The 70,423-nt window shown below is 40.5% G+C and overlaps 1 long non-coding RNA gene across 1 annotated transcript; it reads right to left on the bottom strand.

Annotated features, from left to right (window-relative positions):
• Positions 1 to 35,803: 35,803 nt before the first annotated feature.
• On the bottom strand, positions 35,804 to 69,430 carry LOC142826912 (uncharacterized). The gene is made up of 3 exons (XR_012901171.1): positions 69,366 to 69,430; positions 36,579 to 36,664; positions 35,804 to 36,007 (listed from the first exon to the last, which is right to left on the bottom strand). It is a non-coding gene; the product is annotated as an uncharacterized LOC142826912 (long non-coding RNA).
• Between the last annotated feature and the right edge of the window lie 993 nt (positions 69,431 to 70,423).

Genomic DNA, 70,423 nt, shown 5'->3' with positions numbered 1-70,423 from the left:
GCAAAAGTCTTTTTCCAAAAGACTTTTGCACAAAAGGGCCAGTATAGACAGCATAGTACTGTTTTCCGCAAAAAAGCCCCGATCGTGAAAAAGGTGATCGGGGCTTTTTTGCGGAAAACCGCGTCTAGATTGGCCACGGACGCTTTTCCGCAAAAAGTGCTTTTCCATTAAAAACTTTTCCGTTAAAAGCATTTCCGGAAAATCATGCCAGTGTAGATGTAGCCCTACTGTCTGAAATCAGTGCTTCTTGAGGAAATACTATGCTGCTCCCTTTCGGGCAAAATTCCTTTTGCACAAAGCTTTTGCGCAAAAGGGCCAGTATAAACAGCTGAGATTTGTTTTCCGCAAAAAAGGCCCGATCGCGAAAATGGCAATCGGGGCTTTTTTTATGCAAAAGCGCATCTAGATTGGCACGGATGTTTTTCCGCAAAAAGTGCTTTTGCGGAAAAGCGTCCGTGCCAATCTAGACTCTCTTTTCCACAAATGCTTTTAACAGAAAACGTTTACGTTAAAAGCATTTGCGGAAAATCATGCCAATCTAGACATAGCCTGGAAGTTTGGGGAGAGAGCAGAAAAAGGAATACTTTGATTCATAGTACCATCTCCTCCAGAAATGCTGAAATCATTTATTGTGAGTAAGGTTGGGGAAACGGGAGGATTTTTTTAAAAATGTCTCAGTATAAATACACTACAAATATTCAGGACTAGAAGGAGAAACTTTTTGAACTGCCTGAAAATGAATCCAGAGTAAGTGAGATTACCTGCAACTGGGGTTATCAGTCCACCAATATATTTGCCAGACAGAGCAAGATAAGGAGTAACTTAGATATACTGAATTATTCTTCTCTGCTGTACCCATTAGTGATAATGTCCCAAATGCTGCAAACATATTTGTGATTACATTAATGCATGTGAGTAGTCCTATCCAGTTATCACTTTACTGGAACAGGACTATTCAAATGGACAAAGGTAAGCATGTGTTTTGTGTTTGCAGGTCTGGGGTCACCATACATAGATCATAGGTATCATGGAAATATCCTTAAATGAGATTTGACTTATTTTGGACATCAGCAACCTACAGGCTTGAGGGAGTTATATATTTTTTTAAAATACTTAGAAATACCTCATTTGTTTCTCAGCATTAAGTTTTGTAATTTCTACATCTTATGAAAGGATCTCCACTAGGTGCTAACTTTGAAGACCACCAAAAGCTTCAACTAGGGCAGAATGCAGCTCTTCAGCCTTCAGGCAAGATGAGAGCAAATACCTGTAATAATCTGTAACAGTACTCTTCACTCTGCTTGGAATCCCGGTCCATGAGTGGGTGAAATTCAAGATGCTTATCACTATTTACAACTCCCTAAATATTCTAGGCCCCATTTACCTAGAAAAAAACCCCACCCTTGGCCCCTATATGCAATTATACTAAGAATGAATGTCTTGGCTATCTGTTCTAATAATGAAATTCATGGGATCCATATTCAATGGATTCTCATTAAGGAGTGCCAGCTGCCAGAGTTCAGTGCTGCTGGATATATGCCTCATGCCAGCCCAGACATCTTTGCAGTGAAGTATAAACTATCTTTGTTCAAATATTTCATTAAATGCTTAATCTACTGGCACTTAATCTCCTACCACTTGGACTACTAGCTGCTATCCACCTTTCCAGAGCCTCACAGAGAGGCTGTGTTGGTTGCTGCAAAGTATTGGGAAATATTTCCTGGTTTAGGTAAGTTGTTTTTTAATACAGTTCCAACTTATGAAAAGTGCTCTCAAATGTCATGGTAATGAGGACCATATATAAATACTTAGAAAAATAGTACTTATCTACATTAACATTTAAGTAAGGTCACAGTCTTTATACAGTGCCCATAGAGTGCTAGGTTTGTCAAAGAAGATATTCTGGCTCTCAAAGCAGCCCTGAACCAAAATAAAAAAATATAACTTACTATACCAAGGGAAGATATATTTTAGCATAGTAATTGAATGATTTCTACATGTAAAGCATGCAGGAGGCTTATTGAAGAAAGGAAAACACATGTACTATTTTACAAGAAGCCAGAATTCTTAAATATTCAGTTATTGCATATTCCACATTGTTTTTTGACAGGGTCAGTTCAGTTCTATGGAATGGTTCTTAGCATTTGCTTTCGGGTACAAAACAAGGGCATGATTCGTCATGTCAAGCAGCAGAATGAAACAATTAGCAGGCAGATGTTGGATATAATGACTCAAACCACTAATAAAGATAATTTTGCTATGATATAGTATATCAAATCTGTAGTATGGGGCTATTCACTGGTTTTACACTAACATTAACTTCTTTTGATTTTGATTGACCTTTTCTAAATTCAACATGCCAGATTCATTCCCAGTGTAACTTCATTAGGGACAGCTGGGATCGCCTCTGGAGCCCGTTTTTAAAAAAACGGTGCCACATTAGCCATCCTCGCTGATTTAAATGATAGGTTACAAACCAAACTTAATATTTCTTGCAATTTCACATTTGAATTCCTTCAGAACTCTTGGGTGATTTCCATCTAATCCTGGCGATTTATTAGTGTTTATCAGTTTGTTCCAAAACCTACTCTGACACCTCAGTCTGGGACGGTTCTTAAATTTGCTCCCACAGCGAGACTGACAGCCACCACAGGCCCCAGGACAAGGTATGGGGAGCCTGGCTTCATGGCCCTGGAAGCAGCGCGGCCTCAGGCTGAAGGGTTGGGCTTGAGGGAAGTCAGCTCTAAGTGCTGTCTGGACTGCCACAAGTGGGCCCTTCCATCTCTCAGAGCCATGCGGTGCACCCAGCATGGCGCTCTGGAGGCCATTCAAAGAGTTTCAGGGCACTGGTCACTGCTTACTAGCAGCAGCAGCAGCCAGAAGCTCTGGGTCCCTTTGAATAGCCATGTCCTTACCACTCCCTGTCAACAGATCTGGTCATCTAAAAAGAATGGCTCAGGTTTGAGAATTTCCCTCACATCCATGAAGATCAATTAGAAGAATTCACTTCATTTCTCCACAATAGCCTTAACTTCCATGAACGCTCTTTTAGCATCTTGATTGTCCAATGTCTCTCTGAGGCTGTGTCTAGACTGGCCAGTTTTTCCAGAAAATCAGCCGCTTTTCCGGAAAAACTTGCCAGCTGTCTACACTGGCCGCTTGAATTTCCGCAAAAGCAGTCTTCCTACTGTAAGAAATCAGTGCTTCTTGCGGAAATACTGTGCTGCTCCTGTTCAGGCAAAAGTTTTTGCGCAAAAGGGCCAGTGTAGACAGCTGAGATTTGTTTTCTGCAAAAAAGCCCCAATCCCGAAAATGGCGATCCGGGATTTTTTGCAGAAAAGCGTGTCTAGATTGGCACGGACGCTTTTCCGCAAAAAGTGCTTTTGCGGAAAAGCGTCTGTGCCAATCTAGACACTCTGTTCCAAAAATGCTTTTAATGGAAAACTTTTCCGTTAAAAGCATTTCCGGAAAATCATGCCAATCTGGATGCAGCCTGAGTGTTTAGCAGGCTTCCTGATTCTGATGACCTTACTTTTTTAATGATTATTTTTAAGTCTTTTTCTTCACATTCTTTTTTCGGCCTTCCTAATTATATTTTTACACTTCCCTTGCCAGAGTTCATTCTCATTTCTAGTCTCCTCACTAGGATTTTACTTCCACTTTTTAAAGGATGCCTTTTTGCCTCTCACTGCTTCTTTTACTTTGTTATTTAGCCACATTAGCACTTTTTTGGTTCTCTTACTCATTTTTAAAATTTTGGGTATACATATAAATTTAGCCACTATTATGGTGTTTTAAAAAAGTTTCCATGTTTCTTGCAGAGATTTCAGTTTTGTCACTGTACCTTTTAATTCCTGTTTAACTAACTTCCTTATTTTTGTGAAGTCCCCCTTTCTGAAATTAAATGCTACAGAAATGTAATGCTTGGGAATGTAGAGCTCGGGCTCAATGAATGATCAAAGTCCATTAATCCACAAAACAGATACATCATAGATATTGATGATGGAAGCTGTCCTATGCTGCTCACTTCAGTTTGTCAACCCTCACCTCCAGGGACTATGGACATGATCCAGTAAAGTGAACTCAGCAGGGTCCTATCCACTGAATTCCATGGGCACTGGATCAAATCCTGTAAGCAGGCATAAGAAGATACCTCATTTCTGTCTCCATTCAAGTTGTGGTATCTCACCTGAGATTACCAATAAGGAGGCCATTTAGTTCCTACTGGTGTAATGTGAACTACCAGTCCATTGTGAAATGAACTGATACCAAGCAGCTAATTCCGCATAAGCCAAGCAGCCATCAGGTGGTAACAATTTATGATTATTACTAACAGAAATTACTTTCATGTGCATTGTGTAGTGTTTGATTTTATAAAATGTAGCTCAGTTAAAAGGTCCTTCATGTAAAGGCACATAATTTTATTTATTCTTTTTTAAATTAGACATGACAAAAAGGCTAACAGGAATGTAGCACCTTTAATATGGAAGTATATGACTCACAGAGAAGCTAATTAAATATTCCTTACACTTAATTCCAAAAACTACAAAACATCCAAACTAGAGATAGACTGCGTACTCGAGTACTCATTGCGTGTATTGTTGCACCAAGGCTGAGACACACCATCTGATAATCTCACATATGAATATCTAGTCCCCTTTGTAGGGTGATTGCTTTTCATGATACAAGCACAGATGCAGTGCTGCTTGCAGTACCTTTTTAATTCAAGACCCGGAAACTGTCACATCTGTCTATCTATGTAACCTTCAGCAAGCTAAGCAAGGACTGTTATTCATTTTAGTGCCCAACTGCATTACATTTATCCTAGCTATAATGTTCTGCATTACCACTGAAAACATTTGGCTCCCAAAGAAAAAAAAGAAGGAATTGTGTCAAAGGTCCAAATTCTTCCGTGAAACATGAATAATTTTCAGTGAATTTAATGGGAGCTGAGCAGATGACTCTGAGGAATCTGACTCCAAAGCCCACCCATCTCTACTGGATTTCTCTCACTTCTCTTTCATATTAGTGTATGAAACATGCTTCAGTGGGCTGAATCTTTGAGCTCTCTTGCATCTGCTTTGCATGGTGGTGACATGTAAAGGAAGCAAAGAGCTAAAGGGGAGGCTGAGAATTTCTTCTGACAGAGGAATCCTCAGGTGGCATGAACGTGGAGTAGCTGATTCTATACCTTTTGACCTCCCTCTGCCACCGTGGGAGCCTGGAAGAGTCATGCATGGTGCTCCGCTATCCTAACTTAAAGCAGCTGCAGGGCTGTTGCAAGAAACTCTCAGGGCCATTTTGGTTCCTTGGAGAGGAATCGGGTACAGAAAAGTGACTTATAGCTACTTATCTTCCAACACTAAGGCTACACTGAGTGAATGCACATTAAAAAAAACTGTAATCCCCTTTTCCATCCTCTCTAAATTGGTACCACCATCAGACAATATCTTAGCCAGCTATGGCAGATGTGGTCTTATCCAGTTAGGCTGCTTTAGTGAATTCTTCATGGAAAAAAACTAACTGCCTGCTTAATAGTTAAACAAACATTCATTTTTCTTTGTTCTCTTATTCCACTCATTGCAAGTAGTTTCTGTATAAATTTAGCTAGAATTATCCATTGTATTTAGGGGTGTCATTAATGAACATGATAGAACTTTTGCTAAACAGACCACCTTACAGAGATGGGAAAGTTTCTAGTGACCTGAGGAATGGAACATTTTTACTGCAGGTAGCACTGCAGAATTTTGAATATCAAGTACCATTTTCCATTTCTAGGTATACATGCTGAAAGTAAAAGAAAGTTGTTTTGCTGTTACAAAGTAAAGTTTCATAAATGCACTTAACTACCCATAACAAATGTCTCGTTATTTGTTCTTTCAGCAAAAATATGCAATAGAGTAGTTGGATAATAAATAGTATCATTTATTGCCACTCTAGATTTCATCCCAATAGTCATGATTATTACTCTTCTTTCAATTTCTGTCATTACTGTTACTTATAATTGCAGGAGTTCAGTTTTCTGTTTAGCTCTTACTTATTTATTCATCTTCTGAAGCAGTTTGTGTGTCTGGCGGTGGAAGAGTTATTCCAAAAATCCTTCTTAAGTACTTACTGTTATCTATTTCCTATTATAATTAAGTTATTAATACATAAGAGGAGCTGAACATTATCTTCAACACCCTTTCAGTTTAACCCTCAGGGAATGGAAGTTGTGTGAAAAGAAATGAACATTATTTAGAACTTACAGTCATGTGTATCTTTAAAGTACTATTACTTTAAAGTTAGTTAGTAAATAACTAACAACACAGAACTATAGAAGTTGTTTATACCAGGGATGTGAATGGGTAACCAGTTAATCAATTATCCAGTAAGCATCACCCTTACCGGGTGATTTTTTACCAGGTACCAATGCCCAGCAGCAGCTCCCGCCCATACCTCAGCGGGACTGGGAACTGGCAGCAGCTCCCCCACCATGAGGTGGAAGCCTCCTCCCACTGGTGGTGACAGACCCGAGGCCGGAGTCAGGAGCTTCCTGATGCCAGCAGCAATGGCAGCAGCCCTGGGGCTGGGGCCAGGAGCCTCCTGCTGCCAACAGTGGTGACAGACCCATCCCCAGGGCCATGAGTCTCCTGATGCTAGTGGTGTTGGCAGACCCAGCCCCATGGCTAGGGATCCCATTTAGCTGGTTAACCAGTTAAACATTAAACTAAAAAGCCTCCTATAACAGTCTGATTGTTTGAGGACATTTACCTAAACTAGGGTTGTCAGGTGTCCAGATTACGGACGAAAAGGGAACCTGGCAGCATCCAGTCCACAGAAATCGGGTTACCTGCAAGTAACCAGCCTCCATCACTGGGAGATGGGTCAGTGGGAAAAGCAGCAGCTGCTGGAGTCAGGAGGAGAAATGGAGCACTCAGAAATGGCTCCAGCAGCGAGAGAAGTACCGGTGGTTCTTCTGTCCTACCCTAAGAGTGCCCCCCCTTAACATCTTTCACAATTAAAATCTGACCCCCAGAGTGCATCTCTCCTTCCCCCATCCCAACCATCCTTAGCCCCCTGCTCAGAGGGTGAGTGGAGGATGGTGGTGAGAGTAGCAAGCAACGGGGTTGGAGGGCAGGGAAGGAGAGGAGTGGAGGAAGGGGACCTTGACGGGAAAAAAAAGAACATAACAGCCATCCTGGGTCATACCAATGGTCCATTTAGCCCAGTATCCTGTCTTCCGACAGTGCCCAATGCCAGATGCCCAAAGTGGAGTAAGGGATGGGGCTTCAGGGGAAGATGTGGAGCAGTGAGCTGGGGGGAGGTTCCCACGGGTTGTATTGCATTTTATATTATTTTTAAATGCTGGCATTCAAAGATATGAAGTGCTCACATTTTTAACATGATCATTCCGTTTTAGAATATCTCTGCAAAATCAGCGAAGTTGCTATTTGCTTCCGAAAGTTATTCCTTTAAAACTAAAGGGGCATAGTCTGTCCCTTCTACCACACTGAATAGTATCATCCTTTGCTTCCTAGGCATTACATTATGATTAATGGGGCTTCTGACACAGGAGGAAGATTAGCTACTTATTTGCCCCTCCCTCCGCTCAGCACAGTATCCGAGCACCCACCTCACAAGCATTAATACTTTGGAATTTTTTAGGGAGCGGAGAGACAGAGAAATGTTCAGAATGCTCCGGGTCATACAGGAAGCCATTGTCAGAGCAGGAAATCAAACATAGGATCTCATGTCTTAGGCTACACTCCCACAAGCACGGGACCATCCTTTCTCTCAGTTTTTTCATTCATGAGACTAAGGGTATGTCTAGACTACAGGCTTTTGTCGACAGAAGTTTTGTCGACAGATACTGTCGACAAAGCTTCGTCGACAAAGAGCGTCTAGACTACATTCAGTTCTGTCGACAAAGCAAGCTGCTTTGTCGACAAAACCCTGTAGTCTAGACACAACCCTAGATTCAATAACACCTTCTGTCGACAGAACTCTGTCGACAAAAGGCGTTATGCCTCGTAAAATGAGGTTTACCAGCGTCGACAAAACTGCTGAGTTCTGTCGACATTATGTCGACAGAACTCAGCGGTAATGTAGACGCAGGTTTAGTTTTGTCGACAAAAGTCCACTTTTGTCGACAAAACCCTGTAGTCTAGACACGCCCTAAGTGAAGAGACAGACAGAATCTGGCCCAAACCAAGAGGATTTTCTGTCACCTAACATATACACAGATGTCAAATGAATGAGGGGGTGGGGGGAAGCACTGCAAATTACAAACATGAGATTTTCAAGTTACTTTGCGGTCTCTGAATGTGTCAGGTGTTCTAAATTAAGGACATTATTTTGATCCCCTTAGCCATGATAAACAACTTTGAAATCAGTGGAAATACTTCTGACATGATGTGCTACTCAGTGGCTGCGTCTAGATTGGTATGATTTTGCACAAATACTTTTAACAGAAAAGTTTTTCCATTAAAAGTATTTGCGCAAGAGAGCACCTACACTGGCACGGATGCTTTTGCACAAAAGACATCTTGCACAAATACTCGCGGCCAGTCTAGACAGGCGGCAAGATTTTGCACAAAAACGGCCGCTTTTGCGCAAAATCTTGCCAGTCTAGACGCACCCAGTGTGATCAGAATCTGGCCCTAAAAGTGGATAACTGTTTTCACTTTATTGCACAGTATACAAAAAGCTGTACTACACATACATGGCTTTCCAAAGAAGTATACACATTCACATTCCACCCAAATGTTAGTCTCCTAAAATTAGCTCTTATTTAGAAGTCATGGAAACAGAAATAAAATACATCTGTCAACAAGCCTAAAAACCAGGAGCTGTTTGTGAAAAAATCTTTTCCCTTGCTTTTCCTTTCCTCCCTTTACTGTAAGATACATACAGAATGTAGAAAATTCTTTTTAAAATAATGTTTCTTTGAGGCAATTGTGGTGTTCATTTTAAAATGTACACATAAAAGAGCCATGACAAAATTAGTCAAGAGTTCTGACATTTTGTGTTCATAATAAATAACTTGCTCATTCATCAGCTCATATCCTAAAAGGACATTTAGGCTACGTCTAGACGGCATTGCTTTTTTGGGATGCTGGAAGTTTCCTGAAAAAGCAACACCATGACCAAGGAACGCGTCCGCTTTTTCGAATTTTTTTTCAGAAGAATGGACGTGCTCTTTTGCCATCCCTGTAAACCTTGTTCCATGAGGTATAAGGGTTGGCTTGAAAGAGCACTTTTTTCCAAAATTTGGCGCTGTGTAGATGCACCAAATTTTGAAAAAGCCTCTTTCAAAATTAAATTGAAAAAAGATATACAATTTCAAAGCACAAATTGAGTATCTTTTTCTGATGTAAGAGTGCAATCTAGACATAGCCTTAGAGATCTGTACAGATTAGAATACATATTGTATGGTGGAACAAGGGATCATTTGGGCTTTTGTTTCAACATGCATCCATATCAAAACTAAGCATAACAGGCAAAGATTTGCTCTCCTCAGTTTGATCATGGAGACTGAATTAGCATCTCACCAGCAGGGCCGACAGCCACTGCAGGCCCTGGGCAAAATGTGATGAAGGGCACCTCTGTGCCGCAGAAGGGGTGGGGCCTTGAACAGAAGGGGTGGGGCCAAAAACAGTCAGTCCAGCTTTGCCCAGACCATGACACTACTTTGAAGTAGGAATAAGAGATCCTCCAGAAAAGGGCTTTTTTCCGGAGGATCGGGGCCAGTGTAGACGCTCTTTTCCAGCTTTTCTAAAAGCTGGAAAAAAGCGGCGGACATTTTTATGTAAATGCCGTGGGGGATATTTAAATCCCCCGCGGATTTCCCTATTACGACCTGTCAAATTAGCATGCCCCTTTCGGAAAAGGGGCCAATGTAGACGCAGGCTTAGAGTTTATAAAGGAATTGCATCACCTTTGTCATTTAGTTCACAAAAATAAGGTTTGGTGACATTCTAAACTCTATGTAGAATGCTGAAGAGATTTTAGCATCTTATGTCTTGAGTGTTGTTTTGAGTGAAAACGTGTGGGGGGCTGGGAAAGAATACTAGAAGACAACTTATTTTTATCTCAATCAGTTATCACCTTATGGCAGAGACAGAGAACACCTAGGTCTTTGTGGAAAATCATCAAGGGTGGATGAACCATCAGGACTTGCAGTTCATGGCTTTAATGAATAATATATTTATTCATAGGTAAAACAGTGAATATTCATTCATAAGAACTATGTTAAGTTTCCACAGTGGAGTGGAACTTTGACTAGTGGATGGATGTTCAGTAATCAAATTTGTTTACTGTGTCATAAGTAAATGCAATACTATTAACAGGTAGTAAGCTGATATGGATGCTAAATGAGATTGCAAAGATAAGGAGTGACCAGAAAGTTTCAGGTGAAGCAAATATTCACAGATAGACTGAATGGGAGCTGAAGCCTGGGCTATATTATTAGAAGTCCAAATACTAAACATTTCCACTTGAGGTCATAACACTTGTCAATTTATAAAAATATATTGCACTTGCAATGAATAATACCTCTCTAAATCGCTCAGTACTATGGCCTATGTTGCCAGGAACAGTGATAAGGGCCTGGTTGATAAATCTGGCTGTTTCTCTGATATACTGTTCTGGAAAGATGAAGGAGGGTCTAGCAATCACTTGTCTTGCTCATATTGGAGAATGCATCATTATTTTAGTTTCATCTTTAATGTCCTTTTTGGATGAAAGGCAATGGGGGAAGGTGAAGAGGAAACATTCACAGGTTGAATAGGAACACATCCAAAATGGACTGTCCGCTCCTTCTCTCAAGCAGAACTCTTAGCGTTTGGCATTGTGTCTTGTTGCAAACAGATTTATTGCTGGCTTAAACCACAAGCAAAGATATCATCCATCCCGGAAGTCTTTAGTTCATGTAGTTTCTTTCCTATGCTACTGAGTTGATCTTTTAGATTGCATCTTTAAATGCAAGGAAGGTTCTTCCTGCTTTAAAAACCAAAAGTGCTCCCAATGAATGAGGTTTTTTGAACAAGACATAAACGTAACCTTTTTCAATTTATTTTGAGTCCCAATTTCTCAAAAAGGGAGCACATGCAACTTTTTGGACAGGCTTTCTTGTGATGTCTTTAGAAGCCAACCATCTACACATGTATATACACTCATCTTAGATGTGTCACCATAGATAAGCACTTGGTAAATATACAGCGGGTGGCAGAAAGGCCAAAGGGAAGGCTCTTGATGTATAATGATTCCTTCCCTCAAAGAAACAATGGTATTTGCAATGTGAAGGCCTGCATGATGTGGAAATATGGACCCCATAAATAAAGAGCTCTGAAATACACTTTAGTAGATTCAGGGAGACTTAAAATGCAGAATTTGAACTTCCTGATGGAGTATTGTCTTCTCAGAGCTAAGATGGATCAGAGACTTCTATTCTTTAGAATTAGAAAGAACCTGAAATGGATTCTTTTTTCTGTGAATTCCTTTGGAATGCCCTGTATATGGGTCCTCCTTCCAAGAGGAAGCAAGCCTCTCTTCTTGGTAGATTGTTGTGAGCAGGGTCCCAATGTAGGGAAGGAAGTGAGATTGGTGGGAAGGATGGTGTTGAATTGTGTAAAATAATTTCTATGTACTATTTCACTTTCCTGTGGTAATGGTACTTCAATAGTCAAAGGATTAACAGTCATGGGAGAATGACCAATTAAGATGGTCTACAGATCTCTAATTTCATTCAAGCCTAGAATCTACTGCCTGACACAGAAGGCAAAGCTGTGTAGGTGGAGCTTGAATGTCTTCCTCCTCTGCTGCTCTTCAGCAAGAAGTTGTTGGTGTTGATAGTGGTGTCTGTATGAAATACAAAGATGAGGGTGAAGAAGGGCATTGCTGTCTATGTCATCTTAAGACAGGCGCTTCAGACCTTCTCCTTGATCCATCCCTAGCAACATACCTGTTGATCATCTTCTCTAGAACTTCATTCATCCTTGCACTGAGTTGGAAGATTTCCCACATGTGCTCTGGTTTCAGGGGGAAGACAGATGATCTAGGCCATGCATGTCTTCTCTCTTGCTTTAACATCTATTGACTCGAGAGGTTCTCATTCTGCGATTAGTTAATAGCTAATGTATTTTGCCTGAAAAGGCTTTTAGCCAATTTCCTTGCTCTTCTGACAGATCCTTAGCAAATAAGGTCATTTTCTCTTAGAGATGGTACTGACGCTTCAAAAGTATGGTTTGATAGGTGCTGGTGTGGGCCTATCAGCTTTCTTGGAACCAGCAGTTACACAACTGGACAGTTTGGTTGCTAGCACCTCCTTCAGTAGTAAGTCTTGGAGCAGGTTCTGATGGACCTTGCAAGAACTCAAAGTTAAGGTACAGCAAATTGTGCATCTTGAAGGAGAGTATCCTTCCCCCCAGGCAAGTTAGACACCTTGTACAGGTATAGGTATGCAAATTTGGAATATATCAGGAGTCCTACTAGCTTCTTTCTCTTCAGATACCAGTCTGCACAAAGGTGTGAGAACTAACAACACTTGTAACATTCTAAATACAAAATTAATCTATGCTAAACCTAACTGATTAAGAAATTTAAGGCACTAAGTTGTCGAAGAGTTGTCCTAGAATTTACCAGCCCTACTGCTGCTGTGACTGGAAGGGACAGAGGCAGCCAAACATCATGCCTACTCTATAGCTTTGTGCTCAGGAAGCATAGGTGTGACTTCTGCAATAGGCACTATTAGGAAACATCTATCATCACAGCTGCGCCCTTATTGCAGCCTAGGAATGGGAATGCATAGGGGCCACTTGAAGAAGAATGCCGGTATTCCAAGAAAAGACATCACCTACAATTTTATGCCGTGCCATTTAAAAAATGTTGTTTTGTGAAAAAATAATTGTTTTACTGTACTGTTCCCACTAGCTGTGTATCAGGGAAGACGATGACTGGAGCTCAGATGCACACACATATTATGTATGTTTTTTAAAACAATATTTAAAGTTGTATTGCCTTTTTCCATTAGCTTGTGTTGAATACAGGAAGTACACTAATGGAGAGATGAAAGGGACCCTTCACTTCACAAATGGAATTGATAGAGACAGGAGTAGAGGAGCTTCTGTATGTCACAGCACTAGTACATTAAAAGACTATAAAGTATACAAGCAGATAAGTACAGAATTAGAATTGCTGATCCATCATTAACTCACCCCATTGTGTCCAAATATTAGCAGATGTCAGATTTTGATCAATATAATAAACTATGATATTCAAGCTAATGTGAAAGGTGAAGTGACTGTTTTCACTTTTCCTTTCCTATCTTTTGACACTTTAAATTGCCTTACGTGATTTTATCAATGAGATTTGATATCTATTTTCTTTGGTTGATAATATTTAATATATAAAAGACATACATATAGGCTACGTCTACACTGGCACCCTTTTCCGGAAATGCTTAAAACAGAACAGTTTTCCGTTATAATTATTTCCGGAAAAAGCGCGTCTACATTGGCAGGACACTTTTCCGGAAAAGCACGTCATCATTTTCGCGATCGGGGCTTTTTTGCGGAAAAGACTACTGTGCTGTCTACACTGGCCCTTTTCTGGAACAGTTTTTCCGGAAAAGGACTTTTGCCCGAATGGGAGCAGCATAGTTTTTCTGGAAAAACACTGAATTTTACAGTAGATCGTCATTGCTTTTCCGGAAAAGCAAGCGGCCAGTATAGACAGCTGGCAAGTTATTCCGGAAAAGTGGCTGCTTTTCCGGAATAAGTGGCCCAGTGTAGACACAGCCATGGATAGATACACCCTCCCACCACTACTTAAGGTATAATATATTCATTGTATCATCAAAACACATAACAAGTTTCCTTTTGTGTGTGCCTGGGGAGAAGGGGGGGGGATGTTTGTTTATGGCTCATGCTTTTTCCTAATCCCTGAAACCAATCAGAGCCAGGAGTAAAAACTTACCACTCACAAGGTTTACAACTATTTTCAATAAATAAAATCAAAAGTGAAAAGTTGTTTGTGAATCCAAAAAGTACGAGATTTTCTGTTTCACAGGGTTGTTCTTCTAAATTCAGGGCAAGACAGCCACATCACTACAGCTGACACAGGTAGCTGCAAATTTTACATATCTGGGCCAGAGGGATTGCATACCAGTAAGAGGGACTTATCTGCATCAGGTGATATTTCCATGGCAGTTTCTTTGCCCAAGTTATGACTAGGAAAGACAAATTTTGATTTCTACTGAATACTGGGTGTGTGGTTTGGGGTTTAGTCCAGTGTATATGAAGGTTTACATTGTAAATTGCATAAGAAGAAAAACAAATACAATTTCTTTAGGTGGCAGTACACTTCTTTAAATATTCATGTAAATTTAATATGGAAGGCAAAATTGCTGTTTTGTCTGATAGGTGGACCTGACCACTTTATATGTCTTTCTTCCTCTCTACTCTGCACTGATTAGTCCTCAGTTGGCATATTGTGTCTAGTTCTGAGCACCACATTTAAGAAATATGTGGAGAAACTGAAAAAGGTCCAGAGAAGAGCAATAAAAATGATTAAAGAGTTAAAAAATATGAGCTATGAGGGAAGGCTGAAGGAATTAGACTTGTTTAGTTAGGAAAAGAGAAGACTGAGGGTGTATCTACACAGCACCCTAAACTTGAAATGAGATACGCCATTTGAGTTATGCAAATTGCGTATCTTATTTCAAAATAGTTTCAAAGTAGCTTATTTTGAAATTTGGTGCATCTACACAGTCCCACTTTTCAAAATAACATGCTATTTTGAGCCATCCCTTATCCCTCATGCAATGAGGTTTATCAGGATGGCAAAATAGCATGCCCGTTATTTCAAAATAATGGGCAGCTTGTGTAGACATGTAGCAGCTATTTCAGGATACCTCAGGTTTCCCAAAATAGCCATGCAATGTAGACATACCCTGGGAAGGGACATGATAGCAATTTTCAGGTATCTAAAAGGCTGTCACAGAGAGGAGAGGGGAAAGTTGTTCTCCTTGGCCTCTGATAATAGGACAAGCAGCAATGGGCTTAACCTGCAGCAAGGGAGGTTTAGGTTGGACATTGGAAAAACTTCCTAGCTGTCAGGGTAGTTAAACACTGGACTAAATTGTCTAGGGAGGTTGTGAAATCTCCATCACTGGAGATATTTAAGAGCAGGTTAGACAGACATCTCTCAGAGATGATCTAGATGGTGCTTGGTCCTGCTGTGAGGGCAGGGGACTGGATTTGATGACCTCTCAAGGTCCCTTCAAGTTCTAGTGTTCTGTGAGTCTATATCTGATGCATGTTCAGTGGATTTTCACTTACCTTTTGCAGTCAGGGATTGACCTTCAATTCATGTGGGCTTGCTCCAGGATGGTGCTAAGTACTGTACAGGCAGTCCCCAGGTTACATGGATCCGACTTACATCGGATCCCTACTTACAAACGGGGTGAGGCAACCCCGCACTAGCTGCTTCCCCCCAGTACACCAGGGAGACGCGAAGCTAGCGCCCCCCTCCCCCTTTCCCCCCAGCAGACCAGGGAGACACGGAGCGGCTTTTCTCAGCAGACACCTCAGCTTGAGAATAAAGGACTGAGGGAAGTGAGGTGTGGGAGAATAAAACTGAGCTCTGGAGAAATGTTTGGCTAGAGTTTCCCCTACAATATGTACCAGTTCCAACTTACATACAAATTCAACTTAAGAACAAACCTACAGTCCCTATCTTGTACGTAACCCGGGGACTGCCTGTATTTTGGTCCTCATCCAGCAAAGCACTTAAACATATTCTCGACTTTAAGCATGCAAGTAAATATATTAGCTTGTAAAATCAAACTGTGTGTGTGTGTGTGTAAAGCCACTTAAGTTAATGGGAGTACCAACTACACAGTGATGGAAAGTTGGTCTTTCAGTTTTCCCATTCAGTATAGTTCCCTCAGATAACCCTCCCATCCTTCCCAAAAATACCATCTGCAAGGTTTCCTTGTGTACACTGGTAATAAATTCACAAAAGGAAGAAAGCCGTCTACCTTTATACTTAGTCTGAAGGCAAAATTTGAGGGGCAGGGCAGCAAAGCACTGACTTCATGTGGTTGAATAGATAAAACTGAAGTGCAAGGGTAGAATATGTCTATCCAGGGTTAAGGAAACATTAAAGAAAAACATAATGTCAGAGAAAAACCTCCATCACGCTTCAAGAATTTCAAAACTTAATCTGGAGTTTAAAACAAATTTTCACTTTAAAAACATACTCTCATTAATAAAGTTTGCAGTGTTGTATCCATATTGGTCCCAGGCTAGAGAGACAAAACGAACAAAAGAATATCTTTTATTGGATCAGCTTTTGAGAGAGACAATCTTGAGCTACCTAGAGCTCTCCTTCAGGAAGAAGAGCTCTATGTTGCTCAAAAGCTTGTCTCTCACACCAACATAAGTTGGTCCAATAAAAGATAAGTACCTCACCCACCTTGTGTGTGTCATAAAAATTAAGGAATGTTTTTGCAGTTGTGATGCAGCGTTGTGTCCACTAGATGGACCTAATTTTCAAAAAGTTAAATGTTTTTTCTTCAGTATTCAACTCTTATGTTCATGTGTTTCTAAAGTAGTCATACACAACATTCCTACTTTTGTGGGTAACATTTAATACTGCTTTCAGTGTAAAGGGCATATATTGAAACAATTTTCTGATTGCATTGTTGTGAGTTTCTTTATGTTGGATGAAGCAAGTACTGATTGTTAGCATTCCTCAGGTTGCCTAGAGGTCACAATACAAAAATTGTTGGATGCTTTCCATAGCTGTGATAACCCTCTTACATGAAAGCAGTACTGCCAACCTCAAGTGATCAAAGTTTATGAGTCAGCCCTCCCAAAAAATCCCATGAGATTTAAAATGCATAAGGGTTCATATTTGCCTTCTGGCTTTTTAATCTTTGGGGGTACACTCTAGTAATATTTTCATGTGTTACACTGTAACCATCAGGATTCGAAATTTGCCTATTTTTTTCAAATGAAAGCAGAGTTTCCTCACGTAATGCACTCCAGGATCTGGAGCTCAAGGAGAACATCAAATATTAAAAGACTTGTAATAAAAGAAAATATACATAGAGCTGGCAACACAGGCATGCTGTCTGTTTCTTACCATTTCCAAGCTATTTATTTGTTTCGCTTGCACACGTGCACTTAGAATCCCACTTGGCTTAACTTGCTGACATATAAAAATAAATTTAAAAAACACTAAGAAATTACATATGAAGGCCAAATTTTGCAGTCTACAACATAAACACATTCTTCTGGATCTGAGCAACGCTGGGTTTCCAAAGGACAGATCAACAACAAGGGAATTTTTACCTGAGGGAATACAGAATGCATTGCATTCCTTTTGGGAGCACTTTGTAACAGCAGCATAGAAGCACAGTGCAGACTGAAGAAAGTAGCGCAGCAGCCTGCAAATAGCACTCAATATCCAGGATATTGCAGCCCTTTACTCATGTAAGTAGATGGTGACCCACACAGGATAGGTCTACGCTATCATTTTTTTTTTTTTTTTGGAAAAAGCTACAGAAATTGTGCTCCACTTTTACACCATTTGGCCCCATCTAGACGGGGCTAAATGGTGGAAAGGCCTCTGCTTTTGGGCGGAGCCCTTATTCTTCACAGAACAAGGTATACAGGGCTCTCTGAAATAGCACGTTTGTCCTTCTGCAAAAAAAAAACACCACCACCACCAGAAAAGCAAATGCATTCCCTGGATACAGTGGAACCCCGCAGTGTAGATGTACCCACATTTTGGAGGATAAAGAGAGGGGAAGGAAAGCAATATTTCTCTGGAAGCTTTTATCTTAAATATATGTGACTTGAGGCACTTTAGACATTTGGATTCTTAATCCAAAGTAGAACGGATCGGTGGGGGGAGTGCTGCAGAATCTATGGTAGCAGTGGGCTACTAAGGCTAGTGAGTGGGCTGCATGAGTGGCCCTCCTTCATCTCAGTGGGCTGCAAGATTGTCATAACCAAGATGGTCTTCCAGGGCAGGGTTGTTTTTCTAACAGCGCTTGCCTACCTAGAATTTGTGGGGTATGCCAATTGCATCTAATCAAAGCACTGCTATTGTTCAGAGGGAGCACACAGCTTGCAATCAATGTGGTGTGCAATCAGCACATCTCACTTCACGTGCCCTTCCTTTACACGTGTGCCACTTTAGTAATACCGGTAGGAAAAAATACACAGACAGAAACCATTGGAATCTGGCAAACCTGTGTGAGGGCAATGGTAAACAAAATATCTTGTAGGCCACACACAGAACCCTGATGGGCAGCAGGGGCCTTCTGGCCTCAGGTTGCCCATCACTGATCTGTGGGATAAATGCATTTTATCATATGGTACTGAAGTTTCCATGTATGAATACAACCTCCACACACAGAGCCAGAATCCCAGAATCAGTGTACAGTAATTCCTCATTTAACACATGCCCGCTTAACATGTTTTTGCGATAGCACGATTTTTTTTTTAGGGAAAATTTTTTGAATTACATGACTGTGTCCAGAATAACACGATTTCCTCAGATGGCACATTGCCGGCAGCTGCATGGGGCTTCCCCTGCCTCTCCACGAAGCAGTGGAGGGTTCGCCGCTCACCGTGCCATTCCCCGCTGACTCCCCCTCACCGGACGCAGTGTGGGTCCCAGCAGACCCATCACAGGGACATACTCCCAACCCAACCGCCTCCGCTCTCCTTCCCTTTCCTAGAGCCAAACACCTCCCCTCCCTGCTGTAACCCAGTCCTCTTTCTCCCCCAACCTTATGTCCTGGTCCCAACAGACACCACCGCTTGAAACACAACCCCCACCTTTTCCATTATTTTTAATGAGAAAATTGACCCAACACCTTTTCACTTAACACCATCGTTTTCTGAAACATATCTATAGTGTTAAATGAGGAATTACTGTAGTTCCATTAACTTAAATGGTTAATGAGGATTTATACCAATGCAAGATCTAGTGTATAGGCTGTGTATGTGTTTATTTAACATGCACACAATTAAACCGATCAGGGCAACATTTATTTCAAAAGATCCCAACGTTTTGAACACAGATCTATTTTCTGTTCTTGGATAGTTTTCCAGGAATTTGGCTTGAACATGGAAGCTTTCTTTTCAAATTCATTTGTATAGCTTATTTCTGTGACAAAGCTCCTATGAAAACTTGGTGGGTCCTACGCTTCCTGGAGGATTTGCTTGCCTCAGAGGCTCACAGCAGCCCACAGTTTTAAGAACCACACCCAGGGCTTTAATTTGCTGTTTGTTGTGCTCTTTTTATCACTGGACAGTATATGGTAAAAATGGAGAATAAACTCCACAGTCCATTTCCCCCAGTGGAAATGGGGAGGTGGGTGTTGGGGGGAACCCAGGTCCACTCCCTACTTTGGATTCCAGCCCAGGGCCATGTAATAGTAACTTCCTATATGAGTCCCTAACATCAGCTATAATACAGCTCCAAGACCCCTGGGCTACTTCCCCACACCTTCCTTCTCTTTGGTTCATCCTCCTAGTGTTCAGTTGTTGTCTCCTTTCTGCCTCCTCCCAGTAGCGCTTTCCTCCATCCACTTAGCTACACATGCCTACACCAACTGGAGGCAAACTTCTTGTATAGCCAATCTAAACTGGTTTTCTTAATTACCCCCAGGTGTTCCACTGCCCCTAATTGCCTCTGCTGGTTCTGAACCAGCTCCTCCCTGTTACCCTGGGAACAAAGATCTCCTCAGTCTGAGGCTTATCTATCTCCCCTCCACTACTATTCTATAGCCTTCTGCTCTGACCCGGTCATATTTTACAGAGCCAAATAGAGCATGTGTACATTCATTTCTCTGTATCACTGCAGAATAGACTGCTGCTTAATTCAACAAGTTCCTTATAAATATGGGATATTGAAATATTTAATTTCCTTTAAATGGGAAAAGTTTAACCAAAAAACCCAGACCTAAATTAGACCTACATTATTGGCACCAATCCAGTGAAGCCAAATTAACTTTTGTATGCATCAGTCTTACCCTTCCTCTGTCCTAGGGGTTGGCAAATACTGGCCTGTGGGCCAGATCCAATCTGCCAGAGTTAGCCCCTAGTGGGCTCCCACACCACTGTATTTATCTGTGCCTCCTCAGTACCTCTTGCCTTCCCTGCATTTAACATCTTATTTACATCAAAATCTAAATATGGGACACTTCGGGTATGTCTAGACTACATGCCTCTGCCGATAGAGGCATGTAAAATAGGCTACCCGACATAGTCAGTGAAGAGGGGATTTAAATATTCCCCACATCATTCAAATAAAAATGGCCACCGCGCTGTGCCAGCTCAGCTGATCGTCAGCACAGCGCGTGAGTCAAGACGCGGATCGGTCGACAGGGGAAGCCTTTGTTGACTGCTCCTGTAATTCTCATTCCACGAGGCATAAGGGAGTGGCCAACAAAGGCTTCCCCTGTTGACCGATCCGCGTCTTGACTCACGTGCTGTGCCAACGATCAGCTGAGCCAGCACAGTGCGGTGGCCATTTTCATTTTAATGAAGCCAGGAATATTTAAATCACTGCTTCATTGACTATGTTGGGTAGCCTATTTTACATGCCTATGTCGGCAGAGGCATGTAGTCTAGACATACCATTCTAGCCCACTCAGCCTCATTAGCACCTCCCTCCATTCTTTTTCTGTAATAAATTCCACGAGGAGTACCGGTAGTTCGGAATAGGAATCCTAGTCCGAACTACCTAGTTAGAGTCCCATGTAGCCGCGCTGCACGGGGTTCGAACCAGCGGGGTTTTAAAAATGGCGGCTCCCCGCTTATGCAAATGAAGCCCGGGAAATTCAAATCCCGGGCTTCATTTGCAAGCGCGGTATGCCTACATTACCCCGCTAGTTCGAACTAGCGGGGTAGTGTAGACATACCCTAAGGTGCCCCAGGTCTACTTGTTGTTTTTAAAGTTATAGACTAACACGGCTACCTCTCTGAGACTTTTTAAACTTAAAATGTTATTTTAACCTGATTTAGTTAAACTGACGCAACAGGTGAGTGGACACTCATGTAGATGGAAAACTTTACATTAGCTTAGCTTGCCCTAGTAGTTACAGTCAATATAAATATCCAAATAATTTACAGAATAGCTCTTAATGTGCCTGGCAGTATTCAAATCACATGCTCTCCAATGCATTTCTTTGTGCTGAGGTATACAATGTGTTCTGGAGACATGAAACCACAGCTATCAAAGATGCCATTTTTATACACAGCTTGACTTCTGAAATATTAAAGACACAAAAAAAGGGAGCAGACCAAATTTTCAAATGGTTCTGCACTGTTTGCCTGAAAGTTTTCACTTGTTTGTATTCTCAGAACTGAGATTTTGCAAACCCAGCTGATGTGATATGCAGATTGACTAGAACAGACTACACAATCACCTCATTTGCAAACAATGTAGCTGGTGAGAGATTTTTACATGTGTAAATAATTGGAGGTGTGCATTTACAGACTTTTTAAAAAAATAAGTTGGTTTGGATAATTTAACTAAATCTCATGTGTACTGGTTTATTTAATAAAGTAAGCCCTCTTCTGAGGGACAATTTCCCCTAAAAATAAACATTTTTAATTTGTTATGCTACTTTGTTATATCTTGGTAGAGAAAATAATTAACATATGCTTATTATTGTGTTCCATTATTTATTGTGGACAATACAACATTCATAATACAAGAGCAACTCTTCATCATATTCAAGGAAGAAATGTTTTATGTGAATATATATTGTGGCAGCCCTCTGGCTGTGCCCATGGTTCCTGCGCTTCTGGCAGATAGTGTTCAGCCTCAGAGGCTTGCTGTGTCTCACCAGGTGGCCTCTTTCTCTTTCACTAGAGGCAGAGTTCAAACCTACTGAGCCATACTCATCCAAGGTAGTCCATAATAAGGGGGTGAAACCCTTCTATAGTTCTGGTCTCTCTATCTACTCTGTAGCGGTGGGGGAGAGTTGAGGGAAACCTGGGCCTGCCCACTACTCCAGATTCTGGCCCAGGGACCCTAAGGCAGCTGCAACAGGTGGGGTTTGTTCTACTTCCCATCTGGCAACTACTTCCCTGAGCCATTTCTCCCATCCCTCCCAGTACCTTTCCCCTAGTACCTGAACAGCTTATCCTGCTCCTCCAACACGCTTTGCCTGACTCACAGCTCCCACCCAGACTCCTGTCACTCTCAGCACTTCAGCTCCTTCCATCCTCCTGTGTGCCTCACAAAAAGGCCCTTTTAGAAGAAGAGCCTTTTTAAACCAGTCTCAACTGGCTCTAGATTAGTCCTAGGTGGTCTGATTAGCCTGACTCCCTTGGCTCTGGAAGGCTTCTAATTAGCTCCAGGTGTTTTAATCAGCCTGATTGTCCAGACTGCTTCTGGAAAGTTCCTGCTGGTTCTAGGCCAGCCTCTGCCAGTTTACCAGGGAACAGAGACCTGCTTAATCTAGGGCTCACATACTTTCCTTCTAGTGCTCTTTTATATCCCGCTAACCTGACCCTGTCACTATATATTTGTAGGAGAGTTTGTCTGTCTTTATTCATCCATGTGTCTGCGAGTCTGTTTGTTCAAGAACTCATAAATGGTAAGAGCTAGGAACACCACATTTGGTATGCAGCTTACTCTTATAACTTAAAGCAAGGTCAGGTTTTGGTTATACCAGGACAATGGGATGTGCCTGGAAAGTGATTGTTTCTTATAAATCAGAAAGGGAGGGATCTGCTAGCAGGGACAGTAAACCATATAATGACCACAGGGAGGCAGCGAGGGGCTAGAGATGGGGACCAGATGCAAGCTATAACCCCATTGGGACAGGAGGCAGCAAGAGTGGGGAAAGGGACAGCTATCTACTATATAGATGTCAGCGTTTCTCTGTCCGTCCCCTGGCTGTGCTCGCTGCAGCCATCCCCTAGTTGTGCTCGCTGCATCTGCAGCAGCCATGGACAGGTGCTTCTCACTTGGCCCCAAGCTGCTGCAGTGACAGACAGTTAGGGGTGTTCTCTTTCCCCAGGGCAGCCTGCATACCGAACCCTTCATCCCAAGCCCCACCCTAGGGAAATGATTTAAATGGAGAAAAACAAAAAAATATTCTGTTAAGGACCTGAGCAAAGCTGGGTAAATCCTCTATTGTGATATTTGAAAAGGTTATAACATGATGTTTAAAAGTATGCAAGTACCTAATAGAAAGACAAGAAGGGTACAGGTGGCTTAGTAGGCGCTTTCTGCATGGCTTCATGGGAGAAGGTTTTTTCCCTACAGGTCAAAGACAGTTTTTATGTGTGGAGCATAATTGAACCACAAAAGCAAGGTACAGTGCCATGAAGTCAGTAGAGCTAAGATGTCTCCCTAATATCTCCACAGACTGAGTTGCTCCCTTCCACGGGTGGTCATGTAATAGATCATGACAATTTGTAAAGGCCATGCACTAATATACTAATTGATGTCATAGTTTAGTTTGCACATTTATTTGGATGCTACAGACCCCATAGGAAAACCGTTCTGTGGACAAGGTTCTTGCTGCTTCAATCAGAAACTTGCCTGCTTAACTGTCTGCAGAATCAGGTCCAGAATATGTTTAATAGTTTGTGTCACATTACTTTATTATGTCCCTTGGCTCATAATTTCCTGAATCTGGGGCATTATTTTTAAGAAAGTATTGTTTTGTAAAGCTAGCCCATATGGAAAGGGAAAGCAACTATTTGATTAGTGTAGATAAAAGCTGCCTCAGAAGTTATTTAAATGAAGTTTTTCTAAATCTAATGGAAATAAAACTTTAATTCCTTTCTAATACTTCACTCTGGCAATATAATTTAAAGGATATGAATACTGATTGCAAAACTGTATACATTCACATTACCACATAACATTTCTTCTCTGTTTATAGAACACTAAATCATTCTGTGAATGATATGAAAAATAAGCATCCTGTTACAGTACACAGGATAATCAAAACCTTCATTAATGGGCCTCTTCTCATGTCAAGACTCATTCAATAAGTCCCAAGAAGGGATTTTTATATATGTTATGGTGCTCCAGCAGAGACTAATAGATCATCAGCAACATGCAGTTCTTGTCAGCAGATGCTATTATTTAAGAAAACAAATGATGTCTTCTATAAAATGCATTTTATTTCAGTGCAACAAACATTGGACAAGTTTTACAGCAAAATTCAATAGACAAAAGCCAGGGAGAACCATGCCATTTTTCACTGATTATGGAAAATGGTTCTCAAGCCATGATTCCCCTCACTGCAGTCTACTGCCAGAAAAACAGGCAGTGACGTCTCTTCCTTGTTACTTTCAGAGGCAGCCATGTTTGTCTGTTTCATCAAAACCAACAAGGAGTCTGGTAGCATCTGAGGAAGTGAGCTGTATATCACAAAAGCTTATGCCCCGATAAATGTGTTCATCTTTAAAGTGCCACTGGGCCTTGTTAGTGTTACCCTTGGACCTGGGAGAATTTATGGAGAGTTGTGGTTTCAGATAGGGAGGACAGAATGAGAAGATGCTGTGGGATCTGTTGAGAAGAGAGTATGACAAAGAACAGAAGGAGAGGGTTTTGGAAGGGAAAGCTAGCAGTTTAAGAGTGGCCTTATCTCATTTAGCTTTAACTGACTCCATATCAAACCCAGATAATTCACTCTTACACCAAAAAGCAGTATATCACAGAACTTTTTGTAGTTGGTTTAAAAAAATAAGTCACACTTTTAGATAAATCTGTACAACTTTTTTCTGTTGGCAAGGTCTATGATTTAAAGATTAGCCACTAAGGGCACATCTACACTAATCAGAGGATAACGCTACCACAGTCGATCTTCTGAGGTTTGATTTAGCAGGAGAAGTATAGACCCGCTAGATCGAACTTAGAGAGCACCCACGAGGTGTAATGGAAACTGATGGGAGTGGATGGTGCGGAAACATGATGGAAGATACGTTGACTCCAGTGATTTAATTTACATAGCTGGAGTTGCATATCTCACTTTGACCGTCTGACGAAGTGAACTCAGGTAAATTGTAAATCCAGACTTACAATACAAATGTATTACAAACATGTCTCCTCGGAACACCTGAAAAAATCCTTCATCTGAGAGTATGTTAGGATAGCTAAAGATGCAGAACTAACTGGGAAATCACTGATAGTTTGGAGCAGGTTACATACAGGTAATGAAATTAACTTTCTTACAAGTAATCATATTTCCGCAACTGAAATGTTTCTATCAATTAAAGAGAAACTAGAAAACACTAGTGACAGAGAATAGTAAGCTGGTAGCACAGAAAGAAAATGTCAAAGTAATCTGTTTCAGGAAAAAAGCAAGCAAACAAAAACCCTATACAACATTAAAAAAAGCACGAAAATGAAGATAATCAAAAATTGGTGCATTAGGTTGTTCACATAGCAACTTAACTGTACCACAGTTAACATTAAAAACATGCATTAGGGAAATAGAAGAATATTAGATCCACCTCTCTATCTATAAAAAGATGAGTTAAGAGCTGGTGGTGGGTGAGTTCTGTTAGCAAAGTAAGCACTTCACTATATGTGTAGAGATTTCAGTCCTTTTTATGGGCTCTTTATTATGCAGCATACTGAAAACTTAGAGTACCTTGTCTGAAGGATCTGAAATGATGCTATATAACCAATATCTGGAATTTTCAGTTGCTCTCCTTTCTGAACTGGTTATGGAACAACTTAAATCCAGACAATATCAGATTCTGTGTTTAGCTGCTTAAAAAGAAATCTCTATTCTGTAACTTCAAGTTTCACATATAAGCCCTGATGTTGAAAGATAGATTCAAATGAGATACCTGACATCCTTCATGTTAAGCAGCTACTTAAGGACTTCCTGAACCAGGACTTTCATTATTACAAGGAAAATATTAAAAAACAGTGAATAGTCGAGCAGCACCTTCAAGACTAACAAAACATGTAAATGGAATCATGAGCTTTTGTGGGCACACATCACAGGGGTTACCCTGCCTCACAATTGAATCCTACTGACAGACCTTTGTGCACATATGGAGCCCCTTTAACTTCACAGTAGCTTCACTCAGAGGTAAGAGTCTGCTCACCTATCTAACTGCCTGATGAGAGCACTAATCAAAACGATCACCTTTTTCTACAATTGGGTGAGATAGCAGCTCTTACTCATTATGTTGCTTACACTTACTAATAGAGCTGCGTGAATAATTCATAACAAAAAATGTCAGATCAGAGAAGATACAAAGATTTTTCTGTTCATAATTATCCTGTTTTGCTTTGCAAAGTTTTCTTCCTATTTGAAAAGCTTGCAAGAATTCATTACATATATTTGAACTTCAGAATTTGTGCTGTAGTGGTTTGTTCTGCTGTCCCATGGAACTGTTCATTTCTTTAATTGTATGGCTTGCGTAACTACTCACCAAAAACAAGAAAACTTTAGGAGTGGCAGCTGAAAATATACTATTCAGAATTAGCTTTCAGAGTATATTCAAGATTGAAGTTTATTTTTCATAAGTATTACATCTTGTAAGTTGTAAACATAGAGTGGTCAAATATTCACAGAAATTGAATAATAAATACTTGTAGGGACAAATGTGGTCAAATCAACATTCAGTTTCAAGTCTGAACAAAAGTGTATAGGAAAAGCCCTATTTCCACTATTAACCCACTTATCACTAATATGTGTAATTACTGTATCTTGATTAAATTTCGTTTTAGCTATGGGACCAGGTATGTGGGAATACATTTACATCCATCCAAACTTTTGTTTTAAAAAATTGACGTCAGTGGAATTTTTTTTTAAGGTGAGAATATGGTTCTTTAGCTCAAATCTGCAGGGGTTGCATGCATCTTGGTTTAAGCCTGGGCTTCTTCCAGAAGTTTCTTAAGTACTGGACCAAGTCACAGAACTCCCCAGAATAATGTTTGTGTAACTATTGCAAGTGCAGGACATTCTTCCTATTTATTGTTAATACATTTAGCTAATTGAATGTGTCTGTGTGTCACTTGGTAGTTGCAAATCTTAAAGACACTACAGAGCTATGGTGAGGAAAAGGAGAATATGTATTCACTAGGAAGAATGGCCTAGTGTGGATTTAAAACATAAGTTTCCTTTCCATGTAACGTTAGAAGTTACAAGCACAATTCAGTATACATATGGGTATTTAAGAAACACCAAAATGATTTATGCAATAGACTTCTGACTCCTTTATTGTGATAGATTGGACTTTATGCTGATCTCACAGATGGGTAATTAAGGAATAATTACATTTTTTTAAAATCAATGTAATTACACTAATATAAATCTCATATGAGATCAGAACCAGGCATTTCTCACCTCAGTATCAAAGTACTGACTCAGAATGTTATGAAACAAAACAAGGTTTTAAAATTATATTCAAGAAGGTCTCCAGCACATAAGTATTCTATTATGAAGTTAATCGTTAATAAAAGCCTTGAAGTGGTTATGGTATTGTTGCTTTCTTTTTATTAGTACAAGCAAATAAGAGAAAACAAAAACAAGTGGATTCTTGTGTAATTGGATGAGCGTACTGGGTATGGGCTTTTATTACATTAGCACAAATGACTTTAAAAACAGCAATTAGGAAGCAATGAGGGGAATAGGAACTGATAGAATTATAACTATGTACCTACTTGTAATGCCTACTTCATTTCATTCTTTAATTAAAAAGATAAATTGTGACCAGATACTTAATACATTTAATGTTAACAGGAAGATGAAAGGAACACAGGCCAAAATAGGGAAAAAATGGTTTAAAGAATGTCTGGATAAATTAGATATATTCAAGTCAGCATGGCCTGATGAAATGCATCCTAGACTACTTTAGGCTTACCAGATGCCCCAATTTTATAGGAACAGTCCCGATATTTGGGACTTTTTTTATAGGTGTACTAATTACACATCTCCCGCCATCACTAGCATGCTGATTTTTCACATTTGCAATCTGGTCACCATAATCTCAGAAACATATATAGTTATCTTTGAAAAATTATGGAGGACAGGGCCCAGAGGATGAGAAAAGGAAAATATTATGCCGGTCTTTAAAAAGAAGAATAAGGCAGACCTGGGAAACTATAGACCAATCAGTCTAACTTTGATACCTGGATAAGTACTAGAGCAAATTATTGAATAAGCTATTTGTAAGCATTTACAGGACAATAGAATTATAATAATAGACAGCATGGATTTACCAAGAATAAATCATGCCAAACAAACCTAATTTCCTTTTATGACAGGGTTACTGGCATAGCAGATGGAGGGGGAAAAACCAGATGTGATACATTTTGAATTTAGAAAGGCTTTTGACCCAATTCCACACAACAATCTCATAACCAAACTAGGGAAATGTAGTCTAGATGAAATTACTCTAGAGGTGAGTATAAAACTGGATTAAAGGCCCTACTCAGAGAGTAATTATCAATGGTTGGCTGTCAAACTGGGTTCAGGGGGAGTATCCAGTGAGGTTTCTCAGGAGTCAGTGCTTTCTTCCATCCTAGAATTCAAGGTAATCAGATCTTCTTAGGTGATATTCTGGTCTTCGTCCATATTGGCAATATCTCCCAATTTGTGTCACCAACAAATTGTATTAGTACACACCCATTCTTTGAGCCAAGCTCAGAAATAAAAAAACTTAAGTAAGCTTGTTCCAAAGACTGGTCTCTAAGGGCATGTCTACACAGCAGCATTATTTCAGAATAACTGACATTATTTCAAAATAACAAAATACGTGTCTACACAGCAAGCCGTTATTTCGATATAATATCAACATGGGGAACTTCTTACACCAACTCCTGTAACTCTTCCTTTAACTTCCTGCTGTGTAGACAGCGTCAAAAGCCGAGTTAAGCTATTTCAACTTCAGCTATGCAATTAATATAGCTGAAGTTGCGTATCTTAATTCGACTTTTGCCCTGCTATGTAGACGAACCCTAAAGAACTTTACTACTAGACTGCCTCTTACCTAACAGCTCTCCTTTCAGCATGGCCTGTGTAATTTCCCCCAAAACCAGCTTTTTATCCATCTTCCAGTTTTCATATTAATCTCCATTGTCTCCAATGTAGAAGTGTATCAATGCCTTACTGAAAATCCAGGTAGATTTTACATACTGTATTTCGTTTGTGGTCTGGAACTATTACCTATTGTAAAACCATGCCGTGTTGTATCCCAGTTACCATGTACCTCCCTCTTTCCAAATTTGTTCCAAGACTTTGAACACAATCAGGGGCAACATGTGGTAAGGGGTGGGGGGAGCATGAGAGGTCAAATGCCCCAAGCACTGTGTGCAGGAGAGGCTGGACAGCAGCTTGTGGGGAGAACAGTGGGGGGGCTAGCACCCACAGCAGGGATGAATCCTCCTCCCCTTGCAATCACTGGCAGTGGCACGGGCAAGGTAGCCCCATTCCTCCCCCTGCCGCTGCCAGTGACTGCTGTGGGGAGCAGTGTACCCCTGCTGCCACTGTGGGACTCCTAGCCCTGCTAGTCCCTGAGGCTGCCTCAGTTGGGGGAAGAGGCAGGGAGAGGGTGGAGCAAGAAGAGAGCAGGGGAAGGATCTGGGGTGGAGTGGGATAGTCCCAGTCCTTTTCTGGGCTGCAGTGGGTGGGGGGAAGGAGGGTCACATGGACACTGGCTTCTCAGGTCCTCACTTACCAGTTGCTTCTGCATACAATTAAGGTCAAACTAATAGGTGTGTAGTTTCCTGGATCACTTTTTACCCACTTTTTTTTTTCAAAAAATGGGAACTATATTGGCAATTCATCAGTCATATGGTACAATCCCCGAGTTTATAGATTCATTACAAATCCATACAATTAGGCCTGTAATGTTATGTGTAAATTCCTGTAATATTTTTGGATGGAGATTATCCAGGCCCTTTGATTTAGTCCCATTAAGCCATATGAATTTGATTTTCACTTCAAATGTGGTCATTTCTCATTCCACATCTATATTCCCATTACCCACCCTACCACTACTCATAAGCTCTTACTAAAAACTGGAGCAAAGTATTTGTTTAGGTTTTGGACCATGCCTAGGTTATCTTTAATCTCTATTCTATTCTCAGCGCTTAGTGTTCTCAATTCTTTCCTTGTTTTCATTTTATTTATATGGCTATACAACCTTTTCCTATTGGTTTTAATTTTCTTTTACAAGGTCCAATTCTGCTTGGATTTTGGCAAGTATCATTTTATCCCCACACTTTCTGAATGCCAAGAGGTACTCCTTGCCAATCCTTTTAAACTCTCATTCCCTAGGCCCTCTGCTTTTTTTTCTTAATAGGCAGTTTGAGATGCTTACTCATCCATCTTGATTTGCAGCCCTTCCCTAAGATTTTTTCCCTTTCACTTACAATACAGCATCAGCTAGTTTCTGCAACTTTGTTTTTGAGTAACTCCAACCCTCCTCCTCATTCAGATGCTAGAGATCTTCAGTCCAGTCCACTTCCCCAATTCCCTTTATTTTTAAAAATTTGCCTTTTAGAAATCAAGGACCCTAATTACAGATCTGGTTTTGTTTATCATACCATTTAGTTTAAATTGAATTAGCTCATGATCAGTCAAACCAAGACTCCCTGACTGCCAGTTTTTTATGAGGTCCTTACTGCACACTACGACCAAAACTAAGATGGCATCACCTCTTTTTGGATTGGCAATTCTGTGGTGATGAAATCTGTCAGTTGTCACATTCAGGAAAATCTGGGCCCATCTATTATTGGTGGCACTGTTCCTCCAATCTATGGCTGTGTGTAGACTGGCCAGTTTTTCCGGAAAATCAGCCGCTTTTCTGGAAAAACTTGCCAGCTGTCTACACTGGCCGCTTGAATTTCCCCAAAAGCACTGACTTCCTACTGTAAGAAATCAGTGCTTCTTGAGGAAATACTATTCTGCTCCCATTCAGGCAAAAGTCCCTTTTGCGCAAAGCTTTTGCACAAAAGGGCCAGTGTAGACAGCTGAAATTTCTTTTCCGCAAAAAAGCCCCGATCGCGAAAATGGCAACCGGGTCTTTTTTGCGGAAAAGCACGTCTAGATTGGCACGGACGCTTTTCTGCAAAAAGTGCTTTTGTGGAAAAGCATCCGTGCCAATCTAGACGCTCTGTTCCGAAAATGCTTTTAACGGAAAACTTTTCCGTTAAAGCATTTCCGGAAAATCATGCCAATCTAGACGCAGCCTTCATGTGGGAAGTTCAAGTCTCCATAATCCCACAATGCCCAGTAATATATATTTCATTAAAACATTAAAGAGATCTCTATCCATATTCAAATTGCATCCTATGACTTGGGAGCATACGCTATGCACTCTGCTAGATTTCTTTCCCCCCCGCATGCCCCCCCAATTTAAAAATGAGTGGTCCTTTAGTACCTTAGAAACTTACAAAAATTTATACAGTATCATGAGGTTTTGTGGGCAAAATCTACTTCTTCAGATGATTGGAGCAAGAGGCACAGAGAGGTACAGAAATCCAAAATTTACATAAAGGTAAATAAAGGTAATTTAAATTTAGGATTTCTATAGCAAGAAAACTGTGCTGGGAAAACAAAAGTTTTCAGTTGCTATTTCCAGAATTCACTGGGTTTTATACATTTGGATGCCATTTTGAAAATGTACCCATTATTTTGTAAAGTCTCCCATAGAATCCCTTGGACACTGTGCTAAGTAATAATTGCACTTCCATAGTGCGATGTTTCCTTAAGAATAAAAATGTATCAGTGATAAAATGTTTATAATTTGTGTGTTTACAGTCCCAAAAGATACCTGTTTATGGCAAAACTAAGTAAAAGTGCACTGTAGAGAAATTAGTTTTGGAGGATACATTTTAAAATTTAGCTGATTTAAACAGACTACAAAACCTCAAGACTGTCCACTTCATATATGTAAAAAATAAAAATCTTCTGCTCTACTCACCAGTGAAATCAAATCACCTACACTCATTCCACATCCAACAATTTCTCCTCGGTTAGTGAAAGAGACTGTACACAAAGACAAAGTGCAGACGTGAGTGCGGGCGGGGCTTCCAGCCAGAGGGGCTGAGCCTGGGCTGCTCCGCATGGGTGGAAGGTCTTGTTCCCGCAGCCCTGCTGCACTGCCACCAGCCCCACCCACCCATCCCCCTACAACACAGCGCTTGCCCATGTCCCTAATCCAGAGGTTCTCAAACTTTTTGGCCTGTGGCCCGCCTGGCTCAATGCAAACTTTTCCATGGACCACCAATTACACTTGAGACATTTTGCTAGTGCTGCAGCTAGGGAGAATGATTTAATTTAACTAATAGGAAAGGAAATATTTATTTAAATTATTAAACAGACTAAGCACTTTAAATTTCTCATGTTAGTTTACCAAACTTCATTTTAAATAAAGTAAAATATTAATTTATGTCCAACACAAAAGGTTCCCATGTTTTCTATATTTAAGGCCAGGATAGAGGACCTTTTTTGGGTCGGGGTTGGATTTTGTAGACTGCCATAGACTCTGGGGTTGGGTCAAAAATGGAGGGTTGATTGTGTGGGACAGGGCTGCTAGCATGAGGAATGGGGGTGCGGGATCTGGGTCAGAGGATGGGTGCAGGAGTGGGCTGGGGGTAGGATGTCTGGTCAGGAGGGAGGCTGCAGGAACAGGCTGGGAGTGTGGGGAGGTGGGCATGAGGGATGGGGGCACTTACTTAGCTTTGCGCCCCAGATTCCGGCTAATGGGAGCAGCAGGGAAAGCGTCCACGCAAGTGTGCAAATGCACTGCTGTTTCCCCAGCAAAGGGAGGAGAGGGAGCACTTCTATTCTATGAATCAGTTTGTGCAGTCAGGCTCAGAGCTTTCTCCCCCCCACCACAGCATGAAGCCAGCTCTGGTGCTCCAGCTGCACGGGGCAGGGGTAAGGCTGCAATGCCAGCGCAGGGTCCCCATTGTGGGGGAAAAGAGGTGAGCTGAGTTCCAGCCATGGACCACCAGGAAGGTGGCTATGGAGCCCCCTCATGGCTGACTTGGGGACCATGGGGGGGCATTTGCACCCTTCCCACCTTCTCTGTGTACAGGCCTGTACATTTACCCTGCAAAACGTACTACACTGACATTGATGCTACACTTCTCATGGAGGTGGCGTGGTTAGGATAGCATTGCGGGGACATTACATCAGCAAGAGTGAAATTTTAGTGATAGATATATACATAATTAGGTTGACATAAGCCACTTTGCTTTGACCTAACTCTGTAGCGTAGACCAGGCCTCAGATTGAAATTTATGTCAATCTGACATAGAATGTTATATTATTTGTCTATGGTACCCACCATGACCATATTATTTAAGTTCTTTGCTATCTTCAACCTTCACATTATCTCTCGGAGGTAGTGAAGTGCTATCTCCATTTTATGGATGGGAAACTGAGGCAGAGGAATCAGGGGCTTCTCTAGGTTAACAGTTCGAGCATTGCAGTTCCCTAATGCACACTGACCTACTCTTGTTTCAATGTAGAATAAATCAAAGTGCACTAGGGAACTTTTAGTGTACTGTAGCAGGATAGATGGGCAGTTAGTGCACAGCATGTACTGTTGGCTGACACCCAGTTTGCCACACATGAAGGTTGTGTCTAGACCCACAGTTCAGATTACAGAGGTGTGAATAACAGCATGCACTAAAGTGCTGAGCTGTAATTCTCCAATGCAAACACTATGCAAGCAAACTACAATGTTCCTAATTCACATTAATATAATCCTCCTCAAACAGGATTGCACTAATATGAACAGGAACTTTTGAGTTCATCCCTATAGTATGACAATGGAAGTCACAGTTCTGAACGTTAGCATGCATTGCTATTCGCACCTCTATAGTCTGAGCTGCTGCAGGCAGTGTAGACAAACCTTTAGTTTCTGGGTGGACAAGCCCAAAGAGATTTGCCTACAGTCACACAGGAAGTTTGCGGTGAGCAAGAAATTGAATCTAGCTTTTTTGAGCACCAAGCTAACCCCTAAGCTCTGGACCATCAGGGAGAATCTGTGCTCTTCCTTTCCCATCCTAAATTGTTTTGTCCTTATAAAGTAGTAAATGTTTCTTCAGATGCTAGCTGTTTTTTTATTCAACTGTGTTTGGCTCTTTGGAATATTTTAATTATATTGTATTGCCACAGGCTTTCTAATACCATGAAAATGTTTTCTTTGGAAGTGGAGTTCGGGCAGGTCTGCCTGAAGTAGGATGTGACACTCTGAGTAATCACATAGCTTGGAGAGCTGATATCTGAGCATATGGCTGATAATTTCCCATCCCCATTTGAGAAAGTCATAATTTATGTGGCTAGTATAAAGATAATATGAAAACCTCCAAATGGCTTTGCTGCATATAAGTATTTCTGAAGTTGATCAGTTACCATACAATGTTCCCAATTTAACATCCCAGTGGGCAATTTGTAGCAGACTAAAGAGCTTACAATGTAAATGAGCTAGAAATTAAAGTGCGGTGAAACACAGAAAGCACTTGATGTGACGACCAATTTCACTGAAAATATTCGTACTAAAAGCTCTTTGAAGAGTGCCATTGTCCTAACAGTGAGAACACATACAGCAGCAGATGATCTAAAGAAAGGGATGAGAAACACTAGGCATAGAGGTTCGGGGTTTGAGGGTGGTGTCCAGAGGGAAAAAACGTGGTTTAGAGGCTGACAAACTGAATTAAGGCTGAAGATGATAATGACTAAACATATAAAGACAAGACAATGGGAGTCAGTCAGGAGCTAAACAGAAATACTTGATTGAAACTAATTTGTCATACATTTAGGGGACTATAGTATATCAAGTAAGTTGTTAACTCCCTCTCCTCAGCTATACCGAAAAGTGGGAACATTTTATTTATGAAAGAAACAGTGTGGGTCTATTCCAGATTCCCTCTAGTTTGTGGGTGGATGATTGGGGAGGTAAAATCCACTTCTGCCCCAGTTGCTGTTTTTCTTTGCATGCACTACTAGGGCACATCTAGACTACATTTTACTTTTGAAAGACGATATGCAAATTTGGCGGGAATTTGCATATCTTCTTCTGATCACTTTCTCAAAAGAGTTTTTTTCGAGAAAGCAAGCAGTCTAGACGTGGCTGTTTTGAGGGAAAAAAACATTTTTTCGAAAGAACCTGTAAACCTCAATTTTTACAGGCAAGTTCAGGTTTATAGTCCCTCTCATGTCCACACAAATCAGCCTCATTTTGGTCTAAGCATGGCCAGCAGAGAAACTCTTCCCACAGCATGTAGGCAAGGATCCATTAGTGGCCTCACAGCAGGTAAGTACTGTAAAGTAAAAATTCACCTGCAGCAACCTATGTAGATTTGGCTGAGACTCACTGAGGCCATGTCTACACTACACTGAACATCAATGCTGCCATGGTCGATCTTCCAGGGTTTGATTTAGCTGGTCTGGTGAAGACCCACTAAATTGAACTCAGAACATGCCCCTATTGGTGCCGGTACTCCTGCTCCTCATGAAGAGCAAGGGAAGCTGATGGAGGTATTTGCTCCCATCACTCTCCTGATGTGTGGACAGTGCAGAAACATGATTTAAGGTATGTAGACTCCATGTGTGTAATTAACATAGCTGGAGTTGCATATCTAAAGTTGAACTTTCGCTTTAGTATAGACCAGGCCTAAGAATCAAAGCTGTACCAAGGCAAAGTAGGGTCTCAGCATACCCCATGTTATGGCCATGCCCTGAGGGGGCAGCTAATTTCAAAATTCAGCAAAGATTTCAGTACAGCCTTTCTTTCAGCTATTGTTCCAGGTTGCCTATGGACTCAGAAGGGCATCAGTAACTCTCGAGTCACATTTTCAAACTTTCTTTTTCATCCATGAGGGCAAGAAATACATTAAAATGAAAGTAAAGCTTCTGACATCATGCGACTCAATGAGAAAGGGCCCCAGGTACAGGCCTGTAATGTCTCTGGCCTTAATGCATATAAACAAGGATACTGTCTTCAGTGATAACGAAGAAATATTCATCTGTATGGTGGGCTGGAAGCATCACCTGCAAGCAAGATCAAAATATGAAAAACAGATGCCAGATTGCATGGCAGTATTACTATTCTGAAATATTGCACAAGTGCTGTGGTAAGGTTTCCTGTGAGACAATTATATCTTTCACCACCTCCCTACCCTAGCACTTTGAGCCTATAAAGCCACAGTTAATTCATGGAATATACTGTAGCTACTTTCCTCCCTGAAAGCCATTCCATTTGCCCACTAGATTTATAGGATACATACAAGGTCAAACACTGAAGTCTTAGTGCTGCTGTGTAACAGGAGTGAGGAAACTTTTTCCTATCAGGGGCCACTGATATGCAGAAAAGTCAGCTGCAGGAAACACACAGACCCACGGGGAGGGGCGCTTGGCAGCTCGGGGCTTTCCCTAGGGTGGCCAGCTTTCCCACTCGGTTGGACCAGATGCCATTGCCGTGAATGGCATCTGGTCTGTCCAGTTCTGAAAGTTGTGAACCCTATAATTGGGATGGGGCTAAAAATAAGGGATTCAGCGTATGAGAGAGGGCTCCAGACTGGGGCAGGTGGTTGGGGTGCAGGAGGAGGTGTGAGGCACTTACCTCTGGCAGCTTCCAGATTTGAAAGTAGTCGACACATGTCCCTGTGGCCCCTGGTTCCCAGCTAATGGATGCTATTGAGGCAGCACCTGTAAGCAAGGGTATCATGCAGAACTTCCCAGATAGCTGTGAGCCCCAGCTCACAGCTCCAGCCCTACCAGGTAGCACTGAGACTCAGGACTTCTGGCCCACAGCATGGAGACTTGCCGTGGGTTGGATAAAATTAAGCAGGGGGCCTAATGTGGCCAGTTAGCCAAAGGTTTCCCACCCCTGCTGTACAGTAATGTAGAAATCATACTATTTAATGAGGATTCTACCAGTATGTATTTCAATGTTTTTCTTCCTTTAATCTTATTCGAGACATTTTTAGGAGGTAGACCCTCAGCTGGTGCAAATCAACATAGCTTTGTTGACAGGAAACACTGCAACGATTAATTTGATCTAATTGAGATAACCGAGGCTCGCTCTGACTATTTAGTTATTAAATCATCCCTGTTTCAGAAGCGAGGTACACCAGATAAATCCATATCTAATCACTGGTGGAGTTTAGAAAGAATAGACAGACTCTCAATTTGGGGCCAAACTATATATTGTAACAAAGTTAGATAGCATACATAGAAAATGACAGGCAACTGGTAAACCACCCTAACCCAGAAAAGAAAGGAGATAGAAAAGTCCCTTAAGCAATAGGTTTATACATTACAATTAATCAGTCGGTTGATAATGCAGCCGCTGTTCACAACCTCTACACTTTGGCTAATGGAAAGCCACAATGGAGGAATGGTGAGGAGATCCCTCGAGTTCGTTCACCATGCCTTAAGACACTGGTCCATCTTAGGATCCTCGGCTCCTCGGGTAGCAGTCACGCACAGGAATCACGGCAAAGCGACGCTCACGGTAATCCAGAGGCGATAAGGATGTTGGTCTAGCCACCACAACTCCTGGCCTAATACCTCAACGTGGGAATACACCACGCACAGGTGGCCACAGAAATAGCCAGCTAGCTAGACACTTGCTGCTATACTCCTGATGATAACAATGGATCAATCAACCTCTTACACAATCATACCAAACTAAACAGACAGACTTGGGTAGACAGACAAGACAACAGACTAGCTACACCTGATCCGGTAGGTATGAATCCACAGAAGGAACGAACCCGAACCTTTCAAAACAAGGAGGTTTTATTGCCTCTAAGGCGGGAAAACCTGAGGAGGGCTGAATGTACATCTTTGGTGACGTGTGCACATAGGTTACCTAGGGTGGTGTGCAGATCTGAGGTGCCAAGTGCATAATGGGTGGTGTGCATAGAGTGTCATGTGCACACTGTTAGGATGGGGTGCACAGACTAGTAACAAGTGCAAGGCGTAGATTAGGCGGGAAACTCTAACCTTTGCTTCTCACCTAAAATGGAACCCATTTGTGACTCCATTTTGTATTTATCACCATACACATTTCAAAATCCATGGTAACAGCTTCATTGAATTTAGAACTATATCAGTTTATATCATTTGAAGACCTGGTCCAGGGTTTTTCAAGCTTGCCTGCTCCTGTTGCTTATTCTTCACATAAAGTCAAAATCCACTCTTTGTTATATTACCATGGATTGTTATGAAGATAACCCGGCTGCCAGGAACAACAAATTATGTCTGCATGAGAGGAGTGAGCAGCAAGAGCAGATGAACCCCAAAGCAACAAAAGAATGTGTTTTCATGGAATTTTTCCTAGTAATTAAAAACAAGAGGAGGGAAACACAGAAGATGACTTATCAGCAGAACTATTGAGAAATAGATTTTTTTTTTGTTCGTTTTCACAAAGTACCATCAACTCTGCTTTTGCAGAAAAACTTGCCAGCTGTCTATACTGGCCGCTTGAATTTCCGCAAAAACACTGACAATCTCATGTAAGATCGTCAGTGTTTTTGCGGAAATACTGTGCTGCTCCCATTCAGGCAAAAGCCCTCTTGTGCAAATCATTTGTGCAAGAGGGCCAGTGTAGACAGCACAGTACTGTTTTGCGCAAAAAAGCTCCGATGGCTAAAATGGTGATCAGGGCTTTTTTGCGCAAAAGCACGTCTAGATTGACACGGACGCTTTTCCACAAAAAGTGCTTTTGCGGAAAATTGTCTGTGCCAATCTAGATGCTCTTTTCCGAAAATGCTTTTAATGGAAAAAACTTTTCCGCTAAAAGCATTTCTGGAAAATCATGCCAGTGTAGACATAGCCATAGTGTCTCTGATTACCTACCGAAAAGCAACATTATTCCATTTTCCATATAACCTTAGATTCCCAGCAGCATTTGTGCTGTTTTCCATATATAGCTGGTAATCCATAAATGCCATCTACAAACAAGATGCACAGCAAATGAGGGGAAACCTCCCCAGAGAATTACTCCATTCAATATACACTTTTTATAGAACTTGTGAACTTGTTTTTAAATGACTTTTGTTTTATTCTGCTTTAAGGTGTGTAATGTGAAAAATAGTCCCAGCTAGAATTCATTGTGTGAACAGTTTCATGGCAGTTAGCACTTCCTCTCTGATTCTGAAATATTTAGTATATCATTCACAGGGTATAAATCATCATTATTACTAAACAGGTGTAGTAGCAACATTGTTCATTTTTCTTTTGATTTTGCAACTCGATGTGGTAGTTATTCTGTCTGAAAAAATTATATAGGCATCTCAGGGGGAGATGGATTAGCAGGAAGAAAACAGGTGATGCAGTAAAAGGTACATGCTAAATATTTTTCACATGACTACAGTTTACCAGATGCTTTTCGTCTATATTTTCATAAATGAAATGGTGTCATTTTAAGAATTAATGTCTGAAAATTATGGGCCCAACTCTACCGATGCAAAAGGACCTAATTCCACTGAAGCTTATGGAGCTGCTCCCATTTATACCAAAAGGGAATTAGACTGACCCATGTATGTATTCTTTACAGTTAATGTATCCAATTGTTTGTAACCTAGGAGATTACATTTCTTTTTAAAGCATTTGAACCAATAAGTTCAATCAACTACAGACACAAGTTTTCAAAGATGTTTCTGCTTGTCATCTGTGAATTGGTTAGAATAATTGTCTGTGGGTGGCAGATAGTTTTCTGCCTTGTATGGTGGACAGTGGGTATGTTCTCCTGCTGACATATTTCCAACCACCTGCTACGAATTAAGCTAGAATATTTTTAAACAGTTAAAATATTGAAATAAAAGACAGAGACTCATCTCTGATGCAAAGCAGAAAAGAAGGGATAACTTTTGAAATAATGAACAACAGTGGTGTCAAAACCCAATGTATTGCCCTATAGGCACCGTGAGTTATTTTCACAAAGGATTTTAGGTACCCACTTGCCACTTTAGGCATCTAACTCATAAATGTAGATCCTTAACACACCTACTCCACTGTTGTCTAAACTTGCAGGTATTCAAACTATTGGGCCAGAAGGGATAAGTCTATAAGCCAGTGGTTAAGTCACTCATCTAGGAAATCCAGGTTCCAGGTCTTGCTTCAATGAATATTTAGTTAAGTATGACAGCGGTTCTCAAACTGTTTGGGCTCTGGAGCCCTATACATGCATAAAAATTTATGCAGAGCCCTAGCGGTCCACTGATTGTATGTGTTGTACCTATCAATGTTTCCAGTTTGTCAACCTCGCGGAGCCCCTGGAGATGTCTCACGGAGCCCCAGGGGCTCCACGGAGCACAGTTTGAAAAACACTGTTCCACTTTGTATTACATCAATTTCATACAAACTGGAACAGATTCAATAAGTGAAATTACCCCCGAATATCCTATCTGTGAGTGAGCTCATGTGGAGTTTTGGAGACCTGGGTTCAAGAAGCTTCACCACATAAGGCACAATGGGAACTTGAACCTGGCTGCCCTATAGCCTAGGTGAATGATCTAACCATTAGACTAGAGGGTATAAGTGGAGTAGTTACTTTTTCATTTTTTGTGAGATAAGGCTGACTTCACTAAAGCCTCCAAGTAAAGATTCCAAGTTGTGAATACTAAGCAGTTGCATCCCATTAGGTGCCCACCTCCCTTTGGCATTTCATATTGGGCTGCTCAGAATGCTGACTTTTATTAAGCCCATTCTTAGATACCTGACTCACTACTTGTATTGTACTGCAAATCTAGGCACCTAAGTAAGGATTCTGGATTTCAATAGATCATCTAAAAGTTCTACATTGCAACACTGAGTCTAAATCCCCTTTATAGATCTAGGCCTGATCATCTGTCAGAGTAACCACAAATTTTGTAAAATAATATACTAACTGCCTGATTTTTAATCTGTAGCATCTGTGTGCACCCAGTAAATAAAATGCACTATCAACGGCATGAATATCAGATCACCTCCAATGTATTTCACAACATCACAAGTATAGAAAATAAGAAAGAATTTTGTTTAAAAGTAAACTATTGTATTCTCAGAATTATTTTACTTACCACTTTTTCTGGTGCCTAAGAAATTGGTAATTAAGAATGACCTTCACCAAGCATCAGAGATTCTGATTTTCAGGATTTTCCTAAAAATGAATATTATTTTCCAAATATGAAAATGCAATTAGAGTTTAGTCAACTGTTCTCTCCTCTATGTAGAATGTTTACCTTTGTGCAGTGTCTAAAAACACACAAAAAGCACATCTCACCTGCTGTTACGATTACTGTCAAATATTTTTGCACTTATTGCCAGAGAAGTAAAGAGCTATAAATGCAGCAATCAAAATATACTCAATAAAACCGTTAATCAAAAAGCTAAATAAGATTAGTATGCTTTATTATGTGTCCTGAAGTTCACTAGGCTTTGGCTATGACTCCGGTCCTTGATAAAGGGTGTTACGAGAAGGAGGGAGAAAAATTGTTCTCCTTGGCCTCTGATGGTAGGGTGAGAAGCAATGAGCTTAAGCTGCAGCAAGGAAGATTTAATTTGGACATTAGGAAAAACTTCCGAACTGTCAGGTTGGTTAAAGACTAGAATAAATTGCCTAGGGAGGTTATGGAATTTCCATCACTGGAGATATTTAAGAGCAAGTTAGATAGACATCTATGAGGGATGGAGGAGTGAGGAGGTGGAAACAATAACCAGAAATTTGGAAATGGCAGAGGTGCTTAATGACTTCTTTGTTTTGGTCTGATGATGAAGGAATGCCTAACATAGTAAATACTAGTGGGAATGGGGTAGGTTTAGAAGACAAACATAAAAAAGAACAAGTGAAAAAGCACTTAGAAAAGTTAGATGTCTGCAAGTCACCAGGGCCTGATGAAATGCATTCTCGAATACTCAAGGAGCTGATTGAGGAGGTATTTGAGCCTTTAGCTTTCATCTTTGAAAAATCATGGACGATGGGAGAGATTCCAGAAGACTGAAGGAGGGCAAATATAGTGCCCATCTATACAAAGGGAAATAAGAACAACAAGACCAGTCAGTTTAACTTCTGTGCTAGAAAAGATAATGGAGCAAATAATTAAGGAATTCATTTGCAAACACCTGGAAGATAATAGGGTGATAGGTAACAACCATCATGGATTTGTAAAGAATAAATCATGTCAAACCAATCTAATAGCTTTCTTTGATAGGATAATGAGTCTTGTGGATAAGGGAGAAGTGGTGGACGTGATATACCTAGACTTTAGTAAGGCATTTGATACACTCTCGCATGATCTTCTTATTAATAAACTAGGCAAATACAACTTAGATGGGGCTACTATAAGGTGGGTGAATAATTAGCCAGATAACCATTATAGAATGGTTATTAATGGTTCACAATCCTGCTGGAAGGGCATAACAAGTGGGGTTCCACAGAGGTCTTTTTTTGGGACTGGTTCTTTTCAATATCTTCATCAACGATTTAGCTATTGGCATAGAAAGTATGCTTATTAAGTTTGCAGATGATACCAAGCAGGGAGGGGTTGCAACTGCTTTTGGAGGTCATAATTCAAAATCATCTCGACAAACTGGAGAAATGGTCTGAGGTAAATAGTATGCAGTGTAATAAGGACAAATGCAAAGTACTCCACTTAGGAAGAAACAATCCGTTTCACACATGGGAAGTGACTGTCTAGGAAGGAGTACTGCAGAAAGGGATCCAGGAGTCATAGTGGACCACAAGCTAAATATGAGTCAACAATGTGACCCTGTTGCAAAAAAAGCAAACATGATTCTGGGATGCATTAACAGGAGTGTTCTGAGCAAGACATGAGAAGTCATTCTTCCGTTCTACTCTATGCTGATTAGGCCTCAATTGGAGTATTGTGTCCAGTTCTGGGCACCACATTTCAATAAAGTTGTGGAGAAATTGGAGAAGATCCAAAGAAGAGGAACAAGAATGATTAAAGATCTAGAGAACATGACTTATGAAGGAAGACTGAAAGAATTGGGCTTGTTTAGTTTGGAAAGGTGGAGACTAAGAGGGGACATGATAGCGGTTTTCAGGGATCTAAAAGGGTGTCACAAGGAGGAGGGAGACAAATTGTTCTCCTTGGCCTCTGAGGACAGGATAGGAAGCAATGGGCTTAAACTGCAGCAAGGGAGGTTTAGGTTGGACATTAGGAAAAAACTTTCTAACAGTCAGGGTGGATAAACATTGGACTAAATTGCCTAAGGAGATTGTGGAATCTCCATCACAGGAGATATTTAAGAGCAGGTTGAATAGACATTTATCAGGGATGGTCTAGATAGTACTGTGTCCTGCCATGAGATCAGGGGACTGGACACAATGACCTCTTGAGGTCCCTTCCAGTTCTAGGATTCTATGATTAAGTCCTACTGGTAGACATGGTGAGAAAGTCTGATTTTATGGTCATTATCATGAATCTCACAGGAGATGCTCTATATTAATATTAGTGTAACTGACATCAGGATTTACAGGGAGGGGTTTTGTCCTGGAAGGCATTTAAGGCTTTGTCTACACAGAGGATCATCATTGGGATGGAGGAAAGGGGGCAACTTCCCTGGGGCCCAGTGATTCTAAAGGAACTGGGGCTCCCAACCACCGTGGGTCCTTTAAATTGTCATCAGACCACCAAGTGGTGGACTCTGCATGGCTCTAAGGACTGAGGGGGGGCTGGCATGCTGCAATCTGGGTGATGCTGAAAAGCTGATTCCTCCTCCACCCAAGGCCCTGCCTGAGGGTCCCAGAATGGCTGCAGGCTCCCACTTTACACAGCAATGTCAACCTAAGATTAGTGGGACTTGAGTCAGAAGACCTGTCAGAAAACCCTCGGCTTGAGCATCGACATTGAATTTTAATCCTAGGTTAAGGATTTATTGACCCATGCTTGAATCTTAGACTCTGGCAACAACACTGCGGTGCTCAGGCACAAATCAAAGTAACCATTTCCCAAACTACCTAGCCCCCCTGCCCACTTCAAACCCTAGCCCTAAGAATGTGGGGCACTGTGGGAAACCGCTACTATCCACCCTATTTCCTAACTGTGCTGGTGCTATTGATGGGACTCGAGTGTCAATAGGAGCATCTGAGCACATAAATCGCATAATTAGCCCCTTTGGTTTCTATCTGAGTAGAAAAACAGCAGTTTGGGAACATTTAATACTGAACTGCCATCTAATCTTAGACTTGAGCTCTCCACCTCTAGGCTAAGTCACATTAGGGAGGATCATGCCCCTGTGTGTCAGTTCACTGCTTTGCTCCTGCGGGCTGTAGAGTGATGCAGTGTCTGCTAGCTTGATGAAAGCTAGCACAGGTATGTCTTCTTGAGTTGGTAATTGCATACCCAGTTCAAAGCATAGACAAGCCCCTAGAGTATCTAATTTTGTTCCCATTTACAAAAGTGTATGTCCCGAATGTTTCCAGTCAAGTTATCCTGGATTTATATAGCTGTGACAAAGGGCAAAATTTTGGCCACAGACTTTGAAGGAGAGACCCAGGGATACAGAGCTACCTAGTTTCAAGCTCACTTATTCTGAGTGCTCAGCTTTTGGCAACATCAACTTCAGTTCCCTGACATGTGCAATTTAAGAAAAAAAAAGATCATGTTTCTCCCCCAATTTCCTCAGGTGCCCAGATTAAGTGGTACCAAATATTCTCCCTATTTCATGGCAGATCTGGTTTCCATGGTGAGCAAACCATCTTCATCTGCTGTTTTGTAGGCCACATTACATACACCACCCCCTCCTTGGCATGCCTACAGATGATTGAACATTTATTTTCTGGCAAGTTTATTCATATATTTAAATTAAACAATCTGGGGGCTATCAGGATTCAAAGCTCAACCTCCCACCTCAGATGTGCATCACTTGATCACCCTCTCAAAGGAAATAAACAAATGTAGTAAATACCAACCATGTGTCATGAAGTTACTTCATTGTAAGTATGGAACACTGTAGGCAACTGAACACAAATGTGCTCATTTTCAGTTGCCTAGTATCCTTATTACCACTAGAGATGGCCAAGTGGCCATTTCCAAATAGCATTTAGATAAATTCTGGATTCCACACTGAAGACCAACTGAGGGCTGGAGTTTGGGTTCATATTACACTGCCAGGAACTTGCCAGCTGCCTTTGCAAAGTTTCAGCTTTTGTTTTCAATTAAGAAAATAGTGCCTTTAAAAATGCAACCCCAAACGTAACCCAGGTATTAGATTACCTCCAGGTGTATAACTACGAGTGTCCAATCCCTTTACATATGAAAATGTTTCCATTCAAGATTCTGGTTTTGGCTTGTCTCTACATAAACTGGTATCAAAACAGGTGGTAAATTCATATTGCTGCTCAGAAGTCCCTTATGAGCTAATCCAACAATCATTTTCATTGACCTTAGCACTTTATTGGTAGTCCCTCCAAACAGCTAGGGTTCTTTTTTTTTTAATCAAGCTAGCTCAAAGATGGTTATTCAGGATAGTCCCTTTTAAAAAGTCCCAGTTTATTGTATATTGCCAGTAACAGTTGTAGATGCCTATTGACAGCCCAGTTAACTATATGTTCCAGCCATGTTGGTGCTTGATTGCCTTTAAAAAAAACAGGAAAATTATTAAATCAGAGACTCAGGTGTCTGGTGCCAGTTGATAAAATTGTGCCTTTTCTCTCTCCTTGATTACTAGCAATGAGTCAGACTGGAGTTGCAGAATGTGTGGACATTTGGTTGTGTGGGCCCCAGTCAATTGTATTCTGGGCAGCAAAAATGGCTGACAGCTTGATACGCCTAGCAAAGAGATAACAGCTTTGGCAGTAGATGATGGGAAGAGGCATATACTGGTGTAACTGTTTCAGCTCATGCATGCAATAGAAGTGTCCAGTTACTAGCATTCTGGTTGTTTATATGGGAGACAATAACTAATAGTTCTGATGAATTTATGCCCAATACCAGAATAATCTGTTCACAACTGTTGCTGAGTTAGGTTTAGAGTGAGAGCTGGAAAATTATAGGGCAATGGACAGGGTATGAAAGAAAAATCAGCAGATAATTTTCTATGCCAGTCCTTACCAAGAAGATCTTTCTGTTGGAAGATCACAACGCATCAAAGTTTCCTGAATTTTTTCCTTCAACATCTACCAATTAAGTATTTTCATAATAGGCCATGAAGGTGATGTATGGGCTGCATCATGAATCTACTTTTATTTACACAAACACAGAATAAGCTGCTTTGGTTGGACTTTGGTTTGGTCTACGATGGAAGTCTTGGGAAAAGCTGGTATGCTTGGCAGTAAGGAGCATTTGATTTGCATGAGGATGGCAGATGAAATGCTTCAAAGCTACTCAAAAAAAAATTCACGTAAAGAGAGTTTATGATTCAACATTTCAGCAACTGACAACCAGTCACATTGTGTGGCACTGTGCAGCAAGGGGGAGTGTCCGTGACTTTGAGAAGAATGTGTTGTGCAGCTGGATGCCCAGCATTTAGCATGAAAACAACATGCTGCTCAGTTAATCCAACCAGGCAAATGGATAAGTGGTCAATGAAGTAAGCATTGCTCTTCCTGAATTGATCTCTGAAGCCATGGCAAGACTCATTAGTACAAACTGTGATTGTTGACATCATGCTTGAAATCCATTTGACTAGCAGTATTAATTCTAACAACTGATGCTTCATCTTCATTCATTAAAGGAACATCTCTACCGGTACTACTCCCACAACCAACCTGGTGTTTGCATGTTTTCTAATTTCATTTCATTTTACAGCCTGATTCTCCATCCACTTGCATCTTAGGCAGTCATTTGCATCTATGTAAAGTGACTGTAACTTGCCACCAAAAAAGATGGTAATGTTTTACACCTATAATTATAGAAGGTGCAAGGCAAGAGAACACCATAAGATGTTTTTAAGCTTTCAAAACTAGTTAAAATATTGTCTAATATTCTGCACTCACAAATTCACCAAGATCCAAAAGCCCACCAAAGTCAATAGAAAGGTTTCCACTGACTTAGGATCTGATCCCACTTTTGCCCAGCTTGGTTCCTTACGCTGACTCCAACGCCAAAATAATAAATAAAATAAAAGTGCAAATCTTATGAGACATAGACAAAAAGTGCATTCCTTGGTCACCTTACTTGGAGGATTTACAATTTGTTTATATTTCTCAATGGAAGCTACAAATCTTATTAAAGAGTTCACGCCCCCACAGTCAGTATAACATTCCAGAAACATGGCAAATAAGCGTGACTGGGAAATGAACCTCTGAATGGAAACTGAAATCAGAATTCTTGCATTCTTTGCAAGTACCTGTAGTTCCTCTAATTATATCTGAAACTTGTAAACAGGAAAATGTTTTACTGATGCACTGAATGATGAACTTAAAGTGGTAAGCAAAAACAAAACAAAACGCAAATAAAAACAAGATAGTTACCATAGAGATGGCCACAGAGTAGAAATAATAAACATATGTAAAGTGACACATTTGTAACTGGAATTGTAAGGTATTTATGTGCCAAATATGCTAAATCAAGGGTTCTCAAACTAGGAGTCATGACCCCCTCAGGGGCTGCAAAGTTGTTATGCAGTGGTCATGAGCTGCCACCTTACACTCAAACCATGCTTTGCCTCCTGCATTTATGATAATGCTAAATAATGTTTAATCTATAAAGGTGGGTCACACACAGAAGCTTGCTGTGTGAAAGGGGTCACCAATACAAAAGTTTGAAAACCACAGTGCTAAACATTCATATGCCCCTTCATGCTTCAGCCACCATTCCAGAGGACATACATCCATGCTGATGATGCTCCAAAGCAGTGTGGGCCAACGCATGCATATTTTCAGCATCTGAGACAGCAGCCACCAGGAGAAAGTTGATTTTCTTTTCTGATGCCTCAGATTGTGTAGTTTCTGCACTGGAGTGTTGCTCTTTTAAGACTTCTGAAATAATTCTGTACATCTCCAACCTATAAGATTTTTGGATGGCAAACCAGGTTCTTAAACCTTGACTTGTGTGCTATAGTTATATTTCGAAATCTCTCATTGGACCTTCTTTGTGTTTTGTAAAATCTGCAGCGAAAGTGTTCTTAAAACGAATGTGTGCAGGTGATCATCTGAGACTGCTATAATATGAAATATATGGCAACATGTAGGTAAAACAGAACAGGAGACATACAATTCTCCCCCAAGGAGTTCAGACTTACATTTAACTCTCCTTTAAAAATGTATTAATTATCAGCCTTGAAGTAAGTTCTCTAGAATGGTGGCTGAATTATGAAGGGGCATACACTAAATATTTGTATCTGGCATATAAATACCTTGCAATGCTGGCTACAAAAATGTAGTCACTCTGCCATCTTGAAACAGAACAGATTCTGCTTTCTTCCTGCTCCCTTTTCAGAGGTTGGTACTGGCTGCAGTGATATCCACACAGCAATTAACACTGTGCCCAAACATGGTGAGCACAGAGGAGGCATGACACTGACTCCTTAAACTCTGTTGCCCCCACTTCACACCAGTGCAAGAGCTGGACACAACTTGTCCTTTGATATAACAAGGTTTCCAAGACTTTCACTATGATTGGATGAGTTCTTATGTTATTTGCAACATTTCCTTATCACTAGTGGGAGAATGTCAGAAGATTTCAAAGTTCAGTTAATGTGAAACCCCCAAGTAGTCTGAATATTTCTTTGAATTTAGACTCCATGCATATAATGAAGTGGAAAAGCTGATGTTCAAAGAAATCTGTTAATTTTCAAGGTGCCACAGGACTCCTCGTTGTTTGAACTTATAGACATCTTCCATTTTCTTACTCTTCTAGGGTATGTCTAGACTAGTTCGTTAGTTCGAGCTAGGTAGGGTAATTAGGGCAACCGGAGTTGCAAATGAAGCCCGGGATTTAAATATCCCGGGCTTCATTTGCATTTTCCCGGGCGCTGCCATTTTTAAATCCCCCTTAGTCCGAACTCCATGCCCGTGGCTACATGTGGCACGGAGTAGGTAGTTCGAATTAGAGATCCTAATTTGAACTACCGTTACTCCTCATTCCACGAGGAGACAAAAGTGTGAAATTCCATGAGGAGTAATGGTAGTTCGAATTACGATCTCTAATTCGAATTACCTACTCCGTGCCATGTGTAGCCACGGGCACAGAATTCGGACTAAGGGGGATTTAAAAATGGCGGCGCCCGGGAATATGCAAATGAAGCCCAGGATATTTAAATCCCCAGCTTCATTTGCAACTCCAGTTGCCCTAATTACCCTACCTAGCTCGAACTAACAAGCTAGTGTAGACATACCCCTAGACTCCACAGAGATGTCCACATAAAACCCATTAAAGAGATGACAATCAATTCTATGAACTCTTGACTTACTATTACCCCTAATCCAGCAAGGCACTTAAGCTTGTGCCTAGACCTAAAAAAGCCAGTTGGATTCTTTGCATCCTAGCTGTCACATAATTGCATAAGTGGTTCACACTAGGGCCCAAATTAGCCCTTTGTTTAAGACACTAGCAGTACAAAATATAGTTTGAATAGTTTGCTCCAAGGAGTACCTGTTTGCTGCTAATTGACACTTACATAGGCATCATTTCACACTTTTGTTTGCTCTCTCAGTACTCAGGTTATAACCACTGTATGCCGTGTATTCTGTTCATTCATTAAATCAAAGCACACAGAATTTTTAGAACACAGAAGGTTTATTACATTATTTTTCTGAAGTGCCTAGGATTTATGTCTAGGAAAACACAGAACATGTGTTATTCATATGCAATATGAGAGGATTTTGGACATATTTTTATCTGCCTTTTAGAAAACATATGTATACTACCCTCATTTCCTATGCTAATCATACACATATTGACACTTACATGTACAACAAGGAAATGCCTTTTGAATTAGCATCAACATTTAAAAACAGAATATATTAATGCCAAATATGTTAGGAGTGGAAAGTAGCCACCAATAGACTTAAAGCTATACACCACTATCCAGAAGCACACTAAATCAGTAATGCCACTTTGAACATGTAAAGTGTTATGTGATGTGGACACAATAGAGTATTATAATTATAACCAAGATTTAAAGATAGATTCTAGAGGGGCTCTAGCTGATATTTAAAAACATTAACTTTCAAAGTTACAATAATAATTACTTTTGTGGAGGACATTGTCAGCTCCATATGGATCAGAGAATTTTGCAACTGATGCTGCATAGCACCCCTAACTCCTCAAAGTCAAGAGAAGTTGAGGGCTTTCATGACCTAATTAAATTTACTTGATACCTCCACAGTGCAGACCCTTTAAGCCATACCTCTCAGAAGATACAGATGACATTAAAAAAATCAGAGTTGTGGGTCAGACTTGTAGACATTGGGTAGGGGAGCTTTGCAGAAACACATTGTGTGTTTAAATCCCCTTAGTAACAAACAAAGCAAAAACAGCTTCAAAATGCTGCAGAGAAAGGGAGCAAAACAGCAGTTGCCTGATGGTGCCAAAAAGAAGGACTATATTTGCTTAACAGGAGCTCTTTACAGAGACCTTTGGTGTTAGGCTAACAGATTAGGGTTAGGCTTAACACAATGTATCTCCTCTAATGTCTGAAACAAAAGACAGGAGTATGTAGCACTTTAAAGACTAACAGGATGATTTACTAGGTGATGAGCTTTCGTGGGCCAGATCCACTTCCTCAGATCAAATTGTGGAAGAAAATTGGCATGACCATATACACCAAATATCCCTTGCTGTGTTTCAGCAAGACTAGACTATCACGGCTACATCTCTATTACTCCTCTAATGTCTGTCCTTGTAACTTTTTGTTGCAGCTGGTACAGCAGCCAGCTTGCAGAATACTCCATCTCTTACAGTATCTGCCCACGTGTCTCAGATCCACAGCTGAAAATGGACAAGGGAGGATATGTTCAGGATATCTGCATGAACTCCCTCATAGAAGAGATGCAGGCAGAGCACCTGGACCGGATCATGGAATTCCAGGAGAGAAGAGCTGCCAGGGAGCAGCAGGCAAGGCAGCATGAGACTATGTTTGCCTCCCTGAGCACTGTGATAGAGCCCCTAGCTTCCTGTCTGGAAAGGGCCTCCTTCCAGAACCTTGTGCTCCCCAATGATAACCCTGGTCTTTCCTCCCCCAACCCCGTTGCTTTCACTCCCAGGACACAGGGGAAGAGGGACTCAAGGGCAGCCATACCCTCCAGGACCTTGGGAGGCAGAAGGCAGTTTCACAAGTGTTCCTGAGTCCTCCTTTCCCCTTTGATTTCCCACTTCTTTCCTTTCCCTGATGTTTTCCCCTAATAAAAACTCACATTATTTGAACAACTTTCACATTTATTGTTTCAACTCTGTGTGTGTGGGAAGGGGGAGGGGAGATTAAAGGCAAACACAGGGACTGCAGAGGCACCTTGTGGAGAGCAACATGAAAGTCTCAAAACTGGACATGCATAAAACTGTTTTCAAGGTCTCTCTGATTTGCACTGCTCCTTTCTGTGCTCTCTTTTTCACCCTGGTGTCCAGCTGCTCAGTCTCTCTGGCTAGGTGCTCTGCCTCAGCACCCCACCCTGCCAAATAAGTTTCCCCCTTGCTCTCTCAGGGTATGTCTACACTACCCCGCTAGTTCGAACTAGCGGGGTAATGTAGGCATACTGCAATTGCAAATGAAGCCCGGGATTTGAATTTCCCGGGCTTCATTTGCATAAGCGGGGCGCCGCCATTTTTAAATCCCCGCTCGTTCGAACCCCGTGCCGCGCGGCTACACGCGGCACGAACTAGGTAGTTTGAACTAGGCTTCCTAGTTCGAACTACCGTTACTCCTCGTGGAATGAGGAGTAATGGTAGTTCGGACTAGGAAGCCTAGTTCAAACTACCTAGTTCGTGCCGCGTGTAGCCGCGCGGCACGGGGTTCGAACGAGCGGGGATTTAAAAATGGCGGCGCCCCGCTTATGCAAATGAAGCCCGGGAAATTCAAATCCCGGGCTTCATTTGCAATTGCGGTATGCCTACATTACCCCGCTAGTTCGAACTAGCGGGGTAGTGTAGACATACCCTCAGAGATTATGAAGCACATGACAGACTATCAAATCAAAGGGTATGTTGCATTTATTGAGGTCCAACTGAGTCAGGAGATTCCTAAACCTATCTTTTAAATGTCCAAAAGCACATTCAACCACCATTCTGCACTTGCTCAACCTGTAGTTGAACTCCTCTTTACTGAGGTCTAAGCTGCCCCGTACAGCACTTTTGCCAATCATACCACTTTTTTCATGTACTTTTCCCAATCAAACCACGTCGATGTCAGTGAAATGGCCCTTGTGATCCATCAGTGCCTGCAGCACCATGGAGAAGTATCCTTTGCAGTTGATGTACTCCATGGCAAGGTGGTTGGAGGCCAAGATGGGGATGAGTATTCCATCTATGGCCCCACCGCAGTTAGGGAACCCCATCACAGCAAAGCCCTCCACTATGTTGTCCATTTTCCCAGAGTCATGACCCTACGTAGCAGAAGCATTTGATGGCCTTGGCTACTTATATGAGAACAGCCCCTACTGTAGATTTCAGTACTCCGAACTGATTTCCCACTGAATGATAGCTGTCTCGCATGGCAAGCTTCCTTCGGGCAACTGCCATGTGCTTCTCCATGCTCATAGCAGGTCTCATTCAGGTATTATGGTGCCTCAATTCAGGGGCAAGCTATTCGCAAGTTCTAAGAAAATGGCCTTGTTCCAGAAGTTCTGCAGCCACTGATAATTGTCCAAAACCTGCAGCACTGTGCAGTCCCACAAGTCTGAGCTTGTCTCATGGCACCAGAACCGGCATTGACTGGTGACTGCACTAGCATCAACGCCAGGCCTTGCATAAGCAGCAACTCCATGCCATACCAAGCTTCATCCTCGTCCTCTTCCTGGTGGAGTGACATGAGTACATTCTTGAAGTCCGGCACCATTAGGCACAACACAACACACATCATCATCACAATGGATTGCTGCAAACCAGGCTTCATGCTCATGGTGCTATAGCATCCGTGCGGACAACCAGGGTACCACAAGGCACAAGCACATTGCCTCCCCTTTATCTCACACAAGGGGAGAGGGACTAGACAAGTGCATTGTGGGACACTGGTGACATGAGCCTCTGACCACCCATTGCAGAGTTTTGGTTCCAGCAAGCACCATGAGCATAGCCCAAAATGTAAAGCTGCCCATAGTGAATTGCTCTCTGAGTCATTGGTAGGCTCCCTAATGGGTATGCACTACTTCAGACTACATTTGATTCTTTCCTGCAGTGAGAACACTGACCTTTAACTTCACAAAATCGGGTGCCCAGAAATCAACCATATTAGATACAAGCTTATCTCATAGTGTCGATATACCCGAGAGAATATAAGTTAAAGAGTGTCAATACATTTCCAACAGGATTCAAACAACAACTTTTTATACTTGTCAGAAGCTTTAGTGACTAAACTACCCTGGGTATGTCTACATTTCCACCCTAGTTCGAACTAGGGTGGCTAATGTAGGCATTCGAACTTGCAAATGAAGCCCAGGATTTAAATAACCCGGACTTTATTTGCATGTTACCAGGCGCCACCATTTTTAAATGCCCCGTAGTTCGCACTACCTGCCCGCAGCTACATGCGGCATGGAATAGGTAGTTCGAATTAAAGCTCCTAATTCGAACTACCATTATTCCTCCTGCAAGGACTTGCGAATAGTCCCCCAGACACTATGGTTTAAAAAGGTAAAAGAAAAGTTAAATAATAAACTAGGCACTTTAAATGAAATAATAAACTGCGGGCATCTTCATTTCATAAATATAACAGAAACAAGTGACAATTGATGAAGAAAAATATATTTTAATATGAAAATAATTTAATGCAGAGAGCTGCTGAGTTCAAAGTGCGTTCCAGTTTTCATTCTAGTCTTTATATATACAATTTAATGGTGGGAAAATGGTATAGGGTGAAAAGCAAGTTGGGCTATTTTCACTGCTTTGAAACAGGAAGATAGCACATTTCTTCATGGTTTAGCTAAATATTTCTCCCTTGCTAGCTAGCACACCTGTTAAATTGAGTTTTACAAGCAGTACTACAATGAATAATGTGTGTGTATCAACTGACTAAAATGTAAACAATGGAGATTGTCATGGCAATTACTTGACTCTCCAATGAACTTAGATCCAGAGTTGGATACTGGCAAATCCCAGTGTGAGGTGCGAGCAAAAGTGGCACAAAGCACTGAGGCAATTCGAGGGCTGCTATGTGCAGGATGTACCTAGAGTGAATCCTACATCTGCCCATCTTGTAGTAAAGTAAGGCAGTTTTGTCTACTGAACATGATGCTTATTAGATTTTATGGTGTTGCAGCACAAATGTTAAATGCTACCATTACATTTTATGCTTTTGTGTACTGCTTTAGTTTTCTAATCTAGTTCTGGTATTCAAAGCTCCTCTTATTTCAATAGACAATTCTACCACTTGCACTGGCACAGATGTTTCCTGCATTTAAATTCTTTTAAAAAAAATCCTAAACCAAAAAGTGATTACATGGTTATTTTCAAGGATGACACCATCTGGAATGGAGAATGATTCTATAAAGGGTTTTCTGGTTTTGTTGTTATATCTGAACACAGTAGGTTCTGAATATTTCTAATTGATGTTGTATAAGATTCCACATAAATATCATTAATAGTATTGAGAGTTAAGCATCCTGCTTGAGAATAGATCTCCTAAAGAAGCAAATGAAGCAGCAATTATATATATACACAGCAAATTCTGGGATATGTGTGCACACAAGAAGAAGAGATCATAATAAAGCTGTCAGTATGTAACAAGCCTATTAAGTATACGGTTCCTTCAGTCAAAAGTATAAATTAGAAGGCACAGACCTACACGAGCTAAGGATCTGTCAAAATCCCCAGAAATACAGTAAAAAATAATCCCCTACCTGTAATAAAAAGGTGGGCAACAGTGATAGACAGCACATGAAAGCTCACAGATCAAGGATTTATCTCTGAGAATGACAATAAAACTAGCAAGTGCAATTTAATTATGAAAGGAAGCATCCTGAACAATAAATTTACCTGTAGGGTCTGAACACAAATTGAGATATGTATCTTATTTTATAGAAAAACAGAACTATGTAGCACTTTAAAGACTAACAAGATGGTTTATTAGGTGATGAGCTTTCGTGGGCCAGACCCACAGGATACTAAACTCTGAGAGGCTCTGGGAAGATAGACCCATATTCTCCTATAGACAACCACCTAACCTCAAGATGATTCTAATCAACAACCACAGGACATACCACACTAATACCAACCCTGGAACTTTCCCTTGCAACAAACCCTGTTGCCAGCTTTGTCCACATATTCACTCTGCTGATACCATTATTGGACCTAACCAATTCAGTTATAAGATCAAGAACACATATTCCTGCTCATCCAGACATATAATTTATGCTATCATGTGCTGACAGTGTCCATCTGCTATGTACATTGGACAAACGTCTCAGACACTTCGCCAAAGAATCAATGCCCACAAAACAGATATTAGACAGGATCACAAAGAAAAAACAGTTTCTTGCCATTTCAACCAGAAAGGGCATTGTCTCAAGGACTTGATTACCTGCATCCTGCTTCAAAGACATTGTAACACCAGACTTCAAAGAGAATCCTCTGAACTGTCATTCATGCTTAAATTTGACACTTTATGCCGAGGTCAAAGATGCTAATTATCTTACCCATTTCAAAGATAGCTTCCCCAATTATCACCTCTAATATCATTAGCTCACAGACATTTACCTCCCTCCCTCATCCTCCCTCTCTTCTGAAATTTGATTTGTCCTTTTCATATGTGTTCACTTTTTTATTGTATCCCTTTGGTATATATGGTCATGACAATTTTCTTCCACAATTTGATCTGAGGAAGTGGGTCTGGCCCACGAAAGCTCATCACCTAATAAACCATCTTGTTAGTCTTTAAAGTGCTACATAGTTCTGTTTTTTGTTTCAGCTAGACTAGACTAACATGGCTACATTTCTATTATTATTTTATAGAGTTACCTTTCCCCTCCCCTCATAAACCAAGGCAATACAGAACTAACCCAAAGCTCATGGAAGTTACACATAAAGACTCCCATTTTCTCCATATGTCCATAATGCTGAAACTTACTCAGTGGGTACAGACGAAGAGTTACATCTGCTGTATCTATTTTTACTGTCTCAAATGTTACTTTAATGGAGCCAACAGGAGTGCAAGCATCTTCCCTTATGGAAGAGCCCTATAAAAGTAACTGATAGGGAGGGGCTTTATGGAAATTAGCATAAAAGTGCTACAGAATTTGAGAATGATATCCCTGCTACTGAACTTTTAAACCAACATTTAGGTATATAAATATTCTATTGGTTGGATTAAACATTTTATATAAAGGTTATGCTTCTACATTAATTTCCTAAGGATGTTTCCATAAGGTTTCTCGGGCACTGCAAAGCATAAATATGTTTGCACTGGAATGCCATTTAAAATCCCTATACTACTAGGTTTATCCAGGGCCATATTTCTGAGCTCCTAAGCACAGCATCTTCAGTGCCCAACCTAGAGCTGACCTTTATGTTTTCTGTAAAAACAAAACTTTTAACCTACCTTCAACTTTTAGGCACTTCTAGACTACAATGTTCCCAGGCACATGCCTACTGCATTGAGATAGATAGCTGCCCTATGTTTGTTAAGAACACAAAGAGCTGATCTTGTTCCCTCTGAAATCAAAGGCAAAACTCCCAATCACTGCAGGGGGATAATATTGTGCTCTTAGAAGTATATGCTGTAACCTTACACACCAACATCATATAATAACCCAATAAGCACATTCACAAATAGCAAGTTAAGAACAATTGTACAAACTACCCACTGTTTATTCCCCTGTAAGATTCTCCAAATATTATGTCTTTACCATTAGATCTAAAGAATCCTTTTACTAATTGGATACAGTTGCAGGCTGCCTTTTGTTAAAAAAAAATTCCATTACTTGAACCACAAATGATAGCACCAGGGGTGCTGGGAGTAGTAATGTTTTCTATCATAAGCAGGTTTTACAGATAGGAGCCTTTGAATCAAGCACCCCCATGATAAAATGGTTCCAGCACCTTAGATTTGAAACCTATCTATAATAAAGTATCATTATAAGGAAGTAAGCTGTGGTTAAACATGTATTAATGCAGACCTTGATTCAGCGGTCCATCATTATTCAGAAAAGATCTTACGCATATACCTAAATCCAATGGGACTTACGCATGTGATTAAGTGCTTTTAACAGGGACAGAATTAAGCACATACTTAAATGATTTGCTGATATGGGGTCTTAGTGACAGATAGGTAATGTTTCATATAAAAGGACCACTCTTAATGGAGTATAATGCCTTGTAAAGTGGCTTGGAACCAACTTACAGTCTGTATTTAAGCAAAGCCTGGCAGATGAGGGGAAGAGAGAGTGACTGTGAGAGGTTTAATTACACTGCATTTAGCTCTTCTTTGTGTTATATAACTATTCCTCCTGAGTGAGTTCTATGAGTTCTTCCTTGGCCCAGGATCCTTGCAAACTTTTACAGAGAAAATTTATACACTAGGCATTAATTTCTTCCTATACCTATATTCCTCACATCTCCTAACCCATTTCCCATCCTGCTCTTCACCTTGCCTCTACGTGTCCATCCTCTACTTCCATTCCACGAGGTTTTTGCCATATATGATCCAGAATTCTTACATACCCCTGCTCTCTGTCTACCCTCAAATCATGCTACAATATTGTATGTATTTATATTTTAAAAGCCATTGACCTTGACCTTATGACCAACTGTCACTACTCTCACTTACCATCTACCTCCAGTCTCCCCAAGGATGTATAGTTTATTGCTATTATTTCAACTGTCTCACTTTTAACTGTCTCCTCCGTGCCCTGCAGTACAGCTACAGCCATGTTCCAGTGAAACCACTCTCACTACAGGTCACAAAGCAACCTTTTCCTTTCCAGGATGAAGGGCTTTTTTTCTATTCCAATCCTTCTTCAGATAGCTGCTGCCTTTGACATAACTGATCACCTATTTCTTTTAAACCCACTCTTCTGTGTGTGTGGGGGGGGGGGGGGGGGCGGGCGAAGGGTTCTGGGGGGAGGGAAGTCAGCATTTACCTAGTTCCTGCTAGCTAACTTGACAAACTTGTCTGTATTACGCTTTGAGAGCCTCTTCTGGAAAGCAACGTAAAGCTACAGCGGACCATGCAGAAGCTAAGGTCACACACAGACACAAGGGGACACATTGGGGCAACACAGATGCAAGGGGACAATATTAACTTGTTCAACCACCAACTCAGCCCCCTGCAGCATGGTTATCTCGCAGTGAGACAGTCACATTCCATGTCTTTCCATTTAAATTAATTAAATACAGACTGAAAACTGAGAGCCATCTAATATACAATGAAGAGTGATGCAGACTACATTTACGAGTATGAGTCTCATTATTTGTTCTAGTGCTCTTATAACAATGTGTTCATTTTAGATGCCAATATAGAACATTAGAAACATAAATGAAACATTAATTAGAAAAAGCAGATCACTGGCTTTTCTAGAAAAAAGTGGTCTTCACAACACTTTGTTTCAAATATGTCTGGTCCATTAGAGAAAAAGAGACTGAGAGTGCCATCTATTGGTCAAATTAAAATGGACCTGATTTAATGGGATGGTTTGTGGCTTAAATGTAGCCAGCAGTTGTTGTAGGCTTACTGTCACCAGTGCATTACACTTTGTTAACTTTCTAAGTACTGGTCCTCATTGAAGCTTCAGAACTGGTGGAACAGAGTGAAGTTCTTATGAGGTACCAGTCTTCTGATGGATATTAATACTTCAAACTCCATAGGCCACTTTTTGAGGTGCATTTTGTTTGATGTACCATGCACATGAAGCAGCAGAAAAAAAGTTAATATTGGAATCTGATTAATAACAACATTCATCTATATCACATATTCATTCAAGGATCTCTAGGCATTTTACCATTATTATGTAAGTCTTAAAGCATCCTTGAAAGTAAATAATTGTTGTTAACACAGTTTTGTGAATAGGTAAACTGAAAAAGGAAAGTAAAAGACAAAAAACCTTGGCTACTTGGAGTTATGGGTCAGATAGCGGTCAAGAGTCTTACCAGTCCATACTGTAACAAACAAAGGACACATCCATTCAGTAGCAGTGTCAACAGTTAAATGAGGAAAGTGTACACACATATAAAGTTGTTGCTATTTTTAATCATTTATAAGAAAAAAATGGATTGGCTAGCTAGTGAACCAACATACAGCCCATAGCAGCTGAAGATAGCTTATTGCTTAGTTAGGATATTGGGCAACTGCATGAAATGAAGATGGAAAATGGCTCCTTAAAATTTTAATGTCAAAGTGATCACATTTTTTTACAATGAGCTTATTTATTTTTACCACAGGGCTGTCTTCTTTTTCTGCTGATAGCTAATTTTATAGTTGATGTCTAAGCCATCAGCAAAGAGGATTTGGAAAAGGAAAACGTGGACAGCAACAGTTTATGAATTTCATATCAGTCTTCACCAAGGCAGATTTATGTTTAAACTACTGTCACTGAATATCAACCTGGTTTGACTGGTTTGACTTTGGTCCTTGAAATCAGAGGACTAAACAAAAATCTGTAAGCTGCTTAGGCAGATTTATCAATGTGAAATAATGACTCAGAATAGCAAACTCAATAAAGCGACCTCTTCACCCCAAATATTCTGAGTTCACATTTTACACCCAACACATAAGACTATTAACAGAATTAATTATAGCACATACATATCATTTTTTGCACACTACTTTGTAAGTGTACTCCTCTGTGGCAACCTTCTGTATTATGCCAAAACTGTGAATGGAATGCCAAACTAGCATTTCAAATTGCACATTAAAAACCTGTGCGTCAGATCCTCAGAATCAGATGGCATAACTCACTGACCTAGCTCCAGAGAAGTCCATGTACATCAGCTGAGAATCTGGTGCTTTATCCTCACTGCTGGGGAGAAACAATCTGTCACTGGATTTTCTTTTCCTCTTTAAAATATTTCAAGAATATTTAATCAAAAGGATTGGCTTCAAAAAAGGAAAGCTTCAGGGATTTGCTCTTGCAAAGTGTTGAGAGTTATTACTGGAAAATGTATTAAAGAGGCTGGCAATCATCCTAATTGATGTGAAAACTTGACATAGACCTGGAGGGATGGATTTCCCCATGGGAGCTTCATAAAAGAACAGTTACTTTTAGAAAGAAGATTTCACTGTAGAGGAATATCAGAATATACCCAAATTCCACTAATCCTGTCTTCCTAATTTCTTACTATGTTTGCTAATTACTAAAATTATTTGTGGACAGAAAAAAGGCATCCTCCCTTCACTGCATTGCAAAGGAAAAAATTAACCAGAATCTTTTTGCATAAATATTTTAAGATTTTCTACATTGTGGCAATTCTTTTGCATCGATAGAGACAGACAGAAGCAAGCATGACAGTCAGAAGAGATATGAATAAAAGAGAAGAAGCATTGGAAAAGGCATTTCACCTCTTCTATATGGACTATGTTTCCAAAACAGATATGGAAAACTACTATATCTTGGCTACTCAACACGAGGCACCATTTGTTTGCGGCCTGTGATGTGGTTTGGGTTTACGTTGGGCCCAACACAGGGCCCTCATGTAGGATCCTTTGAACATGGCCTCCACTGGGAACATGCTCCACAACAGTGAGGCATCTCCCAGGCAGGGTGAGCATTGAAAGACGCAAGTGGATGGGCTGGCTGGAACAGACGGGTACAGGGTATCGGTTTTTCTAGCCCTTAGCGAGGAGGTGCCGGAAGCACCAGGGCATTGTGGGAAGTGATGGCTGCTTAGCCTTGTGAGCATAGCCTGAGAGATGTTGATGGAGTCACACTGGCTATGTTTGGGTCTGGCTCTGTGGTTTAAGGCTTAATCTTTGTATTCATGCCCATCATTTTAAAAAATATTATTTGCATATATTTGCATACATAATTGCGTGTATATACAACCATACTTATGTTGCGGCCCTCGGCATATACTGTGAGTATCATTGTGGCCCCCGGGCCTTCCAAAGTTGAGTAGCCCTGTACTATATTATCATTGTTATCAAATTAAATCCCAAAGAGATAGTACCTTCCCTGCAAATTGAGTACCATCCAGATCAACATTCTTTATATGACTCTTGTCTTCCATGATCCATCCTAGTAACACGTCAATAATAAGCAAACTGATTAAACTAAACCAGTTTTGAGTTCAGCTATGAATATCCTCACTGCTGATCTCATTCTGCCACTTAAAAAGCAGCTGATGAAGATGAAAAGAAATGAAAATATCAATCCACGGCTCTTCAACCTTTCTTACTACCCACATTTCACTGCCATTCAATACAGTTGGTTCTACATATCCACAGCTTTGTAGCAAGCTTGATGCCAAGCTCCACAGAAGTTAGCCTCTATCAAATCCTTCCTCAAGATCCATTTCTATTACAATGCCACAAAACAACTAATAACCATCAACTTATGGTGACTAACTTTAAATACAGCTGTACCTGCCAGTGTCAAAAAAGGTGCATAAAGCAAACAAGCCCAAATTGCTTTTAGTAGAATCTATATTACTGTTTGGGACATGTGAGTCAGTCAAGATCAAATTTAAATCAAGCATCTGAGTTTAAAAGGTTTTCTGCCAATCCCCTCACAAATACACTATTTTTATGCACCACTATACAGTACTTCTAAATTCCGGCCAAAATTAGGACAGCCAACATGCTATTCTTAGAGATTTTATTCATATTGTATCTTCAGTATGAATCTCTATTGTAATTAGAGATGTTATTCATATGGTATCTTCAGCTCATTAAAAAACAAAATATTCTTGACATCTTGACAGACCGTTTTTCTTGTGATATTTACAGACATAAAATATTCTGGATAGAATTCTGTTCAGTGTCCGTATCAATAGTTTTTTTGAGACTCTGATGGTTTTGTGGTTCACCCATCATTAATTATGACAACTTTGCCTTATTTTTATAATTTTGAATCTGACTTGTAACATTCCTTTATTTTTCAGATAGACTTTCATTAACTTTCACAGACTTAGAAATGTAGAGTTGGAAATGTCATCTGGTCCAATCCCCTGAGCTGAGGCATAACCAAGTATACCCTGAGTGGTGCTTGTCTCACCAGTTCTTAAAACCTCCAATGAACCTCCTTTGGAAGCCTAGTCATGTGCTTACCTATTCTTACAGTTAGATTTTTTTTTCTAACCTAACTCCATTAAACCCTTTATTTCTTTTCCTAAATTCAGTGGACCTGGAGAACGTCATCCTCTTTATAACAGTCCTAAACATAGATGAAGATCATCATCAGGTCTCCCTTCAGTCTTCTTTTCTCAAAACTAAACATACCTTGTGATTTTTCAGTTTGTCTAAATCCTTTATCATTTTTGGACCCTGTCTAGTTTGTCCATATCTTTCTAAAAGTGTAGCACGAAAAATTGGACACAATACTACATCTGAGGCTTCATCTGTGCTGAGTAAAGTGGAATAATTGCCTTCTGTGTCTTACATACAAAACTTCTGTTAATACACCCTAGAAAGATATTCACCTTTTCCATAAACACATCACATTGTAGATTCATATTCAATTTGTGATCGACTATATACTCCAAATAATTTTCATATTATAATAATATAGCCAGTTTTTTCCCATTCAGTAGTTGTGAAATTTATTTTTCCTTAAGTGTAGTACTTTGCACTTATCCTTAGTGAATCTCATCTTGTTAATATCAGATCAATTCTCCAATTTGTCATGTTCATTTTGTGTAATCCTGTGCTCCAAGGGGCTCTCAACTCCACTACCTCGCTGCCATCCACAGATTTTACATACATATTTTCTAGTCTATTATTCACGCTGTCAAATATTTAAGAGTACCAGACCCATGACTGACCCCGTGGAACCCAAGAGACTTGTCATCTCAGTTTGACAGGGAACCATTGATAATAATTTAATATTGGCCACTGCTCCATGCTTATGAGAATGTCATATAAGACTGTATCAAAAGTCTCACCAAATTCAAATTATATCTCATTTATAGCTTGCCACTGTCCAATAGGCCAGTACGGTGGTCAAAGAAGGAAATTAGGTTGGTTTGATATGATATATTCTTGGCAAATGTGTGTTAGTTGTTGCTTATAATCCTATTATCCTCTAAAATAGGTGTTTGCACACTGATTATTTAATTATTTGTTCCAGTATCTTTCCCAATATCAAAGATAGACTGACTAGTCTATAATTTTCATATTATACACAGTACCTTGAGAGGAAAGAAAAAGCATCACTGAAAGACTCCAACCACTATTTTTGTACTTTATCCAAAACAGACTAATATATACTCAAATAAATATACTGGTAAAAAATAAGGGTTAATTACACTCATATTAAGAACAGACTTTAGCATAGAGAGTGTCTTATCCAATCCTCATTTGCAGAAGAAAAAATAGCTTGAATGATAAGTAATACAGCCCCATGAGTCTGTTTTCTAAGATTTACTTGACAGTTAACTGCAGACACATTCATCAGCAAAGCAAGCTATAACACAATGCTTTTTATTCATCTTCTATAATCCCATGTCAATTCCGAGCGAGAGAGAGAGAATATGTTCATTTTTCTAACCAACAATGCATTGCTGTAATCTGAGATGCCACATTTGATATAACAAATTGACAGAATTTATGGCATTGCCATCCTTTCCTGAAAATCATGAAGGATACAATATAGTTGATGGTGAAATTATTGACTCAAATCATATCTAAGGCACTGTATAAAACCCTGTCTGGGTATCTAAGACCCCACTTCAAGTCTATTGATCAACAGCAACCAAAAATCATGCTCCAATGCTTGGAACACAGAGGTGGCTGCATCAGGAAATTAACTAGATCACATAACAGACTTGCATGAGGGATGTGCCATGAACTATCTTCCAGGATGGTAACATAAAGGATGACTGCAGATTCTAACACATCTTTTCTTAACACAGCCCAGCAGCTACTACCAGAAAATGCAACAACTCACAGACCTCTGCTTCTTTTCGATGAGAATGTCAAGAAAATTGGCAGATAAACTGATGAAGGGATTCCTTCCCCCACAACAATTCAATTCCTATCACATAGTTAAATGAAATAAAAGTGAGCCAATAAGTTTGATACAAACGGCTATTAATAAAATTACAATTTATCTTATAAATGTGGGTTAGAACAAGCTTCCCTTGGTTTACTGAATTTTAACAGACTATTTTTATACACGAGCTACATCTACACTGGCATGATTTTCCAAAAATGTTTTTAACGGAAAAGTTTTCCGTTAAAAGCATTTTCGGAAAAGCACGTCTAAATTGGCAGGATGCTTTTCCGCAAAAGCACTTTTGCGGAAAAGCGTCTGTGGCCAATCTAGACACGGTTTTCCGCAAAAAAGCCCTAATCACCATTTTCGCGATCGGAGCTTTTTTGCGGAAAACAGTACTGTGATTTCTACACTGGCCCTTTTGCACAAAAGTCTTTTGGAAAAAGACTTTTGCCCGAACGGGAGCAGCATAGTATTTCCGGAAAAGCATTGACAATCTTACATGAGATCGTCAGTGCTTTTGCGGAAATTCAAGCGGCCAGTGTAGACAGCTGGCAAGTTTTTCCGCAAAAGCAGATGATTTTGTGGAAAAACTTGCCAGTCTAGACACAGCCATGAAGTTTGGAGAATATGATAGCTCAGATGCTTAGGTTTTTGATTGCTTAATTAAATGAAATATTCAAGCTAATTTAGAAAATACATAGGAAATCTTTACTTTCTGTCCATCAGTGATGGGCACCACATGTCAAAAAGGATGACACTTCATGAGCATTAGAAAGCATATCTATTACCTCCAGGTCTGTTTGCAGAAATTCTGGGATGCCCCTTTATAACTTCTATTTTGGTTTTACATTCTGTACTGTTTTTTTTACAATATCTTTTGAAAAATGCCAGCCCTATTCCAGGACTCCAGGGGTCACCATCCTCAGGCTGGGACTCTCCAGCCTACACCAGCTTCACTGCTGCCAGGGGCTCACAGTCGAAGTAGAGGATTCCTTCCAGCTCCACCAGGGTTCCGGTTGGGTCTGGAAATATCTCCTGGGCCCTGCTGCTACTGGGGTTCCCTGCTGTGACTGGGGATTCCTCAGCCGTTACTGGGACTCCCCAGGCTCAGGATCCCTGGGGCTTAACTCCCCAATCACCCAGAAATAGGCCTTGCTGGCCCTGCTGGGGCTTCCCAGCACCCCTAGAATTCCCAGCTTGCTCATGCTCCCAACCTCCGGGGCTCTGGTCCAGAGAGTTCCAGGTTGGGAGCTTCAACCCATACTTACTCAAAGGAATAGCCACTCACTGTACAAGAGCTCCTGTTTTTCCTTGCCAAATACTTGGTGCTAATGTGCTATTGATGGCTGTGGTATACAGTAATTCCTCATTTAACACTATAGATATATTTCAGAAAATGATGGTGTTAAGTAAAAACATGTTATGGGGTGTCAATTTTCCCATTGAAAATAATGGAAACGGTGGGGGTTGTGTTTCAAGTAGTGGTATCTGTTGGGACCAGGACATAAGGTTGGGGGAGAAAGGGGACTGGGTTACAACAGGGAGGGGAGGTGTTTGGCTCTGGGGAAGGGAAGGAGAAGAGAGGGGAGTGGAGAGGGATTGGGGTGGGAGCATGCCTCTGTGACAGGTCTGCCAGGACTCACACTGTGTCCGGCGAGGGGGGGGTTGCCAGGGAACAGCGCGGCAAGTGGCGAACCCTCCACCGCTTTGCAGAGAGGCAGGGGAAGGCCCGCGCAGCTGCCGGCGATGGGCCAGCTGGGGAAACCCAGCTGCCGGTCTGCAAGCAGAGGCAGAGGAGAGGGGGCAAGGTGTCAGGTGAGGAGGAGTTAGCAGGGAACAGCGCGGCGAGCGGCGAACCTTCCGCCGCTTTCCAGGGAGGCAGGGGAAGCCCTGCGCAGCCACCGGCAATGGGCCAGCTGGGGAAATCCTGTTATTCCGGGGACTGTTGTGTAATTCAAAAAATGTTCCCTAAAAAAAATCGTGCTATTGCGAAAACATGTTAAGCGGGCATGTGTTAAATGAGGAATTACTGTACAAAGGTACATGGAAGAGCTGACCAAAATAATAGGAGACATTTTGATCATATTTTAGACCAGCTAAAAATCCAGTAAAAGCATCTAATTTTGAGGGGGGGGGGGGGGGGGTTCCAATTAAAAGGGGATAACATTAAGGAGAAAGTTTTCACAAAAAATCTCTCCCTTTTCTAACCCAATCTTTTAGGCAGATAGGTAGGTACAAAGCAGCTCTATGGCCTGTATTTGATCTCACACCAGTATAAACTGGAGTAATACAAATTAAGTCAAGAGTTATATTGATGTAACAACAGTGGGAGGTACATCTACATTGTGGCACTATTTCAGGATACTTCTGGTATCCTGATATAGCATTTTCCACATCTTGACAGTGAGCCTGTTATTTCTAAATATCTTTCAAAATAACAGGCATGCTATTCTGACTTCCCAGTTAACCTTATTCCATGAGGATTAAGGGACATTTCAGAATAGCACTCTATTTCTAAATACACTTGAAATAAGCTATGCAATTTGTGAAGCTCAAATTTCACAGCTTATTTCAAGCTACGGGTGCAAAAAGAAAAAAAGACTAGATCCATAGTCTACTGCAGTTTATATTAGAAATTTAGGCAAATCTTATAATAAAAAAGAACATATGGAGAACCCAGGGAAATCTTTCTTAGTAACCCTACTGGCAAATTTTGGTAACTTTTTATTTATTATGCTGTGCCTACAGGGGTATATGAAAACTATTACTCTAGCACATTAGAAAGTCAATATATATGGAACAGTTCATATCCCATTTACTGTTACTGATTAAAACAAATAATGGACATGACGTTTTGTCCAAATCACCATAGTATTTGTATATTAAAGTGAGTTTGTCTGATGTTGTTTGCAAGGCTAGTACATTTTCTCAAGCTGTGCTAAAGGCATCAGTGTTTAGAAAAAGTTCTGTAGCAATTTTATCTTGTAGTAATCATTGGCACGTCTGTGCTTTGGGCGATGACAATCTGTTAGCTCTAAACATAGTGAAGAGATTTGTAATGCAAATGTTACAACATTCAGTATATGGCATTGTTTCCATGTGCATGCATGTTAAAAATGCAAAGGACCCATTTCACTATCAGTGCAGGATTGTTTCTTACAGCTATTGTTTATTTTCTGGTGTCTGCTCTGATCTAATTTTAAAAGTCTCTAGTAATAGAGTTTGTCATTCAGTATTACTTTTACAGATTCTCCTCTCATGTTTTATGAGTGTAAATCAGAAGTAATTCTGCTGAAGTCTATGCCCCTCCTCCCATTCTCCTCACATCATTTTCACACAGGTGTAACTCCACTGATTTTATTTAGAGTTATTCCTGACTGAATAAGACATAAGAAAAATAATAATCTGCCCCTCTGTCTCTGAGTCTTACCACGCAGAAAACTGAGGTTAGAGTTACTTATTGTACAAAATTACAATGAAGAATCATTAATGAATGGTCCAATTTCAGATCTACTGGGAAAAATGCAGCTCTCAAGGAGATCTCTGAACAAATTCAGTTGGAATATAAACACTAATATAATAATTTGAATGTGTAACATGGTCAGAAAATAGATAAAAGTGGTAAAGATTTACACAGATTTGGGATACAAGTCTGCTCAGAATTACATTGATGTACATCAGCAGTAGACATTAATGCACTCTGACCAGTTTAAAACTGGTATAAGTCATAGAAAATCAGGCTGTTAGGCATTTAATGTATAAAACAAATATCCCATGTTTACATGTTTAGGAGATTAAAGAAAATACTGTAGCAAGAAAAATATCCAGAAAAAAATATAGTATTTGCGACGGAAAGAGCACAGTTAATACACAAACTGTTTTCTAGCTCTAGTCACTGTGCATAACACAGTAAATACTATTACTGTATTCATTTGTAGTGCATAACAGAATAGCGGCTTTATGTAGGGATTTGGGTTCCATCATGTTACACTGTACACACACAACAAAATACGTTTGTTATTCCAAACATGCAATTTATAGCACTGCTGAATTTAGTTACATTTTACTTTCCCCCTGACAATCAATCACCTGTGCAGAAAGGAATCTTTCAACCAATAAAGCAAGAGACAGGAAAAACTGACACATAGATGTTGGGATGGATTTAAAAAATACTGAAGGCCTGGTCTATTCACAATATTTGCACTGTACAGCTATTATGCTTAGAATTGTTTGGTTTTGTTGGTTTGTTTACTGAAAAACTGATATAACTCACTCCCCTCCCCCGCACTCTCCCGTTCCCCCCCTCCAGTGCAGAAACAGTCATAAAGGTGACCTTTACTGAAATAGTTTATTCCTCTTCCTGTGCATGGAAAAGATATACCAGTACACATTTACACCAATATAACTGCCAACAGTTGGCAAGGTTTTACCACTTTCACTAAACTGGTATAGCTAAAAGGATACAACAAGTATATGTAGACAAGATCTAAATGCTTTGGATTATCTATCCCTTTTCAATTGGCAGGGGTTCCTAAATCACTTTAATAATCTCATCCTTTCTATAGCTTCACTAAAACTATGCAATAGGTCTCAACTTGAAGCCAATGTAAAGTCAATGAGCCACAAATCTGTCTGAGATCTTGATTCTATAATGGGCTCTGCATAGGTTTCCAGTCCCTTGAGAGTCCATGGAACTTCATGGAAGGGATCAAAACCCTGCCGAGCACAGAAGGGAACTTTTTGAGAACTAAGTAGAATGGAATTGGATTTTTGAGAACAGAGATGATCCAGGGTAAGACTTCTTGTTTATTGAATGGGTTGAAGAATAAAAGAACTGAAAAAGAACTGGAGTAGCTCAAAGGCAAGACAATAATTTAACATTTTTCTCATGACAACATACCTTATTTCATTCCTTTTGTGTGTGTGTGTGTGTGTGTGTGTGTGTGTGTGTGTGTGTGTGTAAGGAAACAAGCATAAAAAGTATAACTAGTAAGAAAAAAAAATCTGCAGGCCATAACTTCAACTAAACTAGTCTACAATGCATTCCTATGATTTCTTAGAGAAAAGAATCTACTCCTTTCTGCATAGGAACTGAAATCAAAAGGGATGTCCTACTGAAGGACTAACTCTCCTTAATGCCCTCATTCTCCCTTCATTATGCTATCTATGTCCCATGACAGCAACATTAATTTGACATGGCTGAGTTATGCTACCTACTATTTTTTGTAGTACTTCCTCGTAGTGCCTTAGGCAGGGTCTCCCACTTTGGCTCTTGGGGCCAGAAAGACATACATAAATCCAATGCTGTATAAGGAGCAATTAAGCTACAGGTTGTTTAGCTGTAAGCAGTTACCAGATGTGCCTAATAAATTATTTGATTATAAGTGGCTCATCTAGGTTTAATTTCTGTTGTAAGCATGCATAAAGCTAACATTCAAGGCTTTCTGTGTTTGCAACATTGTTTGCCAATGCACCCTTACAATTTGGTGCTATGGACTTGGCTATAGCTTATAACTATATTTAGCATTTATATAGTGCTTTCAATGTTCAAAGCATTGTTCAGTTAATTAACACATCCTCACAACAGTCCTGTGAGGCAGGTGGGAAAGGATTACTATTCCAATTTTGCAAATGAGGAAACAAAATGGAAGTGACTTGCCCAAAGTTACAACTTCCGCTTAGGACCAGAGGATCAGAATGGAACTAAGAACCTGATTTCTAATCCCATGCTCATTTGAGCAGACCACACTACTTACTTTACCTAAACCACATTACTTGCAATAGCAGACAAACAAGAACTTGCTATGAAAAACACACAGTGCAAGTTCTAGTCATTTCACTTCCAGATAGACTTGGGTTAGGTCATTATAACAAAACAGTCTTCACAAACATTCTTTCTAATTCTGAGCACCTGATCTCTTTGATCACATTCATATATAAATATTTTTGCAAATGAGTTTTTCATCACTCAAATGTTGGAGAATGATTACTCGTTATACAAATACTGATATTCCATGTGACCAAGGGTATTCTTGTGCAAACAAATGTATTTGCCATTTATTGTTCTTTTGTTTAAAAAAATTCAGTCCTCCAATCAGGAAGCAAGAATGTCATATGATGTTGGTGACCAATCACACACCATGCATAATGAACAGCCAAGGTGAACACTTCATGAAAAACTCAGAGGCTGCAATTCATGAACTGTTCATCAAATGACTATAAATAACAAATAGATGAATGAAAATCAATAATGGGTAATTCATGAACAAAAAAGT

The sequence above is a fragment of the Pelodiscus sinensis genome, chromosome 1 (assembly GCF_049634645.1).
Source record: "Pelodiscus sinensis isolate JC-2024 chromosome 1, ASM4963464v1, whole genome shotgun sequence".
Classification (NCBI taxonomy): Eukaryota; Metazoa; Chordata; order Testudines; family Trionychidae; genus Pelodiscus; species Pelodiscus sinensis.
Note: the sequence above shows the minus strand (reverse complement) of the source record. Positions and strands in the feature narration are given on the sequence as shown.